General features: G+C 52.1%; 2 protein-coding genes across 4 annotated transcripts; both read left to right on the top strand.

Moving 5' to 3' along the window:
• Positions 1–1,834: 1,834 nt before the first annotated feature.
• On the top strand, positions 1,835–5,410 carry PRR35 (proline rich 35). The gene is made up of 2 exons (XM_018067698.1): positions 1,835–3,450; positions 4,477–5,410. Exons 1-2 carry the CDS (start codon positions 1,835–1,837, stop codon positions 5,408–5,410), a joined length of 2,550 nt encoding a protein of 849 aa, XP_017923187.1.
• Positions 5,411–23,997: 18,587 nt separating this feature from the next.
• On the top strand, positions 23,998–60,650 carry PIGQ (phosphatidylinositol glycan anchor biosynthesis class Q). Of its 3 annotated transcripts, XM_008929582.2 has the most exons (11): positions 24,013–24,424; positions 25,679–26,370; positions 31,597–31,728; positions 33,158–33,278; positions 39,730–39,856; positions 40,987–41,140; positions 43,744–43,855; positions 45,687–45,767; positions 46,736–46,850; positions 51,192–51,253; positions 55,630–60,650. In XM_008929582.2, exons 2-11 carry the CDS (start codon positions 25,706–25,708, stop codon positions 55,780–55,782), a joined length of 1,722 nt encoding a protein of 573 aa, XP_008927830.2. In that variant the 5' UTR covers positions 24,013–24,424; positions 25,679–25,705; the 3' UTR covers positions 55,783–60,650. The 3 variants fall into 3 exon arrangements, with proteins under 3 accessions (XP_017923052.1, XP_017923051.1, XP_008927830.2); XM_018067562.1 differs by lacking the exon at positions 45,687–45,767 and having other exon boundaries at positions 24,009–24,424; XM_018067563.1 differs by lacking the exons at positions 45,687–45,767; positions 46,736–46,850; positions 51,192–51,253; positions 55,630–60,650 and adding an exon at positions 42,161–42,402 and having other exon boundaries at positions 23,998–24,424; positions 43,744–43,852.
• Positions 60,651–62,729: the final 2,079 nt, after the last annotated feature.

The raw sequence follows: 62,729 nt of genomic DNA on the forward strand, positions 1-62,729 counted from the left end.
GCCACAGCACGCCTCGTTCCCTGTCCCCGTTGTAGGTGGGAAATATTTCCTGCTGCTTATGATGACCCTCAAAAAGAAATTTGAAAGGGTCCTACGTAGGACTTTCTTCCATCATGCAAGCACTCTCACCATGCTCCTGGGGGAAGGTGATGCCCTTTGGTGCCTGTGGTGAGGAGATTGGATAACAGACCATGAAGCACCTTCAGCCTGGCACAGCCATCACCTGGGCATGAGGCTGGTGGGATTATCCCCAGGATCACCGGTATTCCTGTTTCAGGGACTGTCAGGTCCTTGAGCCACTGCCTGGACCTGCCCCCAGGCAACTCCTTGTCCCAGCTGCCTAAAGCTGCAGACACACAGGCTCTTTCCCTTCCCATCCTCCAAATCCTCTCTCCTTCTTCCTGAAAGCCAGGGAGCAGATTATTTCCCTGAATGGCTCCAGCTGCCACATTGGTGGCAATCTGGAGCTGCTCCTGGCCTCCTCCTTCCTGGGTTCTGCGTCCCCACACCAGCCTGATTGCAGCATCTCCTGGGGCCCAGGGACCTGCTGTGTGGGGGAAGGATTTGGCTCTTGAGAAATGAGCCCTAGATACACAGAATGAGCCCTCAAACTCTGTCCCCACCAGGAGAACTGTATTGGTTTTTTTCTGAGAAGCTGGCAAGTCCCTCCAGGGCAAATCTGTGTCTGGAGGGGTGACACAGACCCGTGCATCAGAGTCGGGTGCCCCGTAACTGCTTTGCCATCTGTGGAGGAGCCCAATTTCGTGGCCGTGGAGCCTGTGCTGGTCCAGCTCCTCTGGGGGATGAGGAGTCAGAAGGCTGTGCCCCTCGGCCCACTCCCAGAGCTGGTGGAGCGACCTTGGAGGGACGGGCTGTGGGACAGGTGTGACCCTGCTGTCCCCAGGGAGGTTGTGGTGGGAAGCACAGAGCGGACAGCACGGTGTCAGGGGCCTGCTGGGGATGTTGCCTGAACATCTTGATCTTGGGGAAGACACCTGGAAGTGGGGAGATGTGGTTTAGCCTGGATTGGTTTGTCGGGCTGGATTACCCCTGTTGTGGCACAGGACAGTATCAGTCCCACGCAGCCAGGGAGGCAGGTCTGCTTTTCCAGCCCTGACACCCAGTTCCAGGCAGTCAGTCCACAGTCTCTCCCACCTAGTCTGTCCATCCACCTTCTCTCTTTGTGCCTGGATCACATGTTCATGTGCAGGCTCACAAGTGTCTGCATTTAGCCCAGTTCTGCACCAGCTTTGGTGCCACAGCTTTGGAACTTCTCCATCAGCTCTGACATTGCAGTAGCCCGGGAGAGGGCAAAGCCAAAGCCACACAGGTCTGTGCCCAACACAGTGTTTAGGTTTCCATTCTTTTCTCTTTCATTCCCTGCCTTCAGCAGGGAAATGGTCCCTGGGCTGGGCTGGGGCTGCCCCAGGGAGGCTGCAGCTGCGTGCCTCAATGTCAGCTCAAGGTGGTTTAGCTTCAATGCCTTTAATAGTGTTTGTTTTCCTTTTCCTCTGGGGTGGCTTGAGAGAAGAGGGTCAATAATGGAATCAGCATGTACAGGAACACCTGTAGGGTTTGGGTAAAAATTCCATCACTGGCCTGGGTTTCAATCCCAAACATGGGAGCTCCAGATTGACGTCCCAGTAGCTCCAGTCTCTGGGTCCAGGAGGTGCCCACGGAGCAGAGCCATCACCCTGGGGAACTGCAGGCACAGCTCACCACCTCCATGCTGTCCTTCTTCCAGGGCACACAGCACTTCCCGGAGAGGTGTGGGAAGACTCACACACCCTGCCCCTCTGTTCCCACAAGGAGCCATCTCCAGGCACCCACCGCCATGTCCAAGGACGACGTGGGCTGCAAGCTGACTTCGGTCTACAAGCACAAGGAGAGGAAGCCAAAGAAGCCTCACTACATCCCAAGGCCATGGGGCAAACCCTACAACTACAAATGCTTCCAGTGCCCCTTCACCTGCATGGAGAAGTCCCACCTCTACAACCACATGAAGTACAGCCTGTGCAAGAACTCCCTGTCCCTCCTCATCGAGTCCGACTGGCCCTACAAGAAGGGGAACCTGCTGCACCCAGAGCTGCGGCTCCTGCACACGGAGCCCTCCCGGCTGCGCGGGCGGAGGGATGAGCAGGACACCTGTGACTCCTCGGCCACCTCGGTGGGGTCGGGCCGGACCAAGCAGACTCCAGGCAGGGATGGCCATGAGGACAAGTCAGGAGTGGAGATCCTGCCTGCTGAAGGAGCTGGTGAAGAGGGTGGCCAGTTCCAGGAGGAGGAGGAGGACGTCGCAGGCCTGCTGCGGGAGATGGATGCGGGGGAGAAGAAAGAGAAAAGCGAAGAGGCAGGTTGCCAAGGTGACCCAGCTGAACCAGAAGTGAATGCTTTGGTCTTCGGCTTCAAGAACAAGAGGGACAACAAGCCTTGCAAGGAGGTGGAGCCTGACTTCATCATCACGGATGTCTTCTCCCTCAAGAACCATGTCATGAAGAGCAGGGAAATGGCCTCCCCTGACCTAGATGCTAAGCCAAAGCATTGCAAAGTGCCAAAGAAATGCCTGGCCAGCGGTGGGATCCTCATGGAGCAGTGGAAGCTGGTGGCAAACGGGCAAAGGAGGAATACACCTGAGGTCTCCCCGCCTTGTACTGACAGCAACATCATCCCGTGCTATCCACCTCCAGCCTACAGTGACTACCATGAACCTCAGGGCCTAAACCTCTCACTGCTGGGTATCAACTACCCATTAAACCCCAGTCTCTTCTCCTACCTGAGCCCCACCATGGCCAACAGCACGACAACACACCCACACTTGGCTCAGCTGCCCTTCCTGGCTTCCACAGCCCAGCTGATGCACCCACATGCCTCCCACTTCCAACCTCTGCAGACCCCCGAGCGCTCAGCCTTCCTTCCCCGCTTCTACTACCCCTTGCTCTTCGAGCACACCTTCGGCTCCACTGACAGCAAGATGTCCTCCAGCAAGCCAGACACCCAGCAGCTGGTGGGCTCAGTCATGCCCACACCACCCCAGGCCAAACCTCCCAATGAGCCAACCAAACCCGGGCTGCTGAAGGTACCCATCCTGAAGACAGGTTTTCCTTGGTCCAAAGGTGTCCGGGAGGAGCCAGGCTCTGAGCTCAGCCACCCTGCCATGCTGGAGCAGGAAGAAGAAGAGAAATGGCTGTCCCAGGAGAAGGAGGGCAGCCCAGCTTTGGGCCTCACCAACCTGCGCAAAAAGCCAGCCACTGACATCTACCAAACCGTGGTGGGGGTGAAGGATGGTGCTTTCACCCACGGCGGCGTCCGGAAGACAGAGCTGGGAGTGGTGACCTGTCTGGAGACCAGCAGCCCTCCAGGAAACGCACTGAAGAGGAAGTTCCCAGCCAACGGGCTGGATTTGATAGGACCTGAGAGGATGATGCCTGAAAAACTCAGCTACCTGGGCAGGTAAGTTGCCGGTGATCTCAGCTTCTTCCTGACATCTGGTTGACCTTAAACATCACCTTTGTACCCTGTTGTATTACTGATCCCCCTACTAATCTAATCATCTCTAATGAGATGAACTCCAGAGGGCTGAGCATCCCCCAGGCTGGTGGTCCACACCAGTGCCCACTCAGAGCAGGACTCTCTGCCCTCCAGGTGTGTCCAAGCACCTGGGCTATGTCACACATGCTGTCACTTGCTTTCCCCTATTCTATATAGAGCCAGAGGTCGTGTGTGTCTGTGTGGTGTAGACCTGTGCTCCTCAGGCTCCAGGAAAGCTCCTCTTGTGTCCCCAGATATCCCAGGTTTGCTGGAACAATCATTGCCTATTTTTAAACACACCCATTTGCATTCCTTTGATTCGCCTTCTGGTTTCAAAGCCCAGAAGGAGGGTCACGTTCCCAAACATTTCCTTTTACCTGGGGCTAGAAATGTGCGCAGCTCCTTTAAACAGATTTTCGGTTCCTCCCTTGGTTGTGCAAGTCCAGCTGTGACTCCAAGAAAAATGTCACAGTAAACCCACCCCTTTGACACCTGGAGGAACTTTCTCTGGAGAAGCTCTCTGTGATGTTTTGTCTCCACCTGCCCTTTCCCTGCTCTCAGGTGGGATGGAGAGATCCCCTCCAACTGAGCCTTCATTCAGAACTGTAGGATGGTCATTTCCATCAACATTCTCCAGTGCTGCAAGAAGAGGGAGAACCCAGGTTTGGCCAGATGAGGTGGGATCAGCACCATTTCCCCAGGCTGGTCCCTCCCTTGGTTGATGGGTGTCATGAAACAGTGTGTGCCAGGGCCCATCCTCCTCCTAGGCTAATGATGCCAGGAGCAGGTCCAGCCAGGGCTCTTCACGCTTTGACCAAAATCCTTCCTGGAAGGGTCCCACACTGGCAGCAGCCAGTGGAGGAACCCCTGCTGTATCTGGCCCTGGACCTGTGCCCAAGGGTTTTCCTGTCATTTTCCCTACTGACTGTATCCGCTTCTTCTCTGCAGCGGTTCAAGGGCCAACGCTGGCCACATCCCCAAGGTCCTCGACCACTGGCACACAGAGGTCCTCGCAGGGCAGCCTGAGGAACCAGAGAGGGGCAATGACACCGAAGTCTTTCCCTCTGTGGGTGCTGCCCTGGACTACGGTCTCTGCAAGCAGAGCAGACCCCAGGAGACATCTGCCACCATGACAGACCCTGAGGCAACAACCGTGCTCATCGGGGACCTGTCCAAAACCTTGGAGGAGTACCAGGAGGTGGAGAAGAAACTGTCTGATCTGGCAAAGGACGACACCCCTGGGCAAAAAGAGCTGAGGGACCAGCTGGTCAAAATACGAAGGGAGCTCTACCACATCCACCAGGCACTGGAGAAAGCCACCAAACCCCACGAGGGGCCGCTGGACCTGTCGGTGAAGAGATCCCCAGAAGGTCTGGAGAAGGTCCAGCAGGCCAAGAAGGAGCCCTGCAACATGAGCCTGGGAAGTGAGAAGCTCCACGGCAAAGACCAAGGGCCCCTCAGCAAATGTCCGGCCACGGGGGAGGCCAGAGATGGGGAGGGGCTGCCCAGCTGCCTCCTCGAGGCTGAGAACAAAACCATCGACCTGCTGATCAAGATGAGCCGCTCCGAGAGCCTCCGGGCGGCCTCGTCCGAGGGCCCCCTGGGCGCTGTGATCAAGGCCGAGGTGCTGCCGCTCTCAGTGCCCCTGGAGCTGCGGCACGTCATGGAGCCCTACTACAGCCGCACCACCAAGTGTGAGGCCGACTCCAGCGTCCTGCTCTGCTCCGACGGCAGGTCCGGCACCACCCAGGGCCCTCAGCTCCCGGTCCCTGCTGAGGATGGGCCCCTGGGCTGCCGGGCCATGCAGCGCTCCCTGTCCCGTGGCCTTCCCGGCGACACCGACGCCGTGTGTGTCCACAGCCCTCTGCATGCAGACCCCTAAATCCAGCTCGCTCGAAAGCTCCTGGATCTCACTGACCACCTCATGCTTCACCTTGCCAGCGTCCCACCTCTCCACTCCTCCTCTTCCCCATGGATGAAAGCTCAACTGCTGCCTGGCTGGAGCCACGTTCTGGGGGTCCAGCCAGCTCCCATGGATGACTCCACAAGATGTAAAAATCCAGTCCCTGTCCTCCCTCAGTGTCACAGACAGTGCTGCTGGGCTCTCCATGCTCCTAAGCCACAGCACCCTGCTCCTAGAGCTCCCTTCCAAAGGGAAATCATTAGCAGCAACAACGGACAACTGCTAAAAGCACCAGACTCTCAGCAAAAGGCTCACCCAGCCCTCTCATCAGGGACACTCAGGGACATTTTCAACTCAGCTCCCATAATCTGTGGACAGGGGAGGGACTACAGAGAGCCAAGCCTTGGTCCAGGCTGTGCTCAGAGACCGTGGCTGTCACCTTGTGCAGAGCAAAGGCACAGTGGCTTCACCCCACGGAGGCTGGAGGGTCACAGCGGGAAATCAAATGCACAGCTGGACTGACCCAGAGGCCAAGTGCTTTCCACACTCTGGAGACAAGAATATCCTCCCAGTCACAGTGACAAGGTGACATGGCAGCCACCTTGCCAGCTCCACACCAGCTCTCCTCCAGGGGTGTTTGCCATGTGTGGGGAATGCTGGGCTGTGGGGACTTGCTCCTGTCCACTGACCATTCAGGGTCTGGTTCCCCCTTTCACCTGTACACACAAAGAACCTTCCCTCCCTCTGCCCCTTGGCCTCTGCCCAAGCAGACGTGATGCGTGGCCCTGATTCTGCAGAGTTCAGCTCCCAGGTGCTCCTGCCCACTAGTCCTAATCCCCCAAATGATGGCACATGGGACAGCAAAATGGGTGAGATGATGCTGCCATGAACCACACAGCTCAAGGGACAAAGACCCCAAAAATAACTGAAAGGACAAACTTGTCCTGTCTCAAGCTGGAACAAGGCTGAGCAGCCACCCCTGAGCCAGACCGCTGGGGACCCACCCACCCAGTCAGGTGCCTGATGCTTGTGGGATCAGCATCAACCTTCCCAAAAGGCCACCTTTTCCCCATGTTCTTGCCTCTGTTGGGCAGGCTGGGACCCACCACAGGGCAGTCACAGCACCCTGTCCCCTGCCACCCTGCTGAGCAGCATCTGGCTCTGTCTCTGTCTCAGGACATCACCATGCTTGGGAGCCAGGAATTCTTAGAGTCCCTCCCTCCAGTGCTCTCCTCCTGGAAAAGCCAGGCACCCTTTCTTTCCCATCCACACTCCCTGTTCAGAACATGGTGGGGTGTCCTGGTAGCACCCACAGCCTTCACCACCTTGACCTGGTGGCTTGTTTTTTGGAATGAGAAACACTGGGATGGGGGGGCAGGAGGGCAGGACAAAGGGGACAGAGGTAAAGCCACAAATAAGGGACCTGCACAGTGCATCCAAGGAGCTTTAGACACTCTGGGCACAAAGTGGATATTCTCTCTGCAGTAGCTTAAGAAGGCAACCCTGCACGTGGGACCTGGGATTCACCAGTACTTTGATGGACCCAGACAACAGGAAGAATTGGCTCTTCTCACTGCTTTGCTCTCTGGACAAAGCTTCCACCTCATCAAAGGAGCTTATTTCTCACTGTAAGACTTTTCCTAAGGCACAGGGGCCTGTGGGGTTGTTGGTCTCTTCTCTCTGAAAGGAAGGAAAAATGATCAGCTCAGCCCTCTCGAGCCAGCTCCAGGTATTCCTGATGGACCATGTCCTGCTCCTTCCCAGCATGGTCCTGGCCCCTCAGGGTCCAAGGGAAGGTCATGAGACTCCACTAGAACAGACCCCAGAGCTTCGGTGCAGGACTCTTGATCCCAGAGACCAGAGGAGCTGATGTTGGGCCTTTCTTTCTGGGTGTGAATAGTGCTGTCATCTCTGAATGCCAGAGCACCATCAGCACAGAAGCCCCCCCAACACCAAGCACCTTGCTCACATCACCCACTCCCACCAGCCTCCCAATCTCTCTTCAGCCTCTTCTGCCACCCTGTGCCCCTTTGTCACCTGTGCCCCTCTGTCACCCCCTCTCCCCAGCTCCCTCTCTCAGACAGCCCTGGCACCCACTGTCCCCATGCCAGCACCTCCCTGTTCCCATATCTCAGGGCTCCCTAATCCCCCCCCACCTTCTTTGTGCATCCCTTCATCCCTGGACCCTCACCCAGAGCACAGCCAGGAAGATGGAGTCCCATTTTCCCGTGACATCCTTCCCTGCCCTCCCAGCCTTTACCTCCTCTGAGGAACAACAAGACGTGTGGGTCCCTCTGCCCACCTGGGAGCCCCATCTCCTCCCAGCCCTGTTGTTTCAGCAGATCCCCGTCTGAACCCGGGCACCTCGGAGGTCCGGGACACCAGGGGGGTAACTGAGCTCTGGGACCAGCAGCCCTGACCTTCAGCAGGAGATCCCTGCCCAGACCTCCAGGCAGTGCTGCCTTTCACCCTGTGTTAGCTGAGATGCTGCCTGCACACTGCCACCTCTCCCTCCCAGCCCCTGACTCCATCCTGCTGCCCTGAGCTGGGATGCTGCCCTGCTCTGTGGTGCCAATGCTGTGAACTGGGCACCTCTCCCACAACCAGAGCTGGTGCCCACAGCCCTCACCATGTCACCCACCATCTCCCTCACCTCCCCAGAAAGCTGGGGACAGGTGGGAGCTGGGGGTCGATCACGCAGTATTTATTGTTCACAGTTTTACGAATGTACAAAACAAAAACCAAACCATTAAAGGGAAAACCTCCGAGTGGGAGTTGCTGTTGCCTGCTTTGTTCTCCTTTCTATGGAGCTCTGTCTGCTCCAGCCAGATCCTGCAGCAGTCCCTGGCCATGGTTCTCCAACATGCAGCCTGTGTTTTCAGGGTGCCGGGTTAGCCACCAGACGTGGCCAGGTGTTGGCTCTGGCTGCATGTGGTCAGTATTTACGTGGGTGGGTTTTGACTGTTTTGTTTTGCTGGATCAACACTGGGATACCATTAGCTTGTCCCGTGCTGGGAAGAGGGGCAGCCCATTATGTCTGGCAGCAGATGTCAGGGGAAGAAACCTCCTCACAGGAGCCACGAGGGTCCTAATTCATAGAATCATAGAATTCCAAAACAGTTTGGGTTGGAAGAGACCTTAAAGCTCATCTCATTCCAACCCCCTGCCATGGGCAGGGACACCTCCCACTGTCCTTGGTTGTCCAACCCCCATCAACCTGGCCTTGGACACTTCCAGGGATCCAGGGGCAGCCACAGCTTCCCTGGGCAACCTGTGCCAGGGCCTCCATACCCTCACAGGAAAGAATTCCTCCCTAAGTAGTACTAAACCTACTTTCTTTCAGTCTGAAGCTGTTCTCCCTTGTCCTATCACTACCCTTCCTCCTGCAGAAGTCCCTGCACACACACACACACAGCCTCTTCCTTCCATCTCCATTGACAAATTACCATGGCTAGGCCTTGGGGCTGCAGCGCCAGCCCCTGAGTCCTGGTGCAGGGCAGAGCAAAGAAGGGGGTATAGGGTCATATCCCACATCCCAGTGCCACCCTGTTGCTCAGCCTTTGCACCTTGTCCTCAGGGGTGCTGGTGGCACCCTCACAGAAGGGATGGCTCCCCTCCATGCACTGGCATGGCTCTCCAAGGCAGCCCCCTGCCCCGGGACTGCTGCTTGCAGAGCGCCAGGGTGGGATTTTCTGGAGGTGGCCAAGCTGGTGGAACCATTCCAGCTGAAAAGATGAAAGCATTTACCTTTACATTTAAATAATGGATGGGAGTTGAACTACTGGGGTGGTTTATCCAGTCTGCAATCTGCACCCCCAGGGCCCTCGGCCCACTCCAGCACAGCGCCCATTACACGGCTATTTGGTCACCCTAAAGGCATCTGATAGGGAGCCATTACCTGCCCTTTACTGCAGGCCCACTGATAGTCATCTTTCCTGGTCAGGGTTGACCAAACTCCCCCTGCTTGTGTGTTCCCCCCATTTTCCTGCCAAGCCAAGAGCAGTCCCAGTCGACAACTGGGGGACCCAGACAAATCCCTCCCCTGCCCTGATGAATCCAGCAGCCCCCCTGCTCCTGGAGTTGGGAGGATGTGGAGTCACAGCAGGTCCCTCAGAGCCCAGTAGCTCCTGGTCAATGGAGCTGCACAACTTTTATGAGTTTCTAACCCCAGGTGGGTACAGCTGCTCCTGCTCAAGTATTCCCTCTACTCTGGGTTCAAGAGCAAAGGAGAGCTCTGGGATTGGGAGGGAGGGAAGTTTCCTAATAAACAAACCCTGAGGGAAGGCTTATCTCGGGCAAGGCAGTGGAAGGAACCAGATTTCAAGGTTCCTTGTAAAAGGGGAGGTTGTTATGCTCCCCATCCCATTGGCACAAGTACGTGGCCCCAGGGAAGCTGAGAGTGGAGGTGGGTTCGCTGCATCCCCAACCAGTTTTCCGGCTGCATTGGTGTGACTGTGAGCTCTGGCTGGATGCCCTGCCAGGGTCAACAGCAAGGGGAGACAGTGCAGGGGCAACCCAGGCACCCTGGGGCACAGGGATGGGGCCAGAGTTTGTAGGGAAGGGTGGCAGGTCACATCATGCTGCTCGTCTTGAGCATGAGGTGGGAACATGCCACAGACCCCATGAAAATGCTGTGTCCCCAAATTTCCCCGGCAAAGGGCCAGTGGTAAACTTTGGGGATGGATCTCATGCTGGAAGAGGACTTTCACTGCAGAGGTACAGTCCCAGGGCTTCATGGGGGACAGCAGGGGCTGTGGTGGGCATCAGCTCCTCCCATTGCACCTCAGCCTGGTGGGGGAAACAACAGTCCAAGGGACGGAGCAGAAAACTCCCTTGGGATTTCTGGGCACTCACTCGTAACAGTGGAACCAGCTGGGGACAAGAAGTGGTTCCTGCCCAGCACAACCAGTTCTCTCTTACCCCAACGTGGGCAGAGCAGAGCTCAGAGCAGTGGAAAGTTACTAAACGTGGACTCAAGAAGGGCCAAGGTCGGGCAGGAGATTTCTGAGACGTGTGAAGCTGCAAAGACAACCTGGAGCAGGATCGCTCCGTCTCGGGCAGGAGGGGGGCAATGACCTGCCTTTGCAGCAGTGACAGGGCAACTTCAACAGCGAGTTGAGGGCAGGCAGAGATCTCAGGCTGGAGGACTCTGGAGCTGTGAAGACAAATCAGGAATTGCCCCAGAACGCTTCCCATCACTCCAGGGGGCCTGTCCAAGCCCACCTTGCATTTCCCACCTGGGGAGAGGCTGCCAAGGCTTCCTTTCTGCCAAAGGACTGCACACCCGGGGAGAGTTTCCCCATGACCTTAAGTAAGGAACTGCAGTGCTCTCAGGAGCTCCAAGCAAAGTGTCCTGGAAGACACCTGGAGAACATCATTCCCTTTTTGTCTCTTCCTCAGCCCTCTCCTCAGCCTTGCCCCGCCCTTTGCTTGGAAGCATTTGCACACTAGGAGCAAGCAGGGGAGGATGTGGCTCCCCTCGAGGCAGAAATGTCACCCCCAGGGCTGGTGGCACAGCACGGAAGCAGCACAGATGTGCTGAGAGCTGGCAGGGGCTGATCTGCGAGGGCAATGAGATCGGACAGACAGCCCAGCCACCGGCTCTCACCCAAACTGCAGCTCCTGTGCAGGAACCACAAGCCCTCATCCTCCTGGGAGCCTCTCTGTGGGAGGAATAGGAGCAGAGACAGCCAGAAGGCATCACTCCACACGTTGCCTGTGGCTCATCTTGCATCCTCTGCTCCCAGCTGTTTGTGGAAACAGCACTGCTGCTCCTCACCGCTCTCACCGCTGTGGTGGCATCACCGCCTCCAGCCATCTCACATGCCCTGCTGACTGTCCCCTGGCTCTGATGGGACACTGCTGGAGTGTTTTGAGTCCAACATGAACTCTTCAACCCCATCGGCCATGAACACTGAGCTGCAGAGCAGTTCCTGGGACAGCAGCTCCAGAGTTGCTCCGGCAGCGCCTGTGTTCTCCATCCCCCCATGGCATGCAGCCAGTGTAGAGGAGCAGCTATCCCATCTCCTCAGCTTTAAATGAGGAAAAACAGTACAAAAAGCTACAAAATCTCCCTGCTGCGTTTTCCCATCTGTTATTGCAATTGGAGGTTTCCTTTCCCTGCTCCTGGGTGCCTCTGAATGGATCGTTTCCCTGGGTATTTGCCCAGGGCAGAGCCTTTCTGGCTTTGGAGCTGGATCAAAGGCCCACGGAGGGAAGCACTGAGGTTTAAGTACTTAAAAGAGCTGGGGCAGGGAGAGCAGTGCTCTGGCTCTCACAGGGCTGATGCTCCCGGAGGCAGCCAAGCTGAGTGGGGAGAGAGTTTCCCTCAGGCTTCGCAGGCTAAGACAGGGTGAGATCCCAGCTGCTGATGATGTTTGATCAGCTCCTGCCTTCCTGCCCACTTCCCTGCCTGGAAGGGACCTGCACCTGCTGGGACTGAGGCAACATGGGAGATGCCAAGAGGTGCCGAGGCACCAGGGCTGGGTGCTCCCCACGGCTGCCTTGGGGAGCAGGGGAAGATGCTCAGGGTCGAAGGGTTGAGAGAGAAGGAGGAAACAATCCTGCAAAGCAGAAGCTGTCTGAAGACCCAGGAGAACCTGCATGGCCAGGTACAGTGCCTGGGCAGCCCAGGCTCCCCCATCCCAGGCAGCAGCTGCTGCGAAGCCCAAACAGCCACATAATTTTCCCAGATCTGGGGCTCAGAGAGTCAAACCACCCAGCCACTGTTATTTCCTCCCTAAGTTTAGGTGTGGGGTACCCAAGGATGTAGGCAGTTTGTGGTTTGGGTGGGAAGGGGGAGCAGAAAATGCAGGTGCAGGTGCTTCCTTGCCCACTTGTAGGTGGTGCCCAGCAGCAGTGCCAGCCTGCACACCTCCCTGCCAGAGGAAGGGCTGGAGCAACGCTTCCTGGGAGACCAAATGGTCCAGTACCAGCCATAAGAGGAGGTTTCTGGCACACAGCTTTGCTCCAGTAATATCCCTGCTGGAGTTCTGCAGAGCTCCTGGACCTCCAGAGGCCTCCCCAGCAGGCTGAACATGGAGCTGTGTTTGCAGAAAGTTTCTGTTCATTTCCCGCTTCCCACATGGCCTCGGGTTGCTGTTCCCTGCCAGGACAGGAGGATGCTTCACTTTCCTCCCACTGCCCTCCTGGACTAGTGTGGAGAGGCTGCAGGAGCCAGGTCAGGTTGGGATGGAGGGAGCCAGCCTGGTGGGACCACTGCCCAGATCCCATGGCCTTGGTGACAAGCTGGTGCCCAGGGTGGGTGGGGAAGGGGTGGCAATGGGGACACTGCCCCCAGGACAGGCTGGGGCTCATCCAGGGGGCTGCTCGTGGCAGTAAGGGGGCTCTGTGGCAGTGCCCTACTGTGCTTCACAGATTTTGGGCCTTTCTGTCAGGCTCAACAGGGAGCTTGATGTCTCAAAGAGGATTAACTCCCTAATCCTCTTGTGAGCCTTGTGAGAGCAGGAGGCTGCAGAGGAGGAGGGAGAAAGGGAGTAGCCCAGGCATCAGCTCAGCCCTTGTCAGGCCCTGGAGAATCTTCTCCATGGGTGTGGTAACCAGCAGTGGGGATTCCAGGATGTCCATGCCAGCCAGAGGAGAGGGCCAAGGCAGTTTTAGGGACCAGAGTAGTTACAACTTTCCTTTCTGGAGGGATTTCTGCAATGCCTGAAGAGAAACTGAATTCCTGCTCTCAGCTCCATGGAACCAGGTTCAGGAAGTCCCAACCCCAGTCCCAGCCTGTGTGTGGGATCAACCTCCAAAACCACTGTCCCCAGTGTCCCCTAAGCCCCTGTGTGTCTCCAGCTGGACACTGCAGGCATTTCATGGAGAGTGGGGGAGTGTAGCTGGGATGGGGCTGTGCTCGGGCTGGGAATCATGTTTTCTGTCTGGCTGTGCAGGGGATGTTCTGGCTTCCCACTGAAAGCTCTCGGGCAGTCTTGGGGCACCACTTCCCATTGCACCCACCCAAACACAGACACAGACACACACAGACACACACAGACACAAAAACACACAGACACCGATACAGACACACACACAAACACACAGACACACACACAGACACCGACACAAACGCACAAACACGCGGTGCGTTCCAGCTTTTTGATAATTAGTGCCAATCACCCGCGGTTGTTGGACAGACGGAGCCGCCTGGTGTCTGTGCAAAGCAACGACCAGCCCGTGTCCAGCCGGATGCTGCTGCCATCTCACCTCGTCCCCACATCGCCCCTTCAGTCCCTGCAAACCATCACAGCCCTTGGCTGCAACACCCTTGTGCTGACAGAGGTCTGGAGCAGGCTGGGGATTGCTGGGGCCCTCTGGGATGGAGTGCCGTGACATCCAGCGTGGACCCGGGGGTCCTGGCAATGGCCAGTCGGCCCTGAGTCAGCAGAGCCCTGGCAGCCAGGAGGGTCATCCTGGGGGCATCAGGCCCAGCATCACCGGCCTGGCCAGGGAGGGGATTGTCCTGCTCTGCTCTGCCCTGGGGAGGCCTCACCTCAACATTGGGGCAGTTTGGGGGGACACAATGGAAGGAAGATATTGAGCCGTTGGAGAGTGTCCAAAGGAGGGCAAAGAGATGGGGAAGGGTTGATTTGATTTGAAGCCGTGTGAGGACACTGAGGGCACTTGGTGTGTTCAGCTGGAGCAGAGGAGACTGAGGGGAGACCTCACTGCAATTCCAACTGCCTGGGCAGGGGCAGAGGAGGGGCAGGGACTGAGCTCTGCTCTGGGGGGACCAGGGACAGAACCCAGGGAACAACTGGAGCTGTGCCAGGGCAGGGTTAGGTGGGATCTCAGGAAAAGGTTCTTCCCCCCGAGGATGGTTGGGCACTGACCAGGCTCCCCAGGGCAGTGGGCACAGCACCAAGGCTGCCAGAGCTCCAGGAGGGTTTGGCTGATCCTCTGGGGCACAGGGTGTGACTCTTGGGGATGGGCCTGTGCAGGCCCAGGAGTTGGACTCCATGACCCTTGTGCATCCCTTCCAACTCATCATGTCATTCTGTGACCTGAGCAGGCTGAGAACTGCTGAGACTCAGGGTTGGAGTGCTCCAGTGTCCAGTATGGACCTGAGCCCCAGGAGGGTTTCATTGCACCGTGACAATTAACACTGCACTGACACTGTGGCCATCTGTGTCCCCCCAGTCCTCTCCCCAGCCAAGGAGCTGTGCTCTAGATGGGGAAATATTTTTTCCCCCAAATCTGTGACTTGGTAGCAATGACATCGGCTGCTCCTGTGGGATCTCCCACTGGCTCCCTGCACACATGCACAGTGCCAGGCGGGCACCAAGCATCCCTGGGCACAGAGACTGGCAGAGACCCAGGGCTTGTGTGTTCCCTGTGGACACTCAACCAAGATCTGCTGTCCCTGGGCCAGGGTGGGAAAAGTTGCAAGAGGAGAAGTTCATCACTCATACCTGCAAGGAATGTGCACCAGGAAAGCCTGAACTGAACCCAAACTCTCTTTCCCTTGGTCCATTTCCAGAGCCAGCGGGCTGACCATGCCCTTGTCCTTGAACCCTGTAGCTCCCAGTGCTGGTGTGGGCATGGGCTGTGCCAGGCCCTGCCATGACAAAGGTGTCTTTGGGGGTCCAGGGATGGCTTCTGAACAGGTTGTGACAGAGCCACGGTCCTGGAAAGGTGAACAGGAGCCCCAGGGCCAGGCTGTGTTTGTTTATCCTGGTGATGGAGCTCACAACAGCAAAACAAAAGGTCAGACCCTGTTGCCCTGGGAGATGGTTTTTGAAGCTGCCTCCCGTCCTGCTGGGGCTCGGATGGAGCGGCCGCGGTGCTTGTCGTGTCAAGTTATTTCTGTAATTTTGGCTGGTAATAGGTCTGAGGCAGCTTCCCAGGCACTGTGAGCTTCGGAGTCTGATACAGGACCAGAAGGGCCCTAAACACACGGCAAGAGGAGCACCCAGTCCTGGGGCTTTGAAGGCAGATCTCCATCCCACAGCTCCTGCAGCCAGCTGGACCCCAAACTGCTTCCTGAGCCCTAAGGGCCAGGCACTTGCAGGCCCTCCAAACATCCCAGAGGTGGCTGAGTCTGATCCAAACTTCACTTACCTTTGGCCCATCTGAGGAATGAATAGATACAAACTTCTTCACATCTTGACCAGGTTTAAGGTGGGTGGTTTGAGCTCACTACTGGCAAAGGTGGATGGAGCACGAACAGGAATCACTGCCAGGGAGGAAGGGCAGGTTCTGAGCAGCCCCTTGCAGGCTGCTCCTGGCCAACTCTGCTTTTACTCCTGACTCTCCTTGTTGGAGCTGAACTGATAAACGCGACCATCAACTCCAAACATGGATTTGCCCAGCTGAGGGGAGCCTGGTTGGAGCAGCATGGAGATGGAGAGGGGGGCTGTGCCAGGAGTCCTGGCTGATCTGCCTCTGCCTGGAACTTCTCCATCACTATACCTCAAAGCCTGATGTGGCAAAATTCCCCAGTCTCCTTTTTGCAAGTGGGGAGACTGAGGCACACAGCTTCACAGTGCCCAGGCTGGGGGCACACGGGGAGGCAGCGACACAGCCACGAGACCAGGCAGGAGCCCTGATCCGCAGTGAGGGTCCCTGTCCCACCCCAGCAGCTGCCAAGGGTGACGTGCAGCAAATCAGCCCCTTTGCCTCTCCTTAAAAGCCCCAAATCATCCCTGCAGCTGGGCACCTTGGAGCACAGACCGATCCTGCGGGAAAGGCACCTTGTCTCTGGCAGGAGACCAGCAGGGAATAAAAAAACCACGCAGATAAGCCCTTGTGTCGCTGCTTCTGGTTGTCAGCACAAGGAGTTTTTGTGTTTACCCAGACCCGAGGGCAATCGCCCGTCACTAACAACACAAGGTCCCCTGGTCCTGCTCCCTGAGCCCGGCAGGACGACTCCTGCTCCTGAGGCAGCAGGACAGAGCTGGTGGGACAGAGCAGGACAGAGCCGGTGGGAGGGCAGCACTGCCAGGGAAGGACAGGCAGCTCCCCAGACAGCAGGACTGAGGTACAAGGTCTGTTGAGCTGGGCTCGTGGTCATTTCCCTGAGTTGTGCGGGGGACAGGTCAGAGACCTCTTTTTGGGGTTAGACCCCTGAATGAGCAGCTCAGGCTTGGTTCAGGACACACCATCAAGGGTCTGAGGGCAGCTTTGAGTGCCCAGCACCTGAGAAGGGAGGTGGATGCTCGTGGTGAGGGGGGTGTGGTGGCTGGCATGGCAGTGGCTCAGTTTCCCATCTGTAAAATCCAGTGGTTTGGATTTCGGACTCTGTCCAGCGCTGAAGGAGGACCCCGACATGCAGTTCTGGGAGGGGGGGGGGGCTTATTTCCACCAAGCATGTCTCTGCTGCTGGAGACAAAGCACAACCACTTTGGGGAAGAAACAGCTGTTCCCAGGCCCCAAATCCAGCAGAAATTGGATTCCATCTCTATTCATCCCCACCATCACGAATTTGTGTTTGGTAGCTCTGCAAGTATTCAGGGGATGGGGTTTAGATAATTGTGGGATTTGCACATGGAAAGGACTGTTTGGCAGAGTATGCCTTAGCTTCCTTCAGCTGTGGTTTGGGGAAATGTCCCTTTTGCAGGCAGCACAGAGCACATGATCCAGGCAATCATGGCACATGGGGCGATAAAAGTGGAGTGACAGCCTGCAAACAACTCAAAACAGCCAAGTGTGCCCATTATAATATTAATTATAATCACATTTAAAACAAAGTGAACTTCTGCCTCCCCAGGAGCTTTAATGAGGCCACATTTCCCTAGCCAGCTACAAGCTGTGCTCCAGCCAGGCCCTGGGAACACAGTAGAGCCGGGCTCCCATCACTGCTTAGTGTGTCTGTGCAGGGCCAGGAGTTGGATTTAATGATCCATGTGAGTCCCTTCCAGTTCAGAATATTCAGTGATTCTGTGAATGAACATGGTTTGGAGAGATGAGGCTCACAGAAAATAGGGTTAAGAGGTGTTAAAGACCTGAGAGAAGCCACTAATCTGAGGAATCAGAGAGGTGGAGATGCCATTCAGTGTGCTCACACATGAGTCACCTTTACACAAAAATCCTTAGGCCACATCTGACACCAGCTGAGCTGTCGTTGAAGCCAATGGACCTTTCTGGCTGTTCCTCCAGCTGCAGATCCAGCTTGATGACTCTTTCATTTTCATGCCAATGTCCTTGTTTGTCTTTATGTCCCGAGCACATAATTAGCTGGCACTACAGTGATGTGGTTTCTTTGGCACTGAAGTTAATCCAGACCAGTGTCTACACCTTGACCCTGGGTAGGCAGCAAACACCTTAGTGTATCCCCAGGGATGGCAACAGGCAGGGACAGTCATGGTCCTCCTGCTTCCCCCAAACAGGGACAAGAGATTTGTCATGGACTACACGCTGGAGACCAGCCAGCTAAAGGAGAAGCTGCTGAAAACCATCTACAGCCTCCAGCTGAAGTCATTTGCCACTCTCCAGACAGCCAGCCCACTGCTGAGCAGCCAGCCCAGCGTGGGCATGGTGACACAGCACCAAGTCCACCAGCTGGAAGATAAGGCCAAAAGTCTGTGTGGAGATCTGGACAACATCAAGAACCTCCTCCACTATTGCCAGGATAACCTGGTCCGGCAGATCCCCAACCCCACCGGCAGCCGCTATGGGGGTGTCCGTGGAATCCACTGCTCCCCGGACGGCTCCATCTACCTGACGGCCGAGAACGCTCCCTGGGTCCACGTCCTCTCCAGCACAGGCCACACGCTGCAGGCCCTGCCCTGCCAGCAAAGGGGAAAGGGCACTTTCTTGCCAGAAGATGTGACTGTGACTCGCACGGGAATGGTGGCTGTGGCCGACATGGTGAATGAAGCCATCTGGGCCTTCAACCCTCACACCAGCCTCTCCAAGAGGGAATGGATAAAGATCAGAAAGGTTGGTTCCCCCAGGGGCATTGGAGTCGACTCCATGGGCAAGATCTTGGTAGCAGACTATGCCCAAGGCCAAGTGCACAGCTTTGCTCTGGACCACGCCTTCAAGACACTCCAGGTCCACTCAGTCCCTGACCTGCAGGGGCCTCGCTACGTCAGCCCAGCACCCAACGGGGGCTTTGTGGTGAGTGAGGAGTGTGGGGACGCCAAGGTCTTCACGAGCAGCCACAAGCTCCTCTGCTCCCTCAGCAGCAAATATGGACACCAGTTTGGCAACCCCGCTGGGGTGTGTGTGGATAGGGATGGCAGCATCCTGGTGGCAGACGAGCAGCGCCGGACAGTCCACTTGTTCCCAGAGCATGGGGCTCCCGTCTGCCTGGTGTCCATGGGGCTGCGCAGGCCTGCTGGCATGGCTTGCTCCCCCTTTGGGCACCTCTTTGTGGCAGACACGGGGGAGAACTGTGTCAAAGTCTTTAAGTACTGTGTGAGACCCCCTTACAATCCCACCAACCCTGGTGGTCACCCCAACCAAACACCCAGGAGGGGAAGGAGGATGGCTCCACTGCAGCCCAGCTGAGCTGTGGGTCTAGTGGTGGCTGTGAGCTCCATCTCCTTCACACAGAATCATATCATAGAATCATGGAATGTTTTGGCTTGGAAGGGACCTTAAAGCTCATCTTGTTCCAACCCCTCTGACATGGGCAGGGACACCTGCCACTAGACCAGGTTGCTCCAAGTTCCTGGCCTTGAACGCTTCCACGGATGCAGAGCATTGCCCCAGACCTGACCTCCTGACGGCTCCCAGCTCCTCCAGATGGCAGAATCAAGGACTAGACCAACTCTGGAGCAGCTAAACCAGCACCAGAATAGCTAAAGGATGACCAGGCTACTCAGAATTGGCCACGAGTTGGTGCCTTTGCAAATTTACCACCACACTCTTGAATCCTTGTGTGTTTTTGCAAAGCTAATATGAATATTTTTCTTCCCCACACACTGTTTTGATGTACCATGGTTCCACCTTCCTGATGCCAGAGTATGACCAGAGTGGTAAGGCCAGAGCTGGCAGCCGTGGCCTGCCAGAGAATCATGGAATCACAGAATGGTTTGGTTTGGGAGAGACCTTAAAGGCCATCTCATTCCACCCCCTGCCATGGGCAGGGACACCTTCCACTAGACCAGGTTGCTCCAAGCCCTGTCCAGCCTTGCATGGTTGAGACAACTGGTCTGTACTAACTCATCCCCAGGATATTAGGAAAAGTTTTGGAATCACAGAATGGCACGCTGGGTCTGTAAAAGACTTCAGGAGAAGGGTAGGATGAAGGGAACTCCTTCTGTGCTGCATTCCTGACCTCTACAGGGAAGCAACAACCACTGCACAGAGTAAATTCCATATGGGAACGTGGAACTGCTCGCACTGCCCCCTGTCCCGGGGCTGAGCCGGGCTGGGCTGTCTGTTATCCCCTGTGGAGGAGAGCTCGGAGCCGCTGCCCTTATCGGCAGAGACCAGGGAGAGGCAGGCAGGGTGTGGTGGCACAGGGAAGGGCGTTTTCCTCTCCCGTCTGCAGCCCTCAGTTTGGACATGGTGCTGAACGGCTCCTTGGCCTCTGCTGATGTCTGAGACCTGAGTCTAGTCACCACCTCTCACCCCAAACGATCCCTGGAGAGGGCCTAGCTCCTTCCTGGCCTTGGAACAAGCACTGAAGATGTTGAAGATGTTGCCCTCCCAGACTCCTCTCCCTGTAGAACGAGGCAGTCCCAGAGCAAACCCAGCAATAGGGAAGGGGCCTGTCTGTGTGGTCTGCAGGTATGGAGATGAGCCTGTCCCATCCCAGGGAGCTGAGCTCCCAGAAAACCAAACCTTCCCCCACCTTATTTCCAATTCTGTGGCACTCAACAACAAAAATAAACCCCCAAAACCTCTTCTCTAGCTCACCTCCACCTCCACACCCACTTTCCCTTTTCATGTGAGACCCCCTTACATTGCCCAGAGTCTTCCCAAGCTCGCTGGCCCCAACCCACCGCTGGGTCACAGGAGGGAAGCTCCCGGGCACCCATCTGTACTCATGGGCCTCTGCCAGGCCAGGGGGCTGCTGAGGTGCTGGGGGTGGGAGTCAAGGGGTCCTGTCAGGACAGCCCCTGGCCTGTGGGGGAGGAGGATAATAGAGTCCCATGGGGACGGACAAGTCCCTGACCTTTGGGATGAGGGACAACAGGGTTCCTGAGGAAAGGCAAGTCCTTGGACTTTGGGGATGAGGGTGAACGGGGTCCCGCTTGGCAAGGCGAGTCCCTGGCCTTTGAGGATGAGAGACAAGGGGGTCCCGTGGGGACAGGCAAACCTCTGGCCTCTGGGGACATGGGACAACATGGTCCTGTGGGGACAGGTGAGTCCCTGGCCTTTGGGGATGGTGGACATTAGAAAGGGACGTCCCTCACCTGTGGGATGGAGACAACAGGATCCCATGAGGACAGGAGAACCCTGTGGGATGGGGGGCATTGGGGTCTCGTGAGGACAGGTGAGTCCCTGGACTTTTGGAACAGAGGATGACGGGGTCCTGTGAGGACAGGTGAGCCTCTGGCATGTGGGAATGGGGGACAACTGGGTTCCATGAGGACAGCCGAGCCTCTGGCCGGGGAGGATGGAGGACGACAGAGTCTGGTGAGGACAGGTGAGTCCCTGGGCTGTGGGATCGGGGGCAGGGGGGTCCCATGAGGACATGCGAGCCCCTGGCCTCGCTCCAGGGGAGGACGGGCCCGCTGACTGCCCTTATCGCCCGTCCCAGGCGGCCCCGCCGCTCCCCCGGCCCGGGAAGGCGCCGGGAAGGAGCGCGGGGAGCGGGCACGGGGAGCGGAAAGCGGGACAGCCGGGCCCTCACGGGCAGCGGGCACAGCCGGCCCTCACGGGCCAGCGGGCACAGCCGGGCCTCACGGGCAGCGGGCCAGCCGGGCCCCGAGAGCCCCGGAACGCCGGGCGGCGGGTGGCGGCGGCGGCCTGGGCCCTCCCTGCGGGGCCCCGCGGCTCCCGCGTCTCCGGGCAACGCGGGCGGAAAGCCGGCGGGCGCCGGGCGGGGGTAAAGGAGCGGGGCGGGCCCCGGCCGGGCCGGGGGCCTGCGGGGGGAGCCGGGGAGGCCGGGGGGAGGGGGGCACTGCCGGCCCCTCACGGCCAGAGAGACACTGAGGGGCTGGAGCGTGTCCAGAGAAAAGCGAACGGAACGCTTTGGAAAGGGCGGAGCAGCAGGAAGCGGTGAGGGAGCTGGGGGGGCCTCAGCCCTGGAGAAAAGGAGGCTCAAGGGGGGGACTTCTGGCTCTGCAAACTCCTGACAGGAGGGGGGAGCCGGGGGGGGTGTCAGGCTCTGCTCCCAGGGAACAAGGGACAGGAGGAGAGGGAACGGCCTCAAGCTGTGCCAGGAGATGTTTATATTGGATATTGGGAAAATTTCTTCATGGAAGGGGTTGTCCAGCCATGGCACAGCTGCTCAGGGCAGAGGTGGAGTCCCCATCCCTGGAGGGATTTAAGAGCCGTATGGATGTGACACCTGAGGACATGGGTTAGTGGTGGCCTTGGCAGTGCTGGGGGATGGTTGGATTCGACGGTCTTGGAGGGCTTTCCAACCTTTATGTTTCTCTGATTGTGTATCTCCTGGCCTGCTCTCCCTCACCCCCTGGAAGGACCTTGGAGTGCTCAGGTGTGGGTTTGACCCAGGGTCAGCACCCCTTGGCTCTGCTGGTGGCCACAGGATAGCTCATGTGGTGACACCTGGGCCACATCCCACTGTTCACCTTTGCTTTTCTGACAAAAGTTCTGAAATTAATTCATCCTGGGGTCCTGTCTTTATTTTTTGGTCACCTTAACACATTTTAGGTGGTGTCCAGTTTTTGTTTTGGTCGCCTGATATGGTTTGCTGATGCTCTGCGGCATCTCAGGGAAAGGCTGGGGGTTCCCAGCAGGAATGGGTGGATCTGGAAGATTTTAGGCACTTTTTGAACAGGGACTAAGCACATTGGTAGGATTTTTCTGCTCAAATTAGCAGCAGTGAAAACAATTGACTGTGATGACACTTAAGAGGTGAACTTTATATTTCAGTCTATTGAAATGAATGAGGTGGGATACATAGCCAGTTGTGGATTTGGGAATACAAACCACAGTAACGTAAGAATAGTTGATCAGCTGGTTTTCAGCTATCAAGATATTTTGTACAGCCTGAAAATTGTATCAGAATCTTCTCTGCAGCAGCCAAAGGGCAGATGATGTGTTTAGGGTATGATTTGACCTGAGCTATAGCCAGATTAGTTGGGTGCATAAAATGATATTAATTTAAAAAGTTGGGAAAGGTGTAAGAGGAAAAACTCCCAAAATAGAGAAGATAAGGATAAGTGTTTCTGCTCCATGAGAAGTTTTCCCAGATGACTGTGGCCATCTTAAAAAAAATTCTCAGTGAAAAGTAAATGTTTGTATTGAGTGTCAGTAGATAATTCCTCTTCCAAATGTCCAATGGATGGACAAAGCTTTAAGGTCGGCTGTGCAGAGACACTGGAAGTCTCTTGTAGGGATACACTCAAACACCTCTGACATCTCTTGAAGTAAAAGAACAATTAAAAAATCAACTTTAAAAGCTTACCTCTCCAATATTACTGATATAAGTACTGAAAACCCCCTTCAAGTACTTATTCTTTTAATTTTTCTATTTTTTCTTTCAAAAATGGAACTCAATTTCAGTTTTTAGAGTATTCAGCTATGGGCAACTTCACTTAGAAGGTTTTGGTACTGTGATATAACTAGAATGTTATCACTAGCTAAATTTATATTATTTTAAGTAGTGTCTGAGCATATGTGTGTATGTACATTCCTGACACATTCAATCTGTTGTTTTGCCTTTCAGACCCCCTGTATTTACATAATTTATTTCCTTTTTCCTGGGAGTATGTCTGTGGGTCTTAGGGGAAAAGAATTAGAATCCTTTTGCAAATCTAAAGCAAAACATCATCTCACCTGACAATGTTTCCTTAACAGCCTGAGTTAAGCAAGAAGGCATGAGAGGTGGTGAAAGGAGCACTACTTTGGCCAGTATTCCTGGACAAACCAGGGATACTGAAGGGAAGGAAGGTGAAATATAGGGGACAGGTTTTATTTCAAACTGTTTTAAGGACTAATCTAATTAATTGTGTCTGTTTCACCACTTCTGGATAGGACGTGTGTCCTTCGACGTCTCCATGGTCCTCCAGAAAAATAACACCAAAAATACCTCTTTCCGTAGAAGCTATTCCCTATATTTCCAGAGAAGTGAAAAATAAGCTTGGAAGTCTTGTTTTTCAGTCCATTTGGGTGTGATAGTCACGAGGCTTTGGTGAAAGATGCCATTTTTAGGTTGTGCTGCAGGTCTCTGTCCTGCCCAGGCCTGGTGTGCTGCACCCCGACAGCCTCGGGGCGTCACAGCTGCCACTTCTGCCCTCCCTCACACAGCTCTCTGCTTCCCTTCCCTCCTGCTGGAGGCTTGAAACCCTTTGGGAAAACACATAATAGTTGAGGTTCTATCACTTGCCCAGAGAAGCTGTGGCTGCCCCATCCCTGGAAGTGTTGGATGGGGCTTGGAGCAACCTGGTCTGGTGGAAGGTGTCCTCACTCATGGCAGGGGGTGGAACAAGATGGGCCTTAAATTCCCTTCCAACCCAAACCATTCCATGATTCTATGATTCTTTTGAGATCCTGCTTCCTCACAGACTCCAGGTCTCCAAGGTTATCCCTCTGTGGCCTCCAGATCTCACCAGGGGCTGGAGGGTCTGTGGGGCAGCAAGGGATGGTGCTGGGTGCCCTCAGCACCTACCAACACTGTGCTTCCAGCACCACGCTCCAATAAAATCCCTCAGGAGCACCCCTATGTCTGCTTGAGGGAAGTTTTAGGGGTGCTTTGCTGTTTTGCAGTAAAAGGGAAAATTCAGTCCAAGGAAGAACAACATTACTCCTTGCAAAGGCAGCTGTGGTGCTTTTCCCATCGGAGGACCGTGCTGTGCACCAAGGGAACCTCACCTTGTTGCTCAAGGAGCTGAGAACTTCTACATTTCCAAGTGCTGTACTGGGGCTGGGGGACTGGAGGAATCGTAAAATCCCAGAGTGGTAAGTTTGGAAGGGACCTTAAAACCCATCTCATTCCACCCCTGCCGTGGGCAGGGACACCTGCCACTATCCCAGGTTGCTCCAACCTCGTCCAACCGGCCTTGGACACTTCCAGGGATGGGGCAGCTGCAGCTCCCCAAATTACCCTTCTCTGAGTTTTAACCCCAGAGGTTAATCACTCTGCTGCTCCCCATCCCTCCACACCGTAGCAAATTCCCAGGTGCTGAGATTTACTGACTCCCTTGTCCTGCATTAACGGCGAGGAAAACAAAGCCATCCGGGCCTCCCCTGCGCATCCTCTGTCCGTGTTATAAATACCCTCTGTGTTCCCTTTCCGACTGACTGGGTCCCTGCAGAGGAGGCAGCCTCGGGGCCCTGCGGAGTTTTCACATCCCTAACAAAGCACTGAAGGACGGCAAAGGACAACGGGCGCCGGGTGCGACCGTTCTGCACCAGCGCCCTCCTTACTGCAATTACAGCTCTGTTAGAAACCTCCACCTTATTTAAAGAGACACTGTCAACTGCCTCAAAGCTCCTTTTGGGAAGAGTCTCCCAAAGCCACTGAGATGCGTTCTTAATGATGGGGAGAAAAACACCAGAGATAAAGAGCACTGATAAAGTGAAGAGGCTTCTCCATTTTTAGGCTCTTGTGTCTAATGAATTAAAACTGCTGCACAAACTTCAATTAATCACTGTAGTCCCTTTTGATAAAATTGTTGTTGCAGTTTCCAGATGAGGTGAGTGAGGCAAGAGGAGCTGAGTGATCCGACTAAGGTTGCTCAGTGAGTTTTTGCAGAGCACAGCTCTGGGTTCTGAGGTGATAAAAGAGGGTCTGAAATTATCTGGCTTTATGGCATGGATCAATATTTGATTGTTGGTAATAGCAGGAAATACTCCCCTGAGACACCATGGTGCACTCTAGAAGTGCTCCAGCACATCCAGTTGGGGATCTAAGATCCGAGGCTGAATGGATTCCTGATCTTTTCTGGTCTGATGCGCTGTGCTTATCAGTGAAAGACCTTTCCAGGACTCAGGAAAGGTGACTCCAGGCTCACCTTTCCTCACTTCAAAGACTGCAGATCATCAGGAACCTCCTGAATGTGTGTGTGTCTGATGGCTGTCACTGTCCTTACACAAGTGGTTGGGCGCAGTGTTTTCAAACCTGCTTGGTTCTCCTCCCTGGTGACTTTGGCCAGCTCAGATTTTCTTGCTTTTACTCACCATTCTCAGCTTTTATTTTTGTGTTTGTTGCAGGTGTCCTGTCCCTCCAGGGTCCCTGCCATGGTACTCAAGGTGTTCTTCCCATCGTGCTGCTCCTCGGCAGACAGCGGCATCCTGATCGGCCGCTGGCTGTCGGAGCAGAGCTCTGCCGTTGTGCTGGCCGTGGTGCACTTCCCCTTCATCCCTGTGCAGGTGAAGCAGTACCTCGGGGAAGTTCAGCACCTGACCAAAGTCAGCCTTTCTGTGCTCGGCTCCTGGAGCAACAGCAAACAGGAGAAAGAGGAGGGTCTGAGTGAGTTCTTGGAAGACCTTGGGACCATATTCTCCCATGAACCTTGGATTCAGATAAGCAAAGAGGGAGACAGCAAGTTTTGGAGCTGCTCTACCCTTCAGAAACACTCCAGCAGCCCTAAGGAGGAAGAAGTCATCTTGGTGTACTATGACCAGCGCAAAGTTATGCTCTCCCATCTGCACCCCCCTCTGGACACAGGTGATGGGAGGGCAGAGGATGCCTCCAAGCTCTCTGCCATCTTCGACACCGTGGCCAGGAGCAGGGTGCTGTTCATGACCGACAGGTACGACGAGGGGCCCATCAAGCTGACCCACTGGCAGTCGGAGGGGGTCGAGGCCAGCATCATCGTGGAGCTGCTCAAACAGACCTCTGTGCCTGCCTGCATGCTCCTCACATTCCTGCTCTCACTGGTCTCTGGGATCTGCAGGAGCAGGTAAGTGATGTGATATCAGCCAGCTTGTTTTGTGTGGAAGTGTAATTTAGGCATTTACAGGATTTCTGCTCAGCCCCAGTGAGAAATATGGTTGATACAAAAGGTTCTGTTGGAAGCAGGCTGCTGTTGGAGTTTGGGGAGCCCCACTGAAATCATAAGGCCAAAGGCTCCCTCAGGTAGGACTCTTCATGGAGCTGGGAGGGTTTCTGGGGAGGCATTTGCAGCAGCCCCACTTCACTTTCATCACAGCTGGGCCAGTGGATTTCCAGCTATTCCATGGCTGACAGAATGCTGTGAGCCTCTCCTTAATGGATTCACAGCTGGGACTCCCTCCTCCCTGTTTGCTGTGAATCCCTCCACAGCTGTCAAACGTCAGCAAATAGTATTTCTAAATCCATTGTCCTCCAAGAGACTGTGGTGCTGCAGCCTTGGTGCCTTATAGCAGGTCACAGGGATTGCTGCTGTGCATGAATCCTTGGTGAAATCCTGTTCTCACAACCAGGAGACTGACTAGGATGATCCACATGTAGTATGTGGCAAGTGCTTGCACTGATGAGGAATTCTGAGCAGATTTGAAGGGGAGAAGTTTAGAACCATGGAATCATTTAGGTTGGAAATATCATGGAGTGCAACCATTAACCCAGCACTGCCAAGGCCACCACTAACCCATGTCCCCCCGTGCCACATCTACGTGCTTTTTGAACACTTCCAGGGATGGTGATTCCACCACTGCCCCGGTCAGCCTGCCTGGAGAGGCTGTGGAGAGGGAGGAGAGTGGAGTTCTGGTTCCAAGCTGCAGGGGGACACTTTAATTGATGAAATTTGGATAACAGCTACTACTGTATTCATGGATAAATCTTCTCAAGTGCAGCCTAAGGGCAGGAGGAAGGGAAGCTTTTAACAGTTTCCAATTGTGTGATACTGTTGTGAAAGAATTACAGTGAAACTCTTCCCATGCAAAGACTTTCTGAACAGTAGGGTTACCTATTTTGGTACATAAAGGGGAAACTGTCCGGTTTTGGGCTATTCTATTGGAAGAGATTTAGGATCAGGCCAAAACCTGATATAATCAAGGACACTGGTTTCTGGGGCTGCCCTGTAGATGCTGACTCTGTGTTAGTGGCTGTTAATGGTGACTAAGTCACAACTTTGTGGTTGGGCAGAAGATTGGGAGTCAGCTCAGAAGGTCCTTTTTCTGGCTGTCCATGGGCTGTGCCACCACCAACAAACAGGATGACCCTTTTCTTTGTCTTAAAAGGTCCTGACTTGATCAGTCAGGCTTAGAGTCAGGTTAACCCAAGGCTCACAGGTCCCCAGAAGGCCACAGTCTAGCTCAGGAACTCAAGCTCAGTCTGGTTGGGCCTGGATAGCTGCTACCCAGCTTCTCAGGAATTCTGACTTCAGCTTTTCCTAAGCCCAGGATGGATGTTTTGAGGCACAGCAGCAGCCAGCTGTACCTGCCAGCAGGCAGAATGTGGGGCTGGCTGTGCCCAAACCTGGGCTGAACTTGTTCTTGGGCTTGGGAGACAGATACAGCTTGTTCTCTTCTCTGTTTGATTCACCCGTAGGATCAGCATTATACTCACTTATCTTACAAAGCATCAGTCTTAGAGAACAGAGATTAGTACCTGGCTTTATAACAAACCTCCTGCTCACCTTTCTAAGTCATTTAAAGGAATTTGGTTCCACTCAGCACGTGGTGTGTGCTACAACCTCCCTTGTGCCAACATCCTCAAGGCAGGGAGGGTTCAAGGTGTCACGGGCAGGTGTCCTTCCAGTCCCCTCCTCCCCGTGCTGGGACAGGATGTCCCATAAAATAAGATTTACAAGGTTTTGCTCCTTCAGGTCACAGGACTTCATTCTTTCCCTGGTTTTTGTGATGTCAGCTTTGAAAAGCTAAAGAAAGAGATCAGCAATGTCCTCTGGGGCTGCAGACCTTTTGGATATGTCCTGTTGTGTATTTGCACAGGAGAAGCAGGGCAGCAGCTGGAAATCTCGGGAAGTGAGTTGCTGACACCCGTCCAAGCTCACCCAGTGCTCCCTTGTCTTGAGTTAAGCCATTTCTTCAGCACCACCGTGTGCTGAGGGGTGGCCATTGCAATTCTGCTTCAGAGGGACTTGGGGGCAGGATTCCCATTATCCCTGAAGGTCTCTGTACTCTTGGGGACATCAGGATGATTTTGTCTTGGGACAATAAGTTCTGTGTGCTCCTTGTGAAAAAAGTCTGTTTATAAACACCTCATCCAAAGGGAGGCACTGTTCCTGCAGTTTCTGGGAGTTCTGGTTAATGGAGCTTAATATTTGCATGTGATCTAGATTTGGAAAGATTACTTTTCATCTGTTATCTGAAAAATCCCCTCTCACTCCTGGGAAAAAACTAAATTGGAAAATCAAGACTTACTCATGGAGGCTGTGCTAATTTATTGCTAAAATTCCTTCTATTTGGAAATACCCCAAAGATCTCCTGCTGCTTAAATAATGCAATGACACAACGTCACTGGCTTTCTGTTGGGTTTTTCAATCTGGTTGGTTTTCCATTGAAGTTCTGAAAATCATTCTATATAGTGGGTGGTAAACAAGTGGGAGCATTTCTGGCAATGTGCAAAGGGGTAGGAGACCACGCAGGGAATATTTCTGGCTTTCTTCCTCAGCCCTCCTAGAGATGAGAGTTCCCGTAGCACATCCTGCAGCTGCTCTGTTGAGCTTTTTGCAGTATGTTTGTGTTTTTATTTCAATAAGGATGTGTATTTCCTTTGCAAAGAAGGTGTGTGAGTGGAGTAGAGGTTGTCCTTGTGGTGTTGGGTGAAAAGAAAAGAGAGTCAGTTGTAGCACAGACAAGCACATCCATCTGGTGTGTCTGTTGCTTGAGGAGCAGCCCTGGATGTGGGAGACACCCAGTGCTGGGAGAGGATGTGGGACTGTCACTGTGAGTGTGTGGCACAGGGCCCTGGATCTGCTGCTTTCTGCCTCAGCTGAGAGGGTCTGGCAGCTGGGGTTTGACTGGTAATTCCTCACCTTCAGCCATCTGGACATAATCCCACAGGTAGAGTGTTTCTCCTTCCCCCTCCTTTGCATTTCAAGTGCAATTCTCTGCTCTAGTCAAGTTTTGCAACAGCAGAATTTGTAACTGCTGGGCTGGGGCATAATTGGAAGAGAAAGCTCGTCTGCTCTTGTGTCTCTGTGAATCTGTGAGCCCAGGTCTTTGCATCAGTGACCCCCCCTCTCCCGCCCCTGCACGGAGCTCTTTCCTCCACCCCTCCTCTGACAAGGCAGCTGAGGAGCAGTGCTTTCATTTGTCTCCAAGGTGGGAGGCTGTAGCGAAGAGCTGAGTAACTTGGAGACCTCAAATTAAGAATGATTCACAGAACACTGTGTGTGTTTCAAAGCCAATGTGTCTGAAATCTGAATGGGGAGGGAGGGGGAAGGGGGCACTTCAGCACTTGGGTTTTCAAGCTGACAAACCCTGCACGAAGGGTGGGTGGAAGGGCTCAGGGGGATGTGGGGAGGAGGGGATAGCAGCCATGGGGAGCTGAGTGGGGTTTGGAGGGGCCATAGCCTTGTGATTTGTGTGAACTGTATAAATAGTCTGTCCATCCCAGACTGTCCTGCGGGCACTCTGCTGCTGGGCGTGGGCTGATGTCCTCTGGTGAGATCCGTGGAAGGCAAACACACTTTGCAGGGGCACACATCTCCAGGTCATGCTCAGTAATGATCCAAGCAGCTCTACAATTTCAAAAGCAAAGCAGGATACAAGGAATAATGTTGGCGTGTGGAATGACGTGAACTGCAGGACCGTGACAAAGCAGTCCAGGAGAGTAGGTGGAGTGACTAAAAGTGAATGTAGATCCCTGGACCCTAAACAGAAAACAGTGAAACACTGTGAAAATAGTGCAACAACAACTGTGTACAGGAGAGAAGTGATTCAAATCATGTCCACATCAGAGTTTAGCCCCCAAAGCAAACCTGGTGCTCTGTGTTGCTGTGGCTTCTGCACCCAGTACTGTGTCATTTTAACCTACACAAAGCACTATCAGTCCTTGCTTTGTAGGTTGTGTGGCAATAAAAGTAACTCCCCAAAATAATTGAGCATCATTTAGTACTTTTCTTCTGAGTCATAAGAAAAGAACCGTGTGACTGTTTCCTCCCCTACAAGCCTCATGTGAATGTTAACTTTGAAACCTAATTAAGTGCCAAGTGTCGTGTTATCTGCATAATGCTGGTCACTGTGAGGCTGTGGAGAGAGGGTAGAAATGAAGACCCTGAGAAAGGAATTTGAAAGTAATAAAGAAAAAAAGAAAAAAGGATCAATTGGAAGAAAAAAGAAAAGAGGGGGGGAAAGGGACAGAAACTGCACAGAGAGCATTGCTCTTTGTTATTCCAAGCTCACACAAAACAGAGACTGGTGATCCCCTCTCCTGTGAGGAAAGGCTGGGACAGTTGGAGTTGTTCAGCCCAGAGAAGAGAAGGCTCCAGGGAGACCTGAGAGCCCCTTCCAGGGCCTAAAGGGGCTCCAGGAGAGCTGGAGGGGAACTTGGGACAAGGGCCTGGAGGGGCAGGGCAAGGGGGAATGGCTTCCCACTGCCAGAGGGAAGGGTTAGATGGGATATTGGGAAGGAATTGTTGTCTGTGAGGGTGGGGAGGCCCTGGCACAGGTTGCCCAGAGAAGCTGTGGCTGCCCCTGGATCCCTGGAAGTGTCCAAGGCCAGGTTGGACGGGGCTTGGAGCAACCTGGGCTGGTGGAAGGTGTCCCTGCCCATGGCAGGGGATTGAGATGAGATGAGCTTTGAGGTCCCTTCCAACCCAAACCATTCAGTGATTCTATGATTGGTAATACTGGGATTTGTGCAGCAGTTACACCATGTTGTGTTGTTGCCCTGCACACAGAACTGCTTTGGCTCCTCTCTGCTGGAGGCTCAGGGCATTGTGCAAGCCCAGTGATGTATCCCAAAGCACAGGCTGGAATCAGGATTGCCTTGTGGCTTCCTTGGAAGAGCAAGGCACGTGGTTTGACAGAGTGGAAATGGGAGGTTGGCTTGTCTGCTTTAGATGTCTTGGTCTGGCAAGGCTCCTTAATTCTGTTAACCTTTCAGAGAGTCCTTAACCTCTAATCATCGTCTCTGCTTGCACAGCCTTAACTGTGCACTGACTGTTTTGCATGGATTTGGGATGCTGGCCTGCCTGCTGCATGGCAAAGGCAAAAGGGGACATTCCCATGTGTTTCTGCAGGGTGCTGAAGTTTTGGCCTTTGTCTTTCTTATGGAGCAAACTCTCAACTTGTGAGCAGCTGGGACATCGCCTGCAGCACCTCCAGGTCATCAGCAGCAACAAGAAGGCTCAAACCCAGACTCAGCTGATGAGGTATGGGGTACACGGAAAGTCATGTGTGTCTTTGCTCTATTCCTGTCTCCCTTGGGGAGCTCAAACCATGGATCCCATGCTCACACAGCGCTATGGGGTCATCACTGCACCCCTTGCTCTACTCCTTTTTCCCAACCCTTGGAAAGGCAACTGGGATATTGCCCCCCAAAAGCTTGTCCTGCACCCATATGTGAGTGCTTTGCTCTCACAACTCCCACAAACTCATTGCTTTCCTGTGTGCTGCTGTTAACCAAAAACTGCCATCAGTGTTCAGTGGTACTTTCCATAAGAGCAAAAAGGTTTAAATGTTCCTTTCTTTCACCCACTCTTTTGGAGAACCTTTTCTTGCAAAAACTCTGACAGCAGTAACAAAGTCAGTGTAAGAGAAAAAGCAAACATGCAGCACAGTGAGTGGAACAGAGCAGAGATCTGAGACAGATATTGAATGCCCTGCGGCCCTTCCACAGCCAGTCTTGTTCTGTGTGCTTCTCTGATCCTGCAGTAATAGACTCCCAGGGAACACTTAAAATAGATTAGCAGATTTGAAGGCCAAAAGTAACTGCGATTGTTTAATCTGATTTCCTGAATAACTCACGTCATAAAATTTCATTCAGAAACTCCAGCAGGGAAGGGGGAACTCAGCAGTCCTTCTGGGTTTTTGTATGAACCCAGAAACACTATTTATTGCCTTGAGTTGGGAAACCATCTGATCTCAATGTGGATGCTCCAAGTGCTGGTGCCCTCAGGGCTGGTAATTGGTAAATGCCCCTGAGTACATCTCTACCTTTCAGTCTAACATTCCTCTTTGTAGCTTCAATCCAGTCTTTGCTCCCTACTAAAAAAGGTTTTGTGGTGTGGCAGACTCTGAGTGGCTCCATGTTTAGAATCACAGAATCCCAGACTATCCTGAATTGGAAGGGCCCCACAGGGATCATCCATCCAACTCCTGGCCCTGCACAGACACCCCAACAATCCCACCCTGGCCCTGGGAGCATTGTCCTTGAGCTCTGGCAGCCTTGAGGCCGTGCCCACTGCCATGGGGAGCCTGGTCAGTGCCCAGCCACCCTCTGGGGGAGGAACCTTTTCCTGAGATCCAACCTGACCCTGCCCTGACACAGCTCCAGCTGTTCCCTGGGTGCTGTCACTGGTCACAGAGCAGAGATCGGAGCTGCCCCTCCACTGCCCCTCATGAAGAAGGTGCAGACTGCCATGAGGTCTCCCCTCAGTCTTCCTTCTCCTGGCTGAACACAGAAGGAACAGCACAGCAGGGAAGGTCAAAAGGTCCCTACAGTGTTCCTCTTCACTGGGTTGTCCTGTTGTCCCTGGGACATTAGAGATGCAATGTAAGCAAAGCCAGCAGTTGTCTTTGAAACATTAAACACTGTCCTTCCTTTTTCTCTAACACTGTTTCTCGTTCTCCTGCATGCAGGAAAGCCAACATATTTGTCTCTCTACTGATTGATGTGGCCCTGGGGATCCTGCTGATGTCCTGGCTCTACAGGAAGAACCGAATTGGTCACCTTGCTGACACTCTCATCCCCGTGGCTGACGTAAGTCTGGCCAAGGTTGTTCCTCTTTCACCTGCTCTGGGTGCTGAGCAGCTCTCGATGCCTGGGGTAGTTGGAAGGAGGCAGTGCCTCCCACACAAGGGTTTCAGAGAGTCCTGTCTGAAGTCATGCAAATTAGGTCTCCTCAAGAACAGTGAAATCTTCAATCAAGCCTGTTGGGGCTGCTCAAAAAGAACACAGTTCTGCTTTGCATGTGCTGTGCATGGTAATTAGGTGTTTACTGGAGGGCTGCTCCAGGTCCTGAAGGAACAATTATGGCTTGGACAGCTCTGCAGCTGCAGGTTGAGTGGTTATGGAATCACAGTACTTTTATTTTGTTCTTGAGTCAACAGAAAGTGTCCTCAGATTGTTTGGGGGGAAACAAAGCTGTAACTTGGGCTGAATCTGATAAACTGCTGAAAAGTCAGACTTGATAAGCAGTGCAGCTGTGCTTGTGAAAGGAGTTTCATGGGGAAGTCCAAAGGCTTTGGCTGGTCAGGGTACAAACACCTGAAATCCTGCCTAAGAGCTTTGGGATACAGAGGCTAAACTAGGAAAACTTGCTGTGTCTTGTGATTCTGTCAAACATAACTCCTCTTGCCCACGAAGATCTCTCAGCATCAGCAGAAATTCATGAGGAGCAAGTCTGACTCACACTGTCCTGCTCTTCTGGTGGCTCATTTTAGGTGCAGAGCTCCAATATATCTGTTTAGTGGCAATAAGGAACATATAATGTACTTCAGAAGCTGGAGACCAGACCACTAATCTGAGGTCAGCTCTGTCTTAAGAGCTTCTGTGTCTTGGGAATACAAGTGCAGCCAATTTTGAGCCCTGCCATGCAGCTGCACAGCCTAATCCTTTCTCTGCCCACTTTTCTTTCATTTCTGAGTGGATCTTTCCATTGGTTTCTTTCTAGCAGCTGGAGAACATCTTCTCTCTGCTCTTTCTCCAGCTTCTTGATTCTGATTAGAGAATTCCAGCAGCAGTTTATCTTTCCTACTTATGCTGCATTTCCTGAGAAGGGCTCCCATTTCCCTTGATGATGATCTGCCTGGTCTGTGTCTAACCCTTTAATTGTTGCAAGCCATCAATCTCTGATCATGACATGCTGTGCTTCCACAAAGCATGTATGGAGTGTCCAGCATAGCTGTGGATCACGATTATTGCTATTCTTCTTATCTTCCATAGTCAAACTGTCAAGGATAGCATGTTTTAAGGATTGCTGCAGCCACTGTTCACCAGCAGTGGTGGGTAGAAAGGACCACATTTCCTGCAGGAGCTATACCCTACAAATATTTTTCTAAGCCTTATTCCTAAGTCTTTTCCTTACAACTGGGGAAGTTTTGGTTCCCTAGAGCTCTCTCTATGCGATAATTGTAAGTGCCCAGCTCTCAGAAATCTGATTTCTTAACAAGTCTGCAGGGAAGTGGCTTTGGCTGCGTTCCTGGTGGCACAGGAGGCTCCGGGAGGGATTCCATCTGCCCAGTGTCTTTGGCAGATGGACACTCTCTGTGCTCAAGGTATGTCCAACCCCAGCACCTGTCCTGGACAGGCTGGCTTGTGAGGTTGCTTGTTTGTTCCTCTCTCAGTAATTTAGCTCACCTGTCACTCAGCTCATGCATCAGTGTCAGTTATCTCCACAGGCCTCCTACGTGTGTGGACTTGGTTACCTGGCTATCACCAGGAGCTGTTTGCTTTCCTTCCTGGAAGTGCTGACTCCTCCATGTGTGGGGGGCCCTGATAGCCAGTCAGTGCCTTTCTTCCCTCTTTATCCAGGCTTATCAGTTCGGGCCACTCACAACTCTCCTTACTTCCCAGCCTTACTTTCTTCTTTCAGGCATATTAGGCTGTGGACACAAAATCATTTGGAGTCCTTTTACTGCCTTTGCTGGGCATTGATTTATATGCATATTCTGCAGGCCTTAAAAATGCAGATCTGAGTGATCCCAAAATATACCGATGACTTCAGCATGTGCTGTGCAAGCCAGCTCCGCTTCTTTTCCAGTATGACAGCAAAATCTCCCCTTAGCCATTCAGCAGTAGGTTTCCTCTGTGCTGCTGAGTGTCCATCTGGAATGCATTATTCCCATCACTGGGGCTTTCTCAAGTGCTTGTGTTTTGCCAAGTTCAGTAACAGAGCTCCTGTTCCTTCCCTAAAGCTCCTTCTCTTCTGCTTTTGAGCTGTGCCCCAGATCTGCTGATGGCACTTGCCTTACACTTCTGTGTGTTAGTAAATAGAATATTGGATATATCATTTGCCCCAGAGGGTGGTGGGGCACTGAACAGGCTCCCCAGGACAGTGGGCACAGCACCAAGGCTGACAGAGCTCCAGGAGTGTTGGGACAACACTCTCAGGGACAGGGTGGGATTGTTGGGTTGTCCCATGCAAGGCAGGGTCCCTGTTGGTCCCTTCCCGCTCGGGGTATTCCCTGATTCTATTATAATATGATTATTTTGTACTCTAATATATTATAAATCATACATAACCTTATTTTAACCTCACTGATTTTCCTATTGACAAACTAACCTTATATAACATATAACCTCATTGGTTTGATTGATTGATTTTAATATTGACAAAATTACAGCTGTGTGGAGCCTGGATAAACTGCTCATTTTTTTTGCCTAGCAGACATCTCTCTGGAAGGAGGGAGGTCCAGGTGGGGTATTTTGACTCTCAGCACAGGTCACACAGTCAGCTGCTGCCAGGAGGCTCAATCCCTGTTCCCTGGCCATCATTCCTCATCCCCTGATGAAATGGTTCTCAAATCAGCACTAAGCTGGCAATTGTTGATGCTGCACAAGGCATCCCACTCTCACAGCTTGAGGAGCTGTGCTGTGCTGGCTGTAATAACAAGTTGCTTTTGTCAGGCAGTGAGGCAGATGTGATTCACAGACACCCAGGGAGCCACTGGCAAGGAGCTGTGTGCTGTACCAAGGACTGATTTTGGAGCAGGCTTTCAAATCCAAGAATGGAAAATGGGAATAATCTTCTCTCTGTAGGTGCCCACACAACTCCTACCTTCCTCCTTCCCCTTGATCCCACCAGGCTTGCCAGTGGTTGTCCCTTTTCCACGACAGCCTTTTTTCAGAAATACCTGACTCAAAGCACTACACTCGCTTATAAACTATCTTCTGTTTCTTTTTTACCTCCTTCATCTCTTTGATCCTCGCCGATGTCTCTTTTTCTAAAACTGTAATCTCTTTGAAACAGTTAAATATTTATCATGGCTCGTGCCTCCAAAAGCCTTACTGGGGCTTGGAGATAATTGGATGTACATTCCTACTCAGCCTTCTTCCGCTGATGCATAAACAAAGCAAGCAGAGAGAACACTTCCTGGAAAATATTTATAGATGGTAACTTGTAAAATAGTGTGTCTTAGAGCCCCAAACACCTGCAGCAGACACAGGCAGGGATGTCTGGCAGCGAGAGCTTTGGCTCTGTGTGCTCCAACCTGCACCAGATAGAGCCATTAAGGCTTCAAGGTCATCAAATCCCACAATCAACCAGCACCACCACTGTGTTCAGCACTAGAGCACGTCCTCAAGTGCCACATCCACATGCTTTTTGAACACTTCCAGGGATGGGGACTCCACCACTGCTCTGGGCAGCTGTGTCAGGGCCTGACCACCCTTTCCATGAAGAAATTTTCCCAATACCCAAGCTAAACCTCCCCTGGCATAGCTTGAGGCTGTTTCCTCTTGTCCTGTCCCTTGTTCCCTGGGAGCAGAGCCCACCCCCCCCCAACTCCCCCCTCCTGTCAGGGAGTTGTGAGAATGAGAAGGTCCCCCCTGAGCCTCCTTTTCTCCAGGCTGAGCCCCTCCAGATCCCTCAGCTGCTCCTGCTGCTCCAGCCCCTTCCCCAGCTCCGTTCCCTTCCCTGAAGCATCAGTGGGTTTCCTGGTGCCCTGTGTGCCCTTATCCATGTCACATCACCATCAGTCCCTCTGCATATGGAAACAAGAAAGAGAATGACAGTAAAGGGAATATTTCCACAGTGAGCTCATCTAACCCTTGTTAGCTTCAGTCTCTCTCCAGCTTGGTCGTGTCCCTGCACCCTGTTATGAAACACTTCAACCCACTGTGTGTGATTTATTAATACTGCCCACATTCAGTATTCATGACTGCAGGAGGAGAATTGGCCTCCCAGTCACCTTTTCTGATTCTCCTGGCTATCGATCAATCCTAAAATATCTGTTTGGAAAACAATCTCCAAGGTTATGCCTTGGGACTATGCTTTGGGAAAGCTTGCCCAGGTAAATAACAGCAAGATAGGGCACCTTCCCAGGGCTACGTGCCCCTGTCAGGGTTTAGCAGCACCTCTGGGACTGGCAGCCTCCAGAAATACTGCCTGCTGAAAACCAGCCTTGCTGAAGGACTGCTTTCAAGCATTTAAATATTTCATTAAAATCCCCAAATGCTTTTTTAAGTTACCAGTCCAACACTTTAAATATTAAACCCAGTCTATTTATAAAGCAGCAAACGCTTCCCAGCCACAGAGGTGAGCTCCATGGGATCCAATCAGTCCTGACTTGCAGTGAGACAGAGGAAAAATGGAGGGAACAGAAAGACAGCCTTTTGGAGAAGTTAGAGATGGAGCCATTAATTTTGCCACTGCACTGAAAGTAAATATTTACAAACTCATTTTGCCAGGATCTTGGTTGGTTGGTTAATAAAGAAAATGGAATTGTTCCTTGGAAACAATTTCCTTGTAGGGAAATTGTTCATATGAATGATGGGGAAAGTAGGCTGCAGTACTTGAGGGAGTGTGGTTTGGTGGTTCTACATGTGGACAGTTTTCAGTGCCCTTCACTTGCATGGACTTAACTGTCAGTGGGATTTTTGGAGGTAGAAGGCTTTTCCTCACGATCTGTTTGTGTGGGACAATGTCAGAGGTCCCTTCTTCCAGGTATGTTCCCCAGCTCCTTGCTGAAGGTTACCACTCTCAGCTACCTCAGTTCACAGCCTGTAAATGAAGTTCACCTCTGGTTTCAGCTCAGGGGAGTAGGGCAGGTGAGAAGCACCAAGCAGCAGAGCCACTGCAAGGGGAGTGTGGAGTAGTGGGGTGGAGAGAGAAAATCGATAAATAACATCAGCCTGGGATGAAATCACCAGAAATTGTGAGTCAAAGCCCCCGTGAAGGGTCTGGAGCACAAGTTTGAGGTAAGGAATAACAATCCCAGAGCTGTGTTTTGGTTTGTTCTGCTGCACTGAAGTGGCAGCACACAGGGCAGGGGGGAACATGTTCTGGAGCTCAGCACCAGAGTCCCTTGGGAGCTGCACCTCCAGTCCTGGGACAGTGTTGGTCCCTCAGAACAAGAAAGCCATGGAGGGTCTGGAGCATGTCCAGGGAAGGGAACGGAGCTGGGGAAGGGGCTGGAGCAGCAGGAGGGGCTGAGGGAGCTGGGGGGGCTCAACCTGGAGAAAAGGAGGCTCAGGGGGGACCTTCTGGCTCTGCAACTCCCTGACAGGAGGGGGGAGCTGGGGGGGTGGGCTCTGCTCCAGGGAACAAGGGACAGGGTGAGAGGAAATGGCCTCACGTTGTGCCAGGAGGTTTAAATTGGATATTGGGAAAACTTTTTCACGGAAAGGGTGGTCAGGCCCTGGCACAGCTGCCCAGGGCAGTGGTGGAGTCCTCATTCCTGGAGGGACTTAAAAGATGTGGATGTGGCACTTGGGGATGTGGGTTAGTGGTGGCCTTGGCCTTATTAGGTTAATGGTTGGACTTGTTGATCTTAGAGGTCTTTTCCAACTCTAATGGTCTCTGATTCTGTGATTTGGGGACAAGCTCCATTAGTGTTTTTCATCAGTGATTCAGAGGCTGCTTTGTTTCAGGAATGCCATAGGTACCTCTCCATGGAGCCTCCAGAGAGACACAAGAGTGATAGGCAAGAGCAGTGCTATAAGCAGGGCTAATTTTGCCTAGTACACCACAGAGTATCAAGAAATTTTGTGTATGAAATACATTTATATAATCATGTTTTCTACCCTGCACTAAACACATAAAGGTTGTTTGTAAAAATTCACTGCACTGCCATCTTCCCCCCATTTACAATCCTGGCAGCCTTCCCCAAGCTCAGCTCTGACTTTTTAGTTGACTGTCTCCAGAAGTCCATTTGTGCACCAGCATTTGCCATCTATTTCCAGAACTCTCATTTGACACTGTGCAAGTCTACCAGAGGTGACACAGTTTCATGTTCCCAGCACTGAGACCATGGAAGCAGTTCAGGTTCCTCTCAGCTGTTGTGTTTGAGTCAGTAAGGAGTCAGTGAAGGTGCAGTTCTGATTTGACTGGTCGGCTGTAAAGTAGTTGCTTGGATTTGTTTGGATTTTTTTCCATGAGTTTGAAGGTTGTGGTAAGAATCCTTTGAGGGGGCAGCACTAACAGTGCACAGTTCCTGTTTGGTGTGGTAGCACTGTTTTATCTCCAGTCCCTACTTCCCTGTGTTTGCAGCATGTAGCTGAGGAGCTCCAGGACCTGCTCCAGTGGCTGATGGGAGCCCCAGCTGGACTGAAAATGAACCGAGCTCTGGATCAGGTTCTGGGCCGCTTCTTCCTCTACCACATCCATCTCTGGATTAGTAAGTGCAGTGTTTAACTTCCCAGCCTCCCTTTTCATCTCTTTCCTCTGAGTGTTTAATGTTTGCCTGGAGGTGAGTAATGAATCAAAATGCTCTTCTGCAAGTACAGACTTGTCTTTGAGTCTTCCTGCTGTGGGAACTGAAGCCAAAGTTGGATTCCCACACAAGGAAATCATGCACATTAAGCAAAGTGCTGGTATTGATGCTCTGCAAGAAGTGCAGATCACCGTGGAGCTTTCTTGGTGTCACTGGTGGTGGGTGTCCAAGGGAAGGCACCTCTACAAGGTCTGACACAGCATTTACATGGCCTTTGCCATATGGAAGGCAGCTGATGGGGTAGGGATGAGGAATGTGCAGGGATGCAAACACCAGCCCTGTTCTATTCCCAACTTGAGCTTAGTGCAATTTCATTTCAGGTTCCCCCTTGAAATAACACCCCCCTTCTGTCCTTGGTGGAGGAGTACAGTCATGATGGACATGAACCCCATAGTTATTATACTGCTTTACTTTGCTCACCAGTCAAGTATGGTCTTGTTTGTGTGACTTTGCCCCACTTTAGTGATGAGACTGTTTCTCCACACTGTTTTGTTTTATAAAAGCCATATGGAGTGGCTTTTGTGGGAAGGGCAGGAAAATAGAAATGGTTGCAGTAAATGATGATGTGTGCAGTTAAAAATGTACTTGAGAACCCAGACACAGGTGTAGAAAATCAAATGTTCCATCCCTGGAAGTGTTCAAGACCAGGTTGGATGGGGCTTGGAGCAACCTGGTCTAGTGGAAGGTGTCCCTGCCCATGGCAGGGGATGGAACAAGATGGGCTTTAAGGTCCCTTCTGACCCAAACCATGCCATGCTGATTCTGTGAATCACATGTGGAGCAAGTGGCTGCTCTGTTCAAGGTAAGTGTATCCTCCCCTTCCTCACAGAGCTGCCACACCTCGACAGAAACCTGGGCTGAAAGAGAGTTTTAGTTGGCCCTCCTAAAAAGGAGGTGACATCTAAAGGAGCTTTCCAGCTTCACTTCCACGTTTTCATGGCTCTGGTTTCCGGAGCAGTGTTCTAGAGTAGGGGGAATCAGACTTTTGAGAGTGCCAGGAGGATGTGACACTGACCCTCTGCCGTGTCCACCAGGCTACATCCACCTGCTGTCGCCCTTCATCGAGATGATCCTGTGGTACGTGGGGCTGTCAGCCTGTCTGGGCCTCACCGTGGCTCTGAGCATCCTCTCCGACATCATCGCGCTCCTCACCTTCCACATCTACTGCTTCTACGTCTACGGGGCCCGGTGAGTCCTTCCCTCCTCGCTTCGGGTGGGGACAAGGGCCACAGAGCCCTCAGGCCTACCTTCAGCTGCTGGAGCATTCAGTCCTGGTGGAGTGCTTTTCAATTCACACCAGCAATTAATTTATTAGTTCTTTTATGCTGGTAGAAATGGTGGCCACAGTAGTGCAAGCAACCTGTCTTTCAGTTATCCTGTGTTTAAATATTTATTTATCGTGGTAGTGACCTGGAAAAATAGAACTACATGACAGGCAGAGGACAGGAAAGCTGTTCTCCCCATCCCTTTCATTCAGCCTTATAGTGCTCTCCTCAGTTGCACCCTGCCCAGTGATTTGGAGGGGAACTGGAGGAGAGGAGGAGGAGAGGGGAACTCTCGTAGCTCTGGAGAAGCCCCAGAGTCCCTGTCTCTTCACTGCTGCAGAGGTTCTTGTGGAGCACAGTTGCCAGGTTTGGGGTTACAGCATGGCTGTGACACCATCCTGGTGTCATTGTCTGGACCTCCTGGAGAGCCCTGTGCCCTGAGAGCTGGGGGAGTGCAGGGGGCTTTGGGGCACATCTAGGGCATGTTGAGGTTCCTGTGCAAGGAGTGCCCATCACTGTGCTCTGTTCCTGCCTCCTTAGCATGTGCTGCACCAAGGAGTCACTCAGGCCGTGGGACAACAGCTGAGCCTGACAGAGAGGTGGGATACAATAAATAAATGACCTTTAGGCTTATAAGGTACAGAATGGTCATTGTCCCTCCCCACACTTTACACTGCAAACAACAGAAGAAATAGTAAGTCTTTAGATGAGTAGTTTAGGGAATGGTTGGAAATACTGAGACATGATTTAGGAGTCAGGTCTGTTGTGAGCACAGGGCTTACACTCAAAATCATGTCAGTGATGGGGGGTCTCTTCCCAACACCTCTAACTACTGGAATCTCTGTGCTGGTCTGTGAGGAGTGGCCTTGCTTCTCCTAATTGTGTAGAGAGTGGAAGTAGGAAAAGCATTTTCTCAGCTGATTGCTCTTCCCTTGAGCTGCAGGGAGCCAGCCAACCCACCTCGTGTTTGTCAGGAGTACAGAGAGCTCTGTGTTACCTTGGCACTGGCACTGAGCTGCCTTGCTGAGCCAGGTGCCCCCATGGAGAGCCAGGAAGGGACAGCAGTCACCCACAGCCACCACAGCACCTTGAGTTCCCACAGCTGCTGGAAGAATTTGCTGGTTCAGGTGCCGATGAAGCCCAAGATCCCCTTGTGAAGCAAACCAGAGAGTGAAAGGAGAGCAGGCAAGTGTGTGCAGGCAGCCAGGGCAGGTGGGGCAGGTGCCACCACAGCAACACCCGCTTGGTGTCAAGGTCAGGGTGTGCAGAGAGTGCGTGGCCTCAGTCAGAGCCACGGGCAGGTGTGTCCCAGAACCTGGAGGAGCCTTCCTGGGCACCCTCCTGCCCGGGCAACAGTGCAGGGAGCTGTGCCTGCGGTCTGGGGGCACCCTGCCAGTTCCTGGAAGCAGCTGGTGTTCCTCAATCCTAGAGATTCCTCTCTCGGATGAGACTCCTTACCTCTGCTTTCACAAAGCTGATGTGAAATCTGAGCAGCCTCCATGCCTTAGCTACTCTGGTTTACCAGTCTGGCTTTTGTGGCTCAGGCTTTCTCAGGCTCAGTTTTGCCCCACAGGTTGGCTGTGTCCCCTTTCTTTACATCCCTGTATGTTGGCACTTCTGCCCAGGGCTCTTTGTGCCTCTTCTCCATCCCAGAAGCCCTTTATTCCTTGATGTTATTCCATAGAGGGATGTCTTTCACATCCCTTGCCATGCCAAGTTTCCCTCCTCATTGCCATTTTTCTGGGAGGGAAGTAGCTCCAAGTGTCATAGCACCAAGTTCATGAATCCTAAGGAGGGGATGCAGTAGGGGCCACCAGCCATCTCCTTGATCTCTTCCCCCTCTTCAGGATGTTTGGAGCTGTGGGTTACTAGAGGAGGCACAGGGGATCCAGTCCTCTCTCTTGTCTCTGTGCTGCAGAGGCAAAATTGCATTGCATTGACTCAAGGAGGGGGGTCAGACTTGGCCAGCCCTGCCATGGGAGGGTGTGAAGAAATGAGGGGAAGGGACAGATCTGAACTGGGGACACACAGATGAGCCTGGGGGAATGAGCTTGCTACTTCTTTTCATAGAATCATGGCCTGGTTTGGGTTGGGAGGGACCTTAAAGACCATCCAGTTCTACCCCCCTGCCATGGGCAGGGACACCTTCCACTAGCCCAGGTTGCTCCAAACCCCATCCAACCTGGCCTTGGACACTTCCAGGGATGGGGCAGCCACAGCTTCTCTGGGCAACCTCAGGGCCTCACCACCATTTGCTGCCAGGATGGTGGTGCCATGGTGCTGGCAATTGCTGCAGCCCCAGGACGTGGCCTGGCCTTTGCCCTCCAGTGGCCCAGAGCTGGCTGCAGTAGCCCTGTGCCAGGGCCAGCCCAAGTACACTGACTGAGCCATTTGTCTGTGCCATTCTCAGCTGATCCCTTTTGCCACCCCATGTGGGTGGCTGGGTGGGCACAGGGCTGTGAGGCTGTTTGGGGCTGGGGCTCAGGAGCTCCCAGCTCTGATGCCCACAGTGTTCTCTCTGCTCAGGCTCTACTGCCTCAAGATCTATGGCCTGTCATCCCTGTGGCGCCTGTTCCGGGGGAAGAAGTGGAACGTGCTCCGGCAGCGGGTGGACTCCTGCTCCTATGACCTGGACCAGGTAGTGCTGCAGCCCTGGGCTCACTGCAGGACCCTGCCCACGGGCCGTGTGACCCTGTCCTGCTTCATCCAACACTGAGGCAGAAGCCACGGGAGGCTTTGTGGTGCTTGGAACAAGGACATGCCCCAACACTGCATCCATGGCTCTTCTGCTGCCCTGCAGCTGCCCTTCCCTTCCCCTTCCCCAACCTTCCCAAACCTTCCCTTCATTCCCAGAGGGCTGAATCCCCCTGAGCCCCTGCCCGGGCCCGCGGTGGGTGCTGCAGCTCCCGGCGGTCCGGGGGCCTGGAGCGGGAACGGGGAGGGCTGGAGGCCGTTCCCGATGCGGTGCCCGGCGGTGTTGCCACAGTAACAGCCGTGGCAGCGTTTCTATTAAAAGGCCCGGTTTCATTCACGTCGTGCTGGAGCGGGGCCCACTCGCTCTCACTCAGGCAGAGGTAGCTTTTGGTCGAGCGCTGGAAGCTCTTTTTAATTCTGAAATGCCACACAAACATCCAGCAGAGCCTGAACTGCTCCTTCTCTGGTAGCTGCAACATCACTGAAATCATACAATAATATCTGGGGGCTCCCAGGGCTGGTGCTTCCTGCCTTTACAACAGATAACCGTGAGCTTCTTGCACCACTGCTGGGCTGGTTTTGTTTCTTTGGAGAGTAAAAGCCTCCGTGCCAGCTTTGCATCAGGGCTCGGTCCCTGTGTACTTTGAGGAGAATTGGGTTGGCACTTCAGGCTTCATTCTGCTGCTCTGGAGACCAGTGGGAATTGTGTCGTTGGCTGGGGAGGAAGAGACGTTTAAAGCAGACCTTAAAAGACTTTTGGAGGTTTAAGTAACTGCAGTGGAGTGACAGAGGAGGGGAGAAACAACTGCTGTGAGGAGAATGGGTTGGATTGTGATCTATTCTTGGTTGTGAACCTAAAGCTGGGGTGCTGATCCACCTCTGTGATGTGGCTGGTGGGTTCTTTTTTTTCATATCCCACAGCCATGATCTCTTTTTGCAAAAGTGGCAGTGCCCTGTGCTCCTGGGGCTTCTCTGTTCTGGAAGTGGTGACTGAAACTTAAAGAATCAGGTCCCTATTTGTCATAAATGTGCATTTCTCCCAGTTGGAATTAGTTAGACTTACACCAACTGGGCTGACCCAGAATAAAAATAACTTTTTGTGTGGGCAGTGGAGCCAATGACACCTGCTTTCCATGGATTTTTTTTCTCCTTCATCCACTGAATATTGCTTCCCCCACCCCAGTAACTCCTGCTTCTTCCTTTCTCCCAGTTTCCCACTGAGCAAGAGGCAGAATTCCTGTGGCTGGTGCCTCAGGGAATGTTTATCAGCCAAATTCTGACACCTTTTAACCAGGTGCCCGTTCTGCTAAAACAAGGAGGAACAAAAGTACTGCTCAATTCTCTACAAAATTTCCATCCAAATTTCCTCTTCTTTGTTCCTTTCCACAGTTTTCTGCTGAAAACTGATCAATGGTTCTAAAACTTTTGTGGATATGGTGGGAACAAATGGCAAGATCATGTAAGTCTTCTTTCCTAAGGAAGCTGGGCTGAAATAGGAAATCTTGAGTGTTGTCTATAAAGGAAAAGTGCTGTCAGGATCCAGCTTTTATTTATCTTCTCAAACATACTCCTAAAATAGGGAGCCTTCTAAGAAGGCCCAATGAGAGGAGGAATACTGAAAATATCCCAGGTAGCATCATTATTCACATAGGCAGTAAAAAACCACATTAAGGGGTCCTGCAAACTTCTGCTGCCTCACAGCCTCCTGGTTTTTATTTGTAATGTGTTTTATTTTGCCATTGCTCTGCTCATGACTGTGTTTCCTTTTTCCCTAGTTATTTATTGGCACTTTGCTGTTCACCATCCTGCTGTTCCTCCTGCCTACAACTGCACTGTATTATTTGGTGTTTACCCTGGTAAGATTTAACCCTTGAAACAAGTCATATACTCTCTTCTGAGAGAGTAAAAATTGGTTTCCTAGACATTTACTGTCATCCATAAAGAAAATATAAATTTTGGGTGTCCTAGGAAGGATTCTCACACAGCTCAAGTGGAATTCAGGATGTACGTTTGTGTTTCTCCAAAGGGAATTCCCAGCAAATCCAGGCCAGCAGGACAAACTGTTTCCCTGTCTCTCAGAAGCTGTTTTTCTGTCTTTCCATCCCATGTCTGAGGTGACAGCCCCTGTGGTTTGATCCAGAACCTTTTTTCAGGGAATAACTTGCTGTGTTAAATGCTCTCAGCCAGGCTTTGCTCAGACGCTGCGACTGCTTTTTCTTTTCTTCCCCCAACATGACCAGTCTCTCCCCAGAGCCAAATTTTCCACAGACAGTGACAATCACATGCTTTCAGCATCTTTTTTGAGCCTTCTCTTTTCAGATGAGCTTGGCAGCAAAAAATAACTGCAGTGTGACAAAAGGAGGTGCTTTAATCAGGGACAGAAAACATGGAGCAGGGAGCTCATTCCTGACTGCTCTGCTCTTGCTTAGGCTCTGTGTGGGGCAGAAATAAGCTACTTCGGCTCCCTTTTGGAGAGGGAAAAGTTGACATTCAGTGGTACACAGTGCTGGAGTTGACTAGAAATGGGAGAATTTGGGCTTCCTTTTCAACTGTGGCTGTTGAAAGTGGAATAGGTCCCACGTCCTTGCAGGACCGCAGCCATAGGAGCTTCATTCCAGTTACACCTGAAAGCTCAGATTGCCAAGGATCCTCACACAGGGTTTGGATGCTCAGCACTTCTGGACATCAAACCCACTTTGGGAGGCTTTAGCTCAGCACACCAGACTTTGGCTTAGCCCACAGCAATGTCAGATCCCAGCTCAGCTCATGAATTTCCAAGTGTTTCATCTCCTGTTTGCTATTTTCTGTTACACTGTGTTTGTAGCTCCGATTGCTGGTGGTGATTGTGCAAGGCCTCATACACTTGCTCGTTGACCTGATTGACTCTCTGCCCCTTTATTCCCTGATCCTTCGGCTCTGCAGATCCTACAGGCTCGCAGGTAAGTCCCTCAGCTCTGCCCCTAAAGCAGCTCAAGGATTTTGCATTATACATTTAATTTTGATGCCCTGGGTTGTTGTAGACGATGGGATAAAGACACTTTTAGACCACAGAATTGATCAATAACTTATCCGACTTTATTGCTCGTGCTCTGTGCTTATAAAGGTTACACTCCTGAATAATAAGATGCAGTGGGGGCAGGAAAGAACCTGAGGCTTAAGTCATGCAGATGTCCCCACTGTTAACCCTGCAAGGAGCAGGGTGAGGATGTCAATGGAAAGAAATCTGATGCTGAAGCAAAATCATGAGCACCTTTATTCAGTCCAATCCTGTGGCAGCTAAAAGTGACATCCAAACAAGCACCATAAACGAGTTCATCTTTTGTTCCAGTTCTAGAGAACCAGGTCAGATAAACTTCAGAGAGTTACACATGGCATGAAGCTGTGTCAGGGGAGGTTTAGGCTGGATATCAGGAAAAGGTTCTTCCCCCAGAGGGTGGTGGGGCAATGGCACCCCAAGGCTGCCAGAGCTCCAGGAGTGTTTGGACAATGCTCTTGGGAAGGGATGGGATTGTTGGGATGTCTGTGCAGGGCCAGGGGTTGGATTTGATGATCCTTGTGTGTCCCTTCCCACTCAGGATATTCCGTGATTCTATGAAACAAGCCGATAACTTTGGCAGTTTGGGCTCTGAAAAAAGCCAAATCACAAAAATACTTGGAATATTGGCTGTTCCAAAGGGCTGGATCTATAGTGGCTGTGAATCAATGGAGTTGTTTCAGCTCTGTGCTGACCTGACCGACTGAAGTCCTGAGCTGAGAAGTTTGGATTAAATTCAAAGCTCTGGGCAGAGTTCAGATCATCATTGTCTTTTTGAGACTAATCTGTCACCATTTTGAACTAGTCATTGTTTGCACTTTGGGTAACCATAAACCATGGCTGGCACCAGAGTAAGGCTCATTTTGGAATGGGTTTGGCTGTCGTCAGCTATGGTTGATCTAGTTACAGTCAAGCACATCTAAATTATTATCTCCTATCCATTTAAAGAGCATGCAGCAGGAATTTAACATGGGAGAAAGAGCTTGATCATCACTAAACCAAGGCTAGTCACCAAAGTCAGGAGGAGCTTGAGGCAACCTCAGCTTTGTTTGTTGGAGCAGTGCCACGCTAAGTTTTGGGAAGGTAGAGCTGAGCCATGTTACCAACTCTGCCTGCAGCAGGTTCCTATGAATTTCCTGGCAGAAACTTCCTAATCCTTCAGGGCTGTCTTTGGGGAGATGCTGCTGAAGAAAACCGAGCCAGTAAACAGCGGGTCAGGGAGCAGAGGGAAGTCTCATTGCTGCTGAGAGGTGTATCCCTGATTTATCCCTAGAAGCGTTCAGGAAACAACTGAATGTGGCACTCAGTGCTATGGTTTAGTTGACATGGTGTTGTTCAGTAAAGGGTTGATCTTGATGATCTTGGAGGTCTTTTCCAACCTCTTCTGTGTAAGGCCACATATTCCCGTCAGTCTTGGAATGCTTCTCATTCTTGCTCAGCCAGGTACCTGCTGCAGGGTAACAAGCCTCCACCCAGGCACAGGGTTGTCTTCCCAGATGAGTTTCTTTACTGATCCTGCAATGCCATGTTGTCTGTGAGATGAAGAGGCAGCTCTGAGCATTTCTGCAGCCTGTGTTCCTGCCCCAGCACAAAGATATGGCATTGCAACAGGAACAGATGGAGCAGTTGAATCCAATTCAAAGGACTTCAGAGAGTACACATCTCCTGGTGTCCTCACTGCTTAGGTTCTGCCTCCCTTTTCAGACCCAGAACTTGAATAAGACACCCTCTGGCATGTGTTACCACAGCTGATTTTACATCAAGATGGTTCTACCAACATGAATGGATAGTTTTTCCTGGTGGGAAAGGTTTAGTGTCATGTTTAAGTTGAGCTCAGTTCACTCATGGCATCTGGCCTCCAAGTTCTTTACTTGAGGGGGCTTGCAAAGAAGGCTGGAGAGGGACTTTTTGCAAGGGCAAGCAGTGACAGGACAAGGGGGAGTGGCCTTAAGCTGAAAGAGGGTACATTTAGATGGGATATTGGGAAGAATATGTTCCCTGTGAGGGTGGGGAGGCCCTGGCACGGGTTGCCCAGAGAAGCTGTGGCTGCCCCATCCCTGGAAGTGTCCAAGGCCAGGCTGGATGGGGCTTGGAGCAACCTGGGCTAGTGGAAGGTGTCCCTGCCCATGGCAGGGGTGGGAAACTAGATGAGCTTTAAGGTCCCTCCCAACCCAAACCACTCCATGATTCAATGACTCAGTGAATTGACAAAATACCCCACTGATGAAGCCTGGGCTAGGGTAGGTGAATGATCCATCCACACACCAGAAACTAAGCCCATATTTGCTTTCCACACATCCAAAGTGAAATATTTGTGACTTTAAAAAGCCTTTTGTGCATCCATCAGCTGATGTCCTCTGTACAAGAGTTGTGTCCACCCAGTGTCAGCTCAAGGGGTGCCATCTTGGTTGGGATGTGGATTCATAGGGTGAAGTAAGGCATAACAGTGAGTTTGGGGGTCTCAAGAGCTCTGCCCACACACAGGTTACCAACATGCTGTTTGATTGTGAACAGGCCAGTTCATTTTCTCTGTCCCAGTATTCCCATCCCAAAGGTTGGGACAAGTTTTGTCATGGTTCTGTAGGACCTGTCGTGCTGCTGTCTCCATGATCAGTGGGATACAAACAGGCAGTGAGCTCACTTTAGTGTGCTGTCCTGTGAAACAAAGCAAATGAGTTCATGTCCTGGTCTCTCTTGTGCCACTGATGGTGCCTTTGTACACAAGAAGCAGAACCCTGAGCTCTGGAGTTGGCTGGAAATCATGGAATAGTTCAGGGTTCTTCTCTGCTGGAGTGACCTGCAGGAGACTGAGCCTTCCTGCTGTCCTGGGAAGTGCTCAGACTTCTGAGCACTGTAGGAATCTGTAGGTCATTCTAAAATAAATTTATGGCCTTTTCCTGCATATATATTCTTAGAAGTTTCAGTCTCTTGAGCAATTAAATAATCTAATTAAGAGGTGGTTGGCTTGCAGCTGTAGAAGGGAGGTGTGTGGCCATGACCTACAGAACCAGCTTTTGCTGCTCTGGTGGGCTGTTGTAGGATAAGGCTCCAGAGTGCTCAACCCTGTACCTGAACCTTCACTGCCTATTGTTTCTGACTCTCTCTGACAAATTCTGCCTGAAAATAGTTCCTGGAATGGCTCAGACACTTCTTCTTAGCCACAGCTCTGTGATCACATTGAACACACTTGGTCATCCAGCACATTTGCTTGTTGAGGCCCAGGGTACTCAAACATCTGTTTGAAGCCACTAGAGGAGCCCATGTTTCAATATAATCCAGCAAAATGCAGATAAGCCCCTCCTGTCCTGGACAGGAAAGGTGTTAGGATTTGGGCAGAGAGTTTGAACCAGACTTCTGTGCTAGAGGAGAGTTCTGTCTCAGGAGTGTACTATATAATTTTAATTAATTCAAAGCTTGAGGAAAAAGAGGAAACATTTTGGTTTTTAAATGTGCAGGAGTCATAGAGATACTGTAGTGATGGGGTTTACGCAGGTTTTATTTCTGTTTGTACTCCTGAGGCAGTGTTTGATCTGTGGCAGATCATTTTTGTTAATCTTGTCTCATCTTACCTGCAGAAAGGAATAACAGGGACACACTTGGATGGGATAGGTTTATCCAAGAGGAAATAGAAAAGTGGCAGGTTTGATGGGGTTAGTAGCCTGTTAAAAACATTGGGATGCTGGGATTAATGGGCAGGGATTGCTCCAAAATGTTTTCATGCCTCTAGTCAGCCACTTCCTTCCCTCGGTCTGAAAGAGGGAGAGATTTGCACATGTGCTGGATCCACATGAGCACAAGTTAAAGGTGAGCTCTCTGTCTGCTCTAAACATGGAGTGCCCATTCTGATGGAAGTTTGGGGAAAGAAAAAGGTTTTCCCAGTCCCTTTGTCATCATCGGGTCTGGCTGGCTGATTTCTGGTCTTTGTGCTTGCTTTAGGGCTGTGTTCTCGAGCTGGAAGTCAGGAGCTGCTTTTAATGGAGCTGAGGGAAACATATCATTTGTAATTAGCCTTAAACCACTATGAGAGAATCCTGTTGAAAAAGTGGGGAGGTTCCCAAATCCAGAAAGGTTTAAGACAGTTTCTAGGGAATCAGTGCTCAGACAACAGCACTGGGCAACAAATGGCGTGGAACTGTAGAATATCCTGAGTGGGAAAGGATCCACAGGGATCAAGTCCAGCTCCTGGCCCTGCACAGAACAGTCCCAAGAATCCCACCATGGATTTCCTTGTTTTGTGTCTTTGCAGCTGGAGTGAAGTTCAGAGTCCTTGAGCAGCAGGATGGAAAACCTCTGCGGCTCCTTATGCAGGTAAGGCCCTGGTGCCCTCTGTGACAGTTCTGCCACTCCCCTCAGAGTGACTTCAGGCACAGGGTGGGGATGGGCCTGTGCAGGGCCAGGAGTTGGACTTGATCCTGCTGGGGCCCTTCCAACTCAGCATGTTCTGTGATTCTGTGACCCCACAGTCCTTCCCTCTCCTGTAGCTGCTCCCACTGAAAGGCTCCACTTAAAATACATCAGCTGTAAAACACCAAAATGAAGGAAATCATTTCCTGTTGCCATGGCTGGCTGTGCTCTCTGTGTTTTTGATGCCCTGCTTGAGTCCTCTGGAGAAAATGCAGTGGTCCTGCATGGTGGGAAGTGAAATGCAGGAGAAGGGAAGGCAGGAGAAACATGGAGCCGTGACACTTCTGGGATTGAGACCTGATGTCATTGTCACCTCCTGGCTCTGGCAGCTTCCCCTTGGTAATTGCTGAACACTGAGAGGAGCAAAAGGAGGCAGTTAAACCATCCAGAATGAAGCATCAGGAAAGGTCCTCCCCTCCAGCTGTGGGAAAAAGCCTTGGCTGCTCCACAATGCCGACAGGATGAGAACCTGAGCCTGGAGAAAGGGAAGGGCCTCCTCTTTCCCCTGAATTGCTCTGGGAAGGTGCATAGGCAGAGCTCACCTGTGCTTCTGTAACCCTGCATTTCTGACATCACAGATACTGAAGGAAATTAGTTTCTGAAAAGCAATGAGGTGATGGTAGCAAGGAAGTTCTCCTTATGGTTCAGGAGTGAATTTTCCATTTCCTGACCCAGCAGGAATACAGCCATATCCCAGGGTGACTTTGCTTACTCTCTGCATCCTAAGAGGAGAGGCTGCAAGTAGCAAAGCACTTATAAAACACTTGGACACTGGGGGAGTGTGTGGGAAGGAATTAACTGCAGCTTCCCAGTTCTTTTGCTTTTTCCATCTTGGGTCCAGCCCTGTTTCAAAAGGTCAGCCTAGCAGGGAACAGCATAGCAGCTAGCAGCAATCCCAGAGGGAATCCCTTCAACAGATGTCTTCCAGGGCAAATCTAGCATTCCCTGAACATGCTGTATTCCCAGTTCCTGTCTTTCAGTAGGATAGTGGTGTAGGAACCAAAATCCATCATCCTCCATGGCCAGAGACCTCCCTAAAAAAGAACCCAGAGACCAGAGATGAGGCACAGGAGCTTTGGCATCAGCCTGTGTGTGGATGAGCTGGATGGGCTCTCCAGAGGGAGAGGTGGAAGTGCTGCAGTGGATGTCTGTCCCAGCCTTCTGTTCAAATAATAATGAGCAGAGAGTCAGGAAAGGCACTTTTTTCACTCTCTTTGTGCTGGTGGAAATGAAAAATGGGCTTGTGTTAGAAATCCTGCTGAATATCCCACTTTCTGATAGGCCTTTGGAGAGGACGATCTAAAAAGCTTATTTTTAAAGACATGTTAAAATTCTTATTTATTGTGCAAGGTGATGTGCCTTTCTAGAATTTTCACAGTGGCTTTGCCCTCTCTCCCTGTATCTCTCTTGGAGCTCTACTTGATGGAAATAAGGCTGTTTGCATGGAGCTATGCTCAAAATAATTGAAGCTGTAGGTGAGTGATACATTCAGAGCTGTCCTTTGGGACACTGGTAATGGATTAGGAATCAATAATTCTGGGTCTGAGCATTCCCATCCAGCTCGTGGTTCAGCCAAGTGATTATTTTTGATTTTTAAGATAGTGCCACTGGAATGCAAAGTCCAGACACAGGGGGGATGGAGGGCAGGGAATGATATTTCCATTCCAAATACTACTTAATATTCTCCAAGAATTCTTACATAGGTCAGTGTTTTCATTAGTATTTAAAATAATTTCTTTTGGATGCATAAGAAGAAATAATTCTGGCAGTGTGGCTCAGCTGAACTGATAGCCCAGGGAAAGACTGGCCTTAAGCTGAAGGAGGGCAGGTTTGGATGGGATATTGGGAAGAAATTCTCCCCTGTGAGGGTGGTGAGAGAAGCCCAGAGAGGTGGTTGCCCAGAGAAGCTGTGGCTGCCCCAGCCCTGGAAGTGTCCAAGGCCAGGTTGGACAGGGCTTGGAGCAACCTGGGCTAGTGGAAGGTGTCCCTGCCCATGGCAGGGGGAGGAATTGGATGAGTGTTAAGGTCCCTTCCCACCCAAACCAGTCTTGAATTCTCTGATTTTATGATTCTAGGACATGATGAGTTTGATCCATCCTGCTGCTGGAAGTGTCACCTTTCTCAGCAATTGCTTTGAAAAGGGTTAAGCAGAAGAGGAAGGGAAAGGGAACAGCTCCATTATGAGAGGAGGGATGGATATTCCAGCAGGGAATATCATAGCTTTGAACTGCAGGATTTGCATAAGGGTAACTCATGTTGGCACCTCACTTATGCATGGGGTTTGCCTCATGTTTCCATTTTTAACAGGACAGGCAGGGAATGTATTGCTCTGGGTGTAGCCCCATCCCTGGATATGTTTTAGTAGGGAAGTGTTGGTATCCACACTCTGCCTGGAGATGCTTCTTAACAAGAAATGTTGTGTCCAAACCTTCCAGCCCACGGAGCCAATAGTCAAAGGAACACACACTGTGTCTGTCCCTTGCAGAGCAGCAGTTCCTGTCCTCCCCCAGCATGTTTGCACTTAGAACAGACTGGTTTGCCTATAGGGAGGGAATGGGCAGAAACTACTCAGGTTTTACTGCTGTTTGTTCTGGGAGCAGGTTTCTTTGGCTTTTTTTTTCTTTTTTTTTTCTTTTTTCTTTTTTTTTCCCCCTGCAAGCTGCAGCCCTGGCCTTTTTCCTAAACTTCCTAGGGATGCCTCTGTGTACTAGCATTTTCCCCTTCTGCTTCAGCAATGTTGTACTTTGAAACTAATTTGACAAAGGTCTCCAGGATTAATTCTAATGAACCTTTTGCTCAACCACCCTTTCCCAGAGCTCCATCCCTGTAGTTCACTCCCTTGCTCTGTGAGCACCAGAAAGCTGAAGCAAGCTGGTGGTACAGGCACAGTCCCAGAAAATTGGGTACTTCTCAGTGGAAATATTCACCTTTTGACCAAGTGGTGACTCTCTGTGTGGTTTTTGCTGTCTCTCTTTCCTTTTTGTGGCTGGATTTTCTGCTGTGAATGAGAGTCCTCTTTCATGGAGCTGCTTGGTTGGTTCCAGCAGAGCTGGACCCTTTCACTAGAGGATGTCCTTCCACTTCTCCCCAGTGTCCAAGCTTCCTCTAACTTTGTAAGTCCCTTCCCTTGGCATCTCTCATGATCTGTTTTCTGAGCCCCACCATTTCTGTGCAAGCTTTTTGCTCTTTTGGAGACAACCTATTGCTGTGCAGCCTTTAGATGTGTCAGATCTTGGCTGCATTGGATCCATCCCATGGACTTCACCTGTCTCCTGCCCTGAAAGCAGTGGAATGAGCTTTTCCAAGGTCTGATGTACTTCTGTCACCCCTCATCCAGCTAAAGCCTCTGTCTGCCCTCCTTTCCAAAAAGTCAATACAGCAACTTGTGACCATAATCAGAGCTTTTGTAGGCACGGGTTAGGATGGTGATTGAAATCAAATTTAAAAAGATGAACTCAGCCAAGGAGATTTAATTGAAAATGGTAATTTCCAATAGGTAAAATTGGGGAAAGTGGGGAAAATAGTAGTGGTAATTATTTTGGAGTGTGATGCTGTCCTGGGCTCAGTTCCACTGGGTGATATCAGGTTTAACTTAAAGCACAGCTGTAGGCTGAGGGCTCATGTAAGGTATGGCTTCACTGGCCCATTCCAGAAGAGTTCCTGAGAGACCCAGTGCATCCCCCATCCATGGGGGGTATAATTAGGTAAGTTTAGATTAGATATTAAGGAAAATTTCTTCTCTAAAAGGCTGGTCAGGCCCTGGCACAGCTGCCCAGGGCAGTGGTGGAGTCCCCATCCCTGGAGGGATTTAAAGGCTGTGTGGATGTGGCACTTGGGGACATGGGTTAGTGGTGGCCTGGGCAGTGCTGGGTTAAGGGTTGGACTCAGTGACCTTAAAGGTCTTTTCCAACCTAAACAATTCCATGCCTCTGTGATTCTATCACTGTCTCTGCAGCCACTGCCATCCCATCACACAGGAGGGGACAGTCCCAACCTGTGTGTGATATGTGTAACTGTCATTGCACCAGCACTTGTGCTGCCTCTCTGCTTGGAGAAGAGTTCAATGACATCCCTTACCAAGCTCCATTTGGTCACGTTTGGGGATGTTGTGGAAGGACAAACAGCCTTACCAAGGCAGGGAGGGATTCTGATGCTTTGTGAGCAGCAGGACTGATGTTTTAGCAAAGGCTGGTGCTGTGCAGAAGCTGCACTTGCCCTCCTCAGCTGCCTGAGCCTCTCACCACATGTTTTCCTTTCTCCTGCCCCTCTTTCTTCCACAGATCAACCCTCTCTCCTATGGTGCTGTTGTACAGACATACAGGCTGCCCACCTACAGCTGTTACCCCAAGGACTCCTGGGCATCTCTCTGCAAGAAGCTGTTCCTTGGAGAGCTGATCTACCCTTGGAAACACAAAGGAGAGAAGCAGGACTAAATACAGTGAAAGAGCTGGAGATCTTGGCCAGAAGAACATACAGAATCCTAATGCTTTAGGACCAAAGGCTTCTCAGAGCCAGCAACTGCCACATCACTTTAAATAGATTTTGGTAACATGAGAGGGGCTGAATTTTTAAAGGCAAGTGTTTTTAAGCATTATTTTTCCACTTTCCTCTTCCCTTACACTGTGTTTGTATAACATGCTAATGATTATTTTGGAAGCTAAAGGTGAAACCCATCAGTGCCTCACTAAACCAGCCCTCCATGTCACCAAGGAAGCAGCTCCTGAATGGTTTGGGGGTGAATGTCTCCTTCTGTGCTGGCTCACAGGGCCAGCCCCTGAGGAGGTTCAGAGGCACAATGCTGAGGTGCATTTGGCTAAAGGGTGTTTTGGACTTTTTGTGCTTCAGCCTTCAAGCTGATCAAACACAAAGTGGAGGATTGTCTTGTAAAGTCACGCACTGAAAACTGAGCAGCAGCTTGTCTGGGTTCAGAGGATATTTGTTCTTTTCCCTTTGGGAGAGCTTGGATTCAGCCCCACTGCAGCACCAGAGGAGGTGTTCAGCACAGAAACAGGGTGCTTGTGCAGTCTCATCTGCATTGTTTTCCAAAGCAAACAGTGCCCTGTGTGGGCATTCACGAAGGAGTTGGACTCCCATGATCCTCGTGGGTCCTTCCAGCTCAGAGTATCCTGTGACTCTGGGACTGCTCAGGTTGTGTGGCTGTGAGCCCGGGGACAGAGAGCTCTGGGCTCTGCCAAGGCTCAGGGCTCTCCAGTCCCAGTGTGAGGCTCTCACAGCTCTGCTGAGTCCAGCTCTGGCCAGAGCTCTGCTGGGGGTGCTCAGCCCAGCTCCTTGCCCAGCTCAGTGAGCTCAGGGCAGCCTGTGCTGCACCCCCTGACAGGGCCCATACACCCCCTGTTTCCAGGGCTCTGGTGAGACCCTCGTCAAGGGGTCCCTCATTTTGCACTTCCTAGCAGTCAGGGAGCTTTTAAAGTCTTGGCTGTGAGGTATTTAAAGCCACTTCTTTCCCTGAAACTATAGGTCTAGTGGAAGGTGTCCCTGCCCATGGCAGGGGGTGGAACTAGATGAGCTTTAAGGTCCCTTCCAACCCAAACCGTTCTGTGATTCCATGATTTCTCTTAGGGGAGATTTCCTGCTTTGAGTACACCTCCACAGTGCAGCAGTGCTCTGTTTTTCGTGTCCTGGTCTCATTTTGATGTGTCTCCTGTTCCCTGTCTTGGAAAGAGTGCCTCTGTGCATGGGAGGGTTGTGTCCCTCTGGATACTCTGTGGTTGTGTAGGCATTTACACACAGCCCTTACCCAAAATATCCTTCCTCCAGCTCTGCTGGCTCCTGTGGCCCAGCTCAAACAAGGGTGCAGTGTCTCCCTGTACCCTGCTTTGCACACCCAAAGTGGCTGTGTTAACTGGCAGGTGAGGGGTGTGCTGGACCTGCCCCCATTTCCTCTGGCTGTCCAAGGAACCCAGGATGGAGGAGGAGGATGTGCTGTGACTCAGCCCTTCCTTGGAGGGCTGCCTGTGTATCCCAGTGGGAGTTATGGAGGCAAGGCAAGGTGCTGTGGGCTTTGGGAGCCTTCACTCAGCACTTCCAGGGGCAGGATAAGAGTTTCCTACCCCATGTGCTGGAGGCTGTCACAGAAGAGAAGGGTTATGGCCCCCCTGCCTTAAGACATCCCTGGCCAGATATATTTGGGTTGTCTGGAGCTGCTAAAAGCCTGTCATGGTGCAGCCACTGCCTCTCCAGTCACAGCCTGATCAGGAGGAAAGGAAGCTCTGCAGGCAGGTGCCTGGTCCAGACATTCCTTAGCAGGCAAATCTCCAAGGCCTTCCAGGTTTCTTAGGGACATCATGAAGAGAGGAAGGGCTGTATGGACCCTGCTCCCAAAGGATGTCCTGTTACCTCATCCAGGGAAGAAGGGCACCTCACTGAAGAAAGCCAGCATGGCAAAAGCCCCCCATCAGCATCTGCCACTGCAGGCTCTGGGTGGGACATCCCTGTCTGCAGAAACTGGAGAGATCTGGTTCCTCCTTGATGATCCCTGCTGAAAACTCCTGTACAAATACAGCATCTTCTTCTCTTGGAATACCACTGCCCAGGTATTTCTCACTACAGGTGGGAATAACTCCAGGCAGTGATGCCTTTAGTGGATGAATGGTCTGAGTAATGTTTCTCACTTCAGCTGAAGTCAGTCCTGCAGTCCCATCCTCACCTGGCTCTCAGCACAGCAGGTTTACACGTTACCCCTCTCTCATCTTTCCACTGGAGCTACTAAATGATATCCCTGGTTCCTCCCAGGCCTGCACAGTTCAGCTCACTCACTGCTGTGAGAAACTTTATTATTTTTGGTCTTATGAAAATAATGTTCCTGGCTTTTAAAATCTTCCTGTGAGACCAGACAGTTCATGATGGTCTTAGTTGTGATTGTCCTTTGGGATCAAGTGACCTGAAATCCCCAGAGACAGCACAGAGCCATGAAGACCAGCAAATGTGACCTTCCTTTTGGGAACCTGCCAGATGTGTTTGATGTTCCAGTGTTGGGTTTGTTTACTAAAGGCTGATACTGAGTGTGGGGATGGGGAAATACTAAACTGAGAGAAAGCTCCTCAAACCTGAGATCCTGAATCTTCTGAGACACAGAGAACCCTGAGCAGCCCAGCTGGGCAGTGGCAGCTCCTTGTGGGTGCAGTTCTCCTGTGTCACCCAGAGCTGGTGCCCCAGCTGTCCCACTGCTCCTCCCCCTGGGTGCTCTCCTCTCCCGTGGTGGTATCTGAGCATCTGAGTTCCTTGTGCTGGATCTTTGCCATGTCTCTCCTCTTCCTTTCCAGTCCCTGCTGTGAAACAAGTCTTCCCCCACCCTTTTCCGACTCTGTGCACAGACATTACAACAACTCAGCAGACATCCTGCTCAGGAACACTTGACCTTATGTCATCCCTCTAATTAGAAGTTGGGATCAGCATCATCTTCCACAGCAGCACAGACTGGCCCAGCGCTGGCATTTCCTCAGGGAAGAGGTTGCTGGTGAGGTTCTGGCTCTGATTTTTCCTCAGATCCATATTTTCCATGTCAGCCCTTGGATGAGAAGTAGTTAAAGGTTTCAGATCTCCCATTCCTACCACACACCCCTTAGAGCAAGCACAAGGAGGCTCTAATCTTGCAGATTTTTTTTAATACTGCATTTTCTAATTATTATTTCTCCCACCCTATGGTTCCCAGTGCTGGCACAAACTCCCTCTTTACTTAGGCAGGCGGTTTGTGAGGGAAAACGTGATTCATTGTGTGCAAAACTCCATCCTAGATAGAAATTCTGCCTTGGAGAAATCCTTTCCTCACCAGCATAGCATGTGACGATGCTGAAAGGAAACCTCAGTAATTACACTGCACTGAAGGCTCTGGTTATGGGTTTGGGAGTTTTCCCTGATCCTGTAGCTGGACTGGGCCCCGTTCAGGCCTACACAAAGAGGGTTCCATGAGTGTATAACCCTTAGGTTGACTTTCAGGAGTGTAAGGCAGGGAATCTCCTGCATGGTCATCCTGCAGACAACCAGCTGCTTTCCTTCTGGCCTGCACTGCCTCATCCTGCTGCCCCACACCATCTTCTTGCTTAACTCAAGCCCTCAGGGATTTACTCTTTGTCCTTAGACCTGCTGGTTGCAGCAACCACTGGTGGGGGTTGGAAGGGGCCTCAGGATCATCTGGTCCAGCCCTGCTGCTCATGCAGGGCCACCCAAGGCTGGTTGCCCAGGACTGTGTCCACATGCCCTTGGGATATCTCCGAGGATGGCGACTCCACCACCTCCCTGGACAACCCGTGCAGTGCTTGGTCACCCTCAGAGTGAAAAGCTCTTCAGCCAGGGTTTGATGTGTTTCAGTTCACGCCCATTGCCTTTTGTCCTGTTGTGCCAAGCTTGGAGACACCATAACTCAGATCTCTTCAGTGACTGAGAACATTTGCAGCCCTGTGCCGCCTCTGTTCCTGCTCCCCCCGTTCAGGGACTGCCCAGCAGCCCCTTTGCCTTTGGGGAGTGTCTGAGCCCTCTGGTTTTGGGGTGCCTGTGCACTGACTCATGTATCTGACCTGCTCCTCGCCAGCTGCTCTGCGCTGAGAGCACGTGCTGTCCAGCCACACTGCTGCTGTGCTGAGCACAGAGGGGCAGCTCTGGGGGCTGGGGAGCAGAGCCCCAGCCTGGCAGTGCCCACGTGTTGGGAACAGCTCTGTGTGCAGCCCTGAGGCTCTGCAGGGTGAGAGTGCTCTGAACACAGATGGGATGGGTCTGGATCCCCCACATGACAGGAGGCCATGGGGCTTTCCAGCTGGCTCAGGAGCTTTTGAGTGCAGGATAAACATGTTCAGAGCAATCCAAACCTCACATGGGCAGCTGATTTTTGTTCCTGGATGAGAACAGTGTGCCCATCACCTTTGCATCTGGCTCACCATTTTCCATTAGCAGTTGCTGCAAAAGTCTGTTGCCTTTGACTCCCAGCTGGCACCTCCAGCCCTTACCCACGCCAAGGCCTCAAACCAGGAATGCTCTAACTCCCCATTTACTGTCTCAGCAAGCCAAATACAAGAGGATCCCTGTGCTGCTGGATGCTGGAGGTGACAGAATATACTCCCTGCATTCCCGGGGCAGGGGAGGTGCTGGTTGTGCTGCTCGGGGGGAGCAGCAGAGCTGGGGCCCTGCTCTGTGCTCACTCGGGGCAGGGAGAAGCAGCAGCACCTCTCCCATCCACAGTGTTATTTAACCTCTGGCACTGGGGAAATTCGTGAGAACTTCACAACTTGGAATCAATCCTCCTCCTTACAGTGTTTTCTGGTTTAAAGTAAAGTGTTACAAAAGAGCACTGAATGACTGACAGTTTCATTGAAACTGTGTATTTGTGAGTGAAGTTTGAGAGGAAGTTTGATCATTGCTTAAAAACCACTGGTATATTTTCTCCTTCTCTCACATGAACGTTCAGCAGGAGCAAAGTGTGACACAGTGTTTGCTTTAAATGTCACCACTAACCCCAGCTAAGGTGACTTCCTTCCCACCACAGCCCTGATGTGAAACGCAGCCTGATGATGTGAAACACTGGCCAGGAACAAGCCCTGCCTTAGGAATCAGACTGGCTTTAGGCTCATGACAGCTCTGTTTCTGCAGGCAGAAGTGCTGGGCAGAGCAATGGCAATGCCAGCAGGATGATGGCAATGCCAGTGGCAGCAGTGCCAGTGGCAGCAGGTCCCTGCACAGGTGGGACCAGGGATGCTCTGCACATACCAGGTACAGGTGCTTCTGTGGGAGAGTTTAGGGATGGAGAGCTCTGTTCTGCTGACAGGTGTGGGGTTTTTGGGTTAGTTAAACCTTTTAATCAGAACTTAAATGGATTTTGATTACACTATAATAAAGATGTTGGGAGAAAAATCAAGCTCTTCCCTCTTGTTTAACAAGCACTGTGTGGCTGCCACAGCACAGGGACAGGCAGGGGGGCTGCTGTAGGCTCAGCTTACCCAGGCAGGCAGCTCATCCCCCTCCTGAGGCCTGGCTGGGCAGTTGCTCATCCTCTGCTCTCCCACACAGAGGGATTTCACCACTGGTCCAGCTCTAATTGTTCTGCCAAGGCCGTGAAGCCCATGGAAGGAGGAGCCCTGACCCAGCTGATCCCACCTCAGGCCTTGGACATGGTTGAGGTGATGCTCCTCCAGCTGTGGGATTTCCTACAAGTCAGTGAGGGTTTCCCCTGAGCCTGTTCCTATGGTGTGGTGCTGTTTGGTGTGAGGCAGGATGGGGAGGACAAACCTCTGCAGCACTGCCCAATCTGAGCAGGAGCCCAAGCTGGGATGGGAATGATGGGGCCTTGTGACCACTCCTCCTCACCCCAGAGCACTCCTTCCATTCCTTTCTCCTTTCATACAGCTGAGTGCACAGCCATGGCAAAGTACCCACACACCACCTGCCAAGATCCCCCCTCTGCCAGGATCCTCTGCCAGGATCACCCCTCTAGCTCTGCCTCACACCCTCTTGCCATGATTCCCATTGGTCTGAGCTCCAGTTTGGTTTCCACTATCCCAGAGAGGTGAGAAATCCCTTGACTGAGCCATGAACAGGGTCCTCTGGAGTGGCAGGACTGAGAACCAAAGGCTGAAAAAAGAAATAAAATCAAGGAGGTTCCTGCCCATCCTCCTCCTCTCCACTTCCACTGCCTTGGAGCCAATGGGCTGATGGACAGAAATGAGAAGAGTGGCTTTTCTCTCCTCCTGGGGAATCCAGGCATGCATAGGTCCCCCCTCTCTGCTTCCCCTGCTCCACCTGCCAGGGCTGAGCCCTGGAGCGAGAGTTTCCCTGCAGGCTTCACCTTCCAAGCCCCTGCTCCCTGGGGAACACCATCAGCAGAGGCTGGGAGTGGCAGAGACTCCAGCAGGACATCTGCTATTTCCATGAACTCTATCTGCTATTTTGGTTTGCTTTATCTGCCATTTCGTTTTGCTTTAGCAGTGGCTGTGGGAGCTGGGCTGTTTGGGAGGTGGGTGGGGGGATGGAGGGGGCTGTGTTTGGCCCCTGCCACGTACAGAAGCCAAACTGAGCAGTGCTGAGTGTGAGCATCCCCTCAGCCCACGGAGATACAAACCCCTCACCAGAACACCCCCAAAGGAGTTCACACCACGTGGCTCCAAGGCAGCACATGAGCTCAAGCCCTCAGGGTGTGGGAGAGGAGGGGGAGCCAGGCCGGCACCACTAAAGGGGGGCACAGCCCCCACCCCAGAGCTCTGCCATCTCCCCTCACCCAGTGAGCACGAGGGAAGGGCTCTGGAACGAGTCCAGAGGAGGCCATGAAGATGCTCTGAGGGCTGGAGCCCCTCTGCTCTGGAGCCAGGCTGGGAGAGCTGGGGGGGTTCACCTGGAGAAGAGAAGGCTCCAGGGAGAGCTGAGAGCCCCTTCCAGG

This window comes from Manacus vitellinus, unplaced genomic scaffold (genome assembly GCF_001715985.3).
Source record: "Manacus vitellinus isolate BGI_N305 unplaced genomic scaffold, ASM171598v3 scaffold_12_pilon, whole genome shotgun sequence".
NCBI lineage: Eukaryota > Metazoa > Chordata > Aves > Passeriformes > Pipridae > Manacus > Manacus vitellinus.

What these genes read in the sequence shown, in the direction of transcription:
- PRR35 (XM_018067698.1), top strand. Translation starts at nt 1,835, where the DNA reads ATGTCCAAGGACGACGTGGGCTGCAAGCTGACTTCGGTCTACAAGCAC. An exon ending in AAACTCAGCTACCTGGGCAG is followed by an intron (nt 3,451 to 4,476) that starts GTAAGTTGCCGG and finishes TCTTCTCTGCAG; the next exon opens with CGGTTCAAGGGCCAACGCTG.
- PIGQ (XM_008929582.2), top strand. Translation starts at nt 25,706, where the DNA reads ATGGTACTCAAGGTGTTCTTCCCATCGTGCTGCTCCTCGGCAGACAGC. An exon ending in ATTATTTGGTGTTTACCCTG is followed by an intron (nt 45,768 to 46,735) that starts GTAAGATTTAAC and finishes CTGTGTTTGTAG; the next exon opens with CTCCGATTGCTGGTGGTGAT. An exon ending in CTCTGCGGCTCCTTATGCAG is followed by an intron (nt 51,254 to 55,629) that starts GTAAGGCCCTGG and finishes TTTCTTCCACAG; the next exon opens with ATCAACCCTCTCTCCTATGG.